At 44.6% G+C, this 57,992-nt stretch overlaps 1 protein-coding gene, 2 long non-coding RNA genes and 1 pseudogene across 6 annotated transcripts; 3 read left to right on the forward strand and 1 right to left on the reverse strand.

The window, feature by feature from the left end:
* Window positions 1–7,538: 7,538 nt before the first annotated feature.
* On the forward strand, window positions 7,539–30,273 carry LOC309861763. 2 transcript variants are annotated; one of them, XR_014310185.1, is made up of 6 exons: window positions 7,539–8,472; window positions 11,402–11,527; window positions 14,578–14,727; window positions 17,206–17,331; window positions 28,645–28,806; window positions 30,056–30,273. It is a non-coding gene; the product is annotated as an uncharacterized lncRNA (long non-coding RNA). The 2 variants fall into 2 exon arrangements; XR_014310186.1 differs by lacking the exon at window positions 14,578–14,727.
* Window positions 30,274–36,657: 6,384 nt separating this feature from the next.
* LOC309861762 lies at window positions 36,658–49,728 on the forward strand. 2 transcript variants are annotated; one of them, XR_014310183.1, is made up of 4 exons: window positions 36,658–39,752; window positions 44,471–44,613; window positions 45,186–45,243; window positions 48,429–49,728. It is a non-coding gene; the product is annotated as an uncharacterized lncRNA (long non-coding RNA). The 2 variants fall into 2 exon arrangements; XR_014310184.1 differs by having other exon boundaries at window positions 44,533–44,613.
* Window positions 41,861–43,582, forward strand: LOC309861524 (heterogeneous nuclear ribonucleoprotein A1 pseudogene; annotated as a pseudogene). The gene has a single exon. The product of its transcript is annotated as a heterogeneous nuclear ribonucleoprotein A1 pseudogene (transcript).
* A 1,651-nt stretch (window positions 49,729–51,379) lies between the features above and the next one.
* On the reverse strand, window positions 51,380–53,266 carry TMEM174 (transmembrane protein 174). Its single transcript, XM_082724985.1, has 2 exons — window positions 52,524–53,266; window positions 51,380–52,335 (listed from the first exon to the last, which is right to left on the reverse strand). Exons 1-2 carry the CDS (start codon window positions 53,147–53,149, stop codon window positions 52,230–52,232), a joined length of 732 nt encoding a protein of 243 aa, XP_082581111.1. The 5' UTR covers window positions 53,150–53,266; the 3' UTR covers window positions 51,380–52,229.
* Window positions 53,267–57,992: the final 4,726 nt, after the last annotated feature.

Consider the following 57,992-nt stretch of genomic DNA (forward strand, 5'->3'; position numbering starts at 1 on the left):
GGTGAGTCCAAGTCTAGGGTTTATTTCTGAAAGATCTAAGCCACATCCTTGCTAATAAATGCTGTAATTTTTATTTCCATGTGTTTAGTTTCCTTGCCTATCTCTTCATTCAGACTTTTAGTGGGAAAGGAGTGTGTTAGATCCAGCCCATTCAAACCCCAATAGTCCAACATATGTTTAGAAGAAATTCTAAAATGAGAATAAAATGAATGAAGGAAAAATAAGATTCAAAAGATAATGGATGGTGATGGTTGCACAATTCTGTGAATATGCTAAAACCTTTGAAGTGTACACTTTAAATTTGTGAATTTTATGGTATGCAAATTATATTTCAATAAAGGTGGTTTTTAAAAAAATATAACAGCTGAAAATTTTTCACAAGTAATGTAAGTCACTAATTTTTCAGAAGGTACAGTATAAATCAACATGAAGGCATCCCCAAACATGTCATAATGAAAGAGAAATCCTTAAGACTTAGAAAAGATATTGGGCTGCCTGGGTGGCTCAGTTGTTGAGTGTCTGCCTTCGGCTTGGGGCATGATTCCAGGGTCCTGGGATCGAGCCCCGCATCGGGCTTCCCGATCGATTCAGGGCCTGCTTATCCCTCTGTACTCCCCCTGCTTGTATTCTTTCTCTGGCTGTCTCTCTCTGTCAAATAAATAAATAAAATATTTTTTAAGAAAAGAAATTAAAAGCTACCAGAAAGAAAGAGATAATCTAAAAAACGAATGGCAATTAGGTTAGGGACTTCTCAACAGAAGCCAGAAGACAGTAGAATAATACCTGCTAGATGCTGACAAGTAGAATTCTGTACCCAGCTAAACTCTTGGGTCAAAAGTGAAGGGGAAATAAAGACCTTCTTATCCCCTCTTACCTTTCCATCTCATTCACTGTAGCACTCTGAATTCAGCAAACCCTCTGACCTAACAGGACTTCCATTCTATTCATCTGGGCACCTCTTTCCCAACCTCTCATACCCTGCTTTCTTCTCTCTCCATCTTACCCACCTAAATTCCTCTATGACTTGGCAAAACCATGATCCCAGATCAACTTTTCACCTTCTCTGATCCTACGGAAGGGAGACACAGCAAATCTGACTGGCCATTTTAAATTCAAGACCACAAACCTCAAGTGGATCCTTGATGTTCCCTGGCAGACATACTATATTTTTTATCTCTTATTTTCATATTCGACCATTTTATACCCTTTGTTCTCAAATTCTCAACACCTCTTCCCACCACTCAGTGATGATCTTGCTTTCCACTTCACTGAGAAAACTGAAGCAGTCAGGGAAGAATTTGCAGATTCCTAACACTACCTTTGCCTTCCTCACAGTCTGAGTCCATATTCTCTCTTCTTACCTTTTACTACTCATAACCCAGCCTGGTGTCTATCCAAAGTCAATCTCTCCACCTGAGAAATAGGTATTATTTCTTCTTGCTTACCTAAGGCTAGTAAGGGACATCTCACCAGCAACAACTCTCTCTCTCTCTCACTACCGGATCATTTCCATTAGCATATAAACATGTGGTTTGTACCTTCTATCTTGAAAGAAACTTTCTTTTGACCCTACTTCCCCCATCAGCTCTACCTAGTTTCTCTGCTCATCTTTTGGCAAAATTCCTCAATGGCACTGCCTATGTTCATGTCAGTTCCTTTCCTTCCATGCTCTTTGAATTGCAGACTTTCATCAGTTTTTCATCTGCACCACTCCACTGAAAAGGACCTCTTCGGATCCTCCAAATGACTAATTTCAACATATTTGCATTCCATCTCTCTGCAGCATTTAAACACAGTTGATCACTCCCTCCTGCTTGATACCATTTCTTTACTTCGCTTCTGGGATGCTCCCCTCTCTCATTTACCTCCTACGTCCCTGTTCCTTCCTCAGTCTCCTTAGCTGGTTCTTCCTGTTCTCCTTGACTTCTCAATATTGGAGCAACACTAGTGCTCAGCTCTTCCTCCCCTTCTCTTCTCTGTCTATACTTATTCCTTCTCTATTCTCACTTAGTCATGTGGCTTTACATGCCATCAATATTCAACTGTTGATAAATGTCTATTTCCAGACCATATGCCTCCCCTCTGCCCCAGACTCACAGATTCAACTGCCTAATAGACATCTCCACTTGGATATCCAGTGAAAACCTCAAACTTAACATGTCAAAAACTGAAATTCTGACCTTCCCCCACCAACTTATTCCACTCTGGTCTTCCTATCTCAATTGAAAGCAGTGTCATCATTTGGTAGCTCAACACTAAAACCCTGTAGTCTGAAATTCTTTTCTCCCTATGTTTCACATCAAAGTCCATCAAGAAATTCCATTGGCTGTACCTCAAAATAGATCTAACATCTGACCTCTTATCATTACTCAGACTGCTACCACCCAGCTCTGAGTTTCTGTGTGTCACTGGGACTCCTGTAATAGCCTCCTGCCTGGTCTTCCTTCATCATCCTTACCCTTCTGCAGTCCAGAAATTCTTTAAAAAGTAGGTCAGGCCATGTGTTTCCTCCATTCAAACCTCCACAGGCCCTCCCCCATACCTCACTTTCCAACATACTATCTCCTTCCTTTTTAATTGTCTCTCCACTACAATGTGACCACCATGAAGGCAGGGATTTTTGCCATTTTTCATCTGTTTTGTTTACTGTTAAGAGTGCCTGAAACATAGAAAGCGCTCAATAGAGATATATTTTTAAAGTTTTATTTTTTGTGAATAACCTCTACACTCAACATGGGGCTGAAACTCACAACCCTGAGATCAAGAATCACATGTTTTACCAATTGAGCCAGCCAGGCGCCCCTACTCAATAAATAATTGTGGATTCGAATGGAATGTGTTTAGTATAACCAGTACCAAAACTAGACAACAGAGTGAAAAGGGGAAGTATGAGTCTCAGCAGAATAAAAAATTTAAATAAAATTTTAACATTGAAGTAGATTAAGATGACAAAAACCATGTGTACCTTAGCTAGACAATATAAGCTAAGAGAAAGAAAGAAAGGAAAGAAAAGAAAAGAACAAAGCGAGCTACAGATTAGCCAGCTACTAGCCACACAGGGCCAAAGATTCTATGGCAGTGTAATCAAAAAATCATAACTGAATTTTGCATACTACAGGGCTCATAGCCCATTAACTATGAAAGAAGCAGAAAAACGAATCAAGGGACCAGTTTATTCTCCAGGAAGCCAGCAGACCAAATGGGTGCCAACTTGGCACCAAGTTTTGTTTTAACTTGGGCAGACTCAGGGGCAGGCTTCTACTTGGGGTCTTAGCAAAGCTAGAATGGGAAGGAAAAGTAAACAGGAAGGGGAGGCATGGGTGGGGAGCTATTAACCTAGAGGCCTGATGCAATGCAGAATTCTAGTGAACTTTAGGCAGCAGCTGGTATGCCACGGGGTCCAATCCAGTGTGGGGTGTGGACAGAGTCATGCAGTCAGCTCTTCCAGTGACCAGCTTATTCCCAGCAGGGCCCCAACCACGGCCCAAGGTATAAGAACAGGATCCTGTTCTCAGGGCTCGTGGCAGGAACCAGGCAGGGTGTCAAACCAACCAAATGGGTGGAAGGCAAGACTCCAGTCCAGTGGTTTGGGAGGCGCTGTAGGTGACCGGGATGAAGATGACAATGGCCAAGAAGTCTAGCTGTGGAAAGTGACCAATATAGTGTGGTATATGGAAGATATTGGAGGTGGGAAGGAGAGGACAGGGAACACAGCTTTACATATCCGGCACTTGTTTTTTAATATCTTATTTTTTTCAAGGGGAGATGTCTCTCTAGCTCCTATAAAACTTTTACAGTCCCTACCTAAGTTTTGCATTCCCCACTGCACCCTAGCTGGGCTCCTCAGAATACCCAATAAGCCTTTGTAATTTATAATTGGGCCCCGTTCTCTGAATAAAGAGACTTTCCACAGTGCAGAGTTTACATCCACACAGTTCTCCCAACACTTGCTTTCTTCCTTTGGGCAGCCCCAGATTGCCCCCAGGGCAGGACCGTGAGATTCACGGGACATCTGAACTCTGCCCAAACACTGTTTAACCCCACGGTTACCCCTCTGACTGCGCTGACCTTTGGGGTGGGGCGGAGGCAAGAAATCCAACCTTCCTTTACTCCTCGTTATCCCACCCTGTCACCTCCGTTTTCTACAAAACACATGTACTTTTGAAAGAAAAAAAAAAAAAGAAAGAAAGAAAGAAAGAAAAAAACGGTCTTTCATCTGGGATATGTTTTCTTTACCAGAGCAAGTGTGGGGGAGGGAGAGGGCGGGGAAAGGGGTACCAACGTGCCCAGCAGCAGGAGCACCTACAAAAACAATCCTCACTTGGTGAGGCACGGAGGGAAAATCTTACTAAGGAAAAGTGTCCTGCAACTCCGGGAAGGCTGGGCGGCTCACCATGGGCAGTCTCGGGCGGCGTAGGAGGGCGGAGGGATGAAGGGAAAAGAGATGGAGAGGGGGAAGGGCAGGGGGAGGGGGCGGGGGCGATCCGGAGCAATTCAATGGCGCTTTGATTTAACAACTCCAAGCCCTTTGAAAACATTTTGCCAAGAAAAGCTTGCCATCAACACGTATAATCTCTTATCAGAGGCCCCTGAAAGCCCGGGCCCTGGGGTTAATTCCCCCATCGCAATGAGTTTGAATCAGCTCTAAACCCGCAGTGACATGAAAGCGCCCGAGCTTCGGGCCGCACAGAACCCACTGCGATCCGCCGACCGGGGAGGATTACGGGGCCCGTTCCGTGGCGAGCTCGCCGGCGGGACGGGCAGGCTCAAAAGAAAAAGAATAATTAGGGATAATTGCTTGTGTCCAAACACAAGCATTAAGGCCCCCTGTTCCCCTTTGGGACTTTGTGAGCCAGAATGAAAGAGACACCCCCTGTTTTGACAGCTGGACCAGCGGCCTGGATCCGTGACCGAGCGGGGAAGCGCTCCCGGCTGCTGGGAACGCGGCCGAGCCGGGCCGCGGGTGGGCAGGCGACCGCCCGGGCGGAGCCCACGCACGGGGCCCCACTGTCGCGCTCAGCCCTCCCGGAGCTCGGGCAGGGAGGGGAGCGGGTTGTCTTCCCCGCAACTGCAACACCCGCGGCCTCGGAAGTGTGGTGCGCCCAGAAGGCCCGCGGCGGGCTTGCGGTGGCCCGAAGCACGCGCGCAGCGCCCTGCCGCGGGTTGGCGGGACCTGGGGCCCGAACGTGGCGCCCGGGCCGCCTGAGGTACCGAGGCAGCCGCACCGCCCGGTCGTTACTCTACTAAGTTTGCACACGGAGCCCCACGTGGTCTCTTGAGACCCACCACCGCTCACAAACGGGACTCTGCCATCCCACCTCGCTTGGCGTGGGGCGGCAGAAGCCGCATTTGGAGACACCCGAGTCCCCGGGGTGGTCCTTGCCACAACCGGCTGCGCCCTTAAAGCTGGGGCCCGTTTTAGGAGGCCTCTCTTTGTGGCTTGGAAGTAAAGAATGGAACGCAACGAGGGAAACGGGCTCAATGTATGCCCGTTGCATCAGGGCCCACAGTCCTGAGACTACCTTGATGTTGGGGTTTGGGGCCAGGGCTTTCCGGAGAGGAGACTGCATAGACCTCAGCCAACGACTTCCAGGGGCCGAACTTTCTAGAAGCTTGGCCAGTTTCTCCTGCGAAGTCCAGTAAACCACAGTACCGAGAAGGCCAGGCCAAGCCTGGAGAGATCCTTGAAGGAGTGCGGTGGGTAATGGGGGGGGGGGGGGGGCAAAAGGTGGTTCCTGCCAGCACGATGCCAGCTCCTAAGGCGAGGGGAGGGGAGAGAGGGAAGTGGAGAAAGGAGAGAACCTGACGCAAATATGGTCTGTCTAGACCACCCTGAACACCTGGACCACCCAGGCCGAAGCTTCGAACTGCGTGGCCAACTGGCTAGAAAGTCCGGGAGCCGGCTGTGGATCTTCCAGAAAGCCTGTCTTACAGAGAACCACGAACTGGGGTCTTTCAGGGCAGCTGGCAGCTCTGCAGCCGCCGGAGTCCACACCCACGTCGCCCCCAGTTACTCCGCCTGTGCTCCCGCTTCCAAATACGATCATATGTGGGACTGGGGGAAGAGTGGGGAAGCTGCGCTGCGGACACGCGGGCATGAGTGATTAATTAAAGGGAAACCACATCCGACAAGAAAAGAGTTTTCTGAAAGAAGCCGAGTCTGAGAGGAGCTCCCGACCCTGCAGCTGTGGCCCAGACAGATCCACCAGCTGCCAGGCCCTCCCCACGCAGCAGAGGACACGCGCTGGGGCCTGCTGCTCTAGATGAGAGGCTCTGGCTTGTGAAAACGGTGTGCCTTAAAACAAAACAAAACAAAGAACTCAAGGTTAGATGTTTTTCCGGTTAAGGCCTGTAACTGAGTGAAGTGGCTGGGGTGACCTCTGGGCTTCTCACTGGATCACTGTGGCCACCTGGGTTCTCCACAGGGGCGTTAGACTTAGTACCCACCCCACAGGGATCAGCTAAACTCACTCCTGGTTCTGAGTCCATACAGCAGAAACCCAGTTTAGCAAGCCAAGCACAGCCAGTTTTGACTCTAGACATTACTGCAATGGAGACAAAGATTTTATATCAGTAAGTTTACTAGGCCAGCAAAACGCGCGCTTGCTCACATTTTTCTTTCCTTCCATCCCTACGATTTTGGGAAAATCCTATGAGAGCAACGTTTCTAACAGATAGAGAAAGAATGCTATTTGCTGAATATCTATTTTCATTATTTATTAAAATATCCTCAGCCTGTTGAGGATTAAATACAAAATACAGCTTAAAACTGTAGGTACCTTTCTAAATTTTTCTAATTATAGGTTTCTGATAATTTCCTTGGCCAGAGGACAGTTGGGAAGATTCTAAACAAGGAAAAGTGTTGTGTTCCTTTGCCATATAAGGATGACTCCCCCCCCCCCTCCTCCCCAGAAAGTCAGGAAATTTAAAAGCCTTAATTGCAAAGTACTGGGCCCTCTTCCTTGCATTGCAATGGTGAAGTTCTCTGAATCTGCAGACTCCATCACATTTTTTTTTCCATGCGAGACCTCAGGTTTAGAGGCAATCAGTGCTTTATTTATTTGTTCTAGAAGTCGGTGCGTGTAATATTCTGATGACAGCAAGGGAGACCTTCCTGCTCCTTTCTGGTGATTCCGAAATCCTCCCTCTTCTCTCTCCGGCTGCTTAATCAGGCTGCCCTAAAGAGAAGCTTTTGGTTGAGGGTATTGTTTTGGTTTTGAGATTTAATACTGCTTACACTTTATTACACCACACTGGTTTCAACAACATATAAAAGCTATGATATTTAATATTCAGTTTCAGAACCTTGGCCAAAAGATGAGATTATTTGACGAAGAAACTACAACTGATGCTGAGGAAAATAAGAATTTCCGTCGAATCTACACTTCCTCGAAATTTTAACACTTTTGCTTAAGCGGCGGTGTGGGCGCGTTTCCCCGGTGGGCTCAAAATACGCGAGACAATCCGAGAAAGGAGGTGTGAAAATGACGTAATACGTCTGAGTTTCCGCGCCGGCGTTTCGGCGTTACTCAGTTGGCTACGCCTTCAGGGCGCGCCGGGAGCGCGGTGCGGGGGGCGGGCGATTGGGCCTGGCGGGCTGCGGCGAGGCGGGTGGTCGCCTCCTGGAGCGCGGGAGAACTTTAACCCGCCCAGTTCGGAGTTGAGAATTGCTAGCGCCCCTCCCCGGGCTTGAGAAGAGGGAGAGCAGGGAAGGACAGTGAAGGACTCGGTGCCTAATCTTGAGTTTTACGATACATTCATTTAGGGGTTCGAAACATACTAGTTTTGCTCCACAAGTCGCCGCCAGGGCGGCCACCGAACCCCTCCGACCCCCGTGGAGGCCAGCTAGTGCTACGTTGCGCGGGGTCCGCGTGGACGCGCCACTTGAACAGTGGGGACAATCCGCGTCATCACGAATGTCCTCCCGCTTAGGGCTTTTTTGGAAAGTCTCTCTCGAAGGTCTGAGTGGGGAGACCCGGGCGTAAAGGCCTCCAGCCAGGAGGCAGGGGTTCCCCCCACAACCACCCCTTGTGACCCCATGAGAGCGCTACGCTGACCAGTGCCCGGAGGTCTGTGAGCACCGCGTGGGAGGCCGCGTCCAGCAGTCTCGGTCTCCCAGCGCGGGTCAGGACCGGCTGCAGTTGCTCTTGTGCCCTACGAGTCGCGGCGAGAAGGGCGCAATGTCAAGATCGTTCTTCCAGCCGAGCCGGCGAGCCAGGGCCTGCTCCCGCCTCCCGCTGGGGAGGCGCCGGGCCCAGCTCGCTTCAGGGCCCTGCTGAGGGCGCGTTTCTCGGGATTCGCGCCGCACGGTCGGCCTGGGGGTTGGGAGAGAGGGCAGCAAACAAGATCTTTCTCTGGATGGGAAGCTCCAGTTCGCGCCAAAGCGGGTCGGGTAAACAGGTCGCGCGAACGTTCCATGGAACTGGAAGCCCCGGGGACATTGCTGGCAACCTCCTACGCCTACCAAACGGGGTGAGTTACAGTTTTAGAGCAAATCTCAAGTCTAGCGGTTTAGCTGATGAACTCAGCTTCTACTTTTAAGAAGCAAATAAAAATTCAGATGGAAAAGGCTAAAGGAGTCCCCCTCTTTCTCCAAAGAGCTGCGCACACCCGGTCCTTCACACTGCCTGGCACTACTACAGCGATGAAACGTTTCTTTTGTGGGTTAGGTTAGAATAAATATCAACCAAAGCTATAAAAAAAAATTAGAGGTATTTTTGCCACTGCCCTTCTGCACATTTTATGTTTGTGGGTGGTATCTATCAGTCTGTACATAGAGGCATATATATATTTGCTAGAGTGCATACTGTGGGCTCAAATTTGCATTCTAAAACTCAGCAAAAATAGTTGTGGATCCCATCACATGTGCTATGCTTGAGCATGCTGGCCTTCCCAAAGACCAATCAAAACGCTGTTTTCTTTTATTTAGAATCTCCAAAACAGGAACAAACTGTGCTTTTAGATGAAGCTACTCTACATGTGAAAAAATGATGTGCATACTAGTATTCACAATGAGATGTTTAAAATTCATTTATTTCTCTAAGCTGACTCCAGGGTACTGGGGGTAGGGTTAGGTTTGTCTTCTTGCAGGGGCCTTTAGGCCAAGTCAGTTCTTGGCTCCTAGAGTAGTGCCTGATACTGTAAAACACTACATTTAGACAGATTTACACAGAACAGAAGCTTTACTCTCACTCTTCAAATTCCAGCAGAACAGCATAAGGGGTTTTCCTATGTTCCAGACAGCCTGACTGTTTTTCCAGATTAAATGTTTGAGCCTTAGCCTATGGCAGCTCAACTAGAATCATGACATTATTGAGCACAGAAATGAGATGTGTTATCAGGTATATATGTGTGTGTGTGTGTGTGTGTGTGTGTCCACATTGTGGAACAAAGATATTTTTAAAGATACAGGTACAATAACCTTGATGAAACAGTATATATATATATATATATATATATATATATATATGTATATGTATATGTATATATGTATATACATATATATATGATAAAAACTTGGAAATGAGATATACGTGTAAGAAAGACATGTTTTGTGTGTAGTCCTTCACTTGAAACTGTCTTCACACATTTTTTCCCCCTAAACAATATTTTTATGAAGGCAAGCAATGGGGAAAGATAGTATCAAGATTATTTTTCCAGATGCCTTCTGAGTGAAACTGATTTCTTTGTACTGAGGCAGGATGATTTTCCTCTAACTTGAAAGTAAGTGACTACTATTGACATTGGTAGAAAAGCCACTCAGAAAACTACTTTCCCCCCTCTGCTAATGAAAAGTATATTGTATTTCAACCAAATGAACCCCAGAATTCTTTAACTGGACTGCCAGGTATATCACCATTAATTAATAGAATGTAAGTGCTATTTTGGGAGATGGGAAGCTCCTCTGGTAGGTCCTGGGTGTGCAGAGTTATGCTTATAACAACACAGATACACTTCAGGACACAAACTGTGAGGGAATATTCAAGTCAAATACATATGTACATTTTGCAAAAGCAAAAGATATTTGCATTATCAGAGTTAGAACAGAGACTAGACTAAAAATAATGCTCCCTACTGCTACATCAATTCATAGCTGGTAAGATCATTTAGAACTTTTCTTCCATATACATTTAGTTGCATGTGTATGAGGTTTGGTGCAACTATGACATGTACCTCCAAAGCACCCAAGAAACCTGAAATAGTTAAGTTAGCCCCTAGATCTCTCTTCCCTTACAGGTCTTGCTTATGGAGAATAGTGGAAAGTACAATGTTCTGAGTTAAACAAATATTTAATTTGCTCCATGTCCAAGGCAAATCAAATTTCAGGCCAACATATGGGCTCCAGCTTAGGGCTGGAGACATAGTCCCCAGTTGGGCCGGGGGTGAATGATCTATGTGGTCATTGTCGGAGGTTTTTGCTGGGCTAAAAAGATTCTGGGTTATCTACCTTCCCAAGGAATGGGGAGAGACTTGAGTTCTTCATTCTAGGACCCATCTTGGGTTAAAGTTCCCTGAAGCAGGCCCAGAATGGTTGATGCATATTTATTTATTTTTTTAAAAGATTTTATTTATTTATTTGACAGAGATGACAAGTAAGCAGAGAGGCAGACAGAGAAAGTGGGGGAAGCAGGCTCCCTGCTGAGCAGAGAGCCCGATGAGGGGGTTTGATCCCACAACCCTGGGATCATGACCTGAGCCGAAGGCAGAGGCTTTAACCCACTGAGCCACTCAGGTACCCCCGGTTGATGCATATTTAGAATTTAGCTTCTTATTTGTCTGACTGAGTTCCTTTAGGTCAGGCACAATGATTTTACTGAATTAGGGTTCCCCATACTTAGCACCGTGCCTGGACATGGTAAATACTTGATATGGATCAGGTAAGTCACTTCAATTTTTCAGTTCCTGGGAGAGAAGCTCTCCTTCATCAGGGTCTTTGGGTCTTTAGGGGCCTCCAGAACATCTAGATACATGCTCTGCTATCATAGCTATGAGCCACACGTGACCACGTGTGCTTGGAATGTGGCTCGTCCAATGGAGATATAGTGTAAGTGTAAAATACTTATTAGATTTTGAAGACTTAAGATGAAAAAAAAAAAGAATACAAGGTATCTCATTAACAATTGTTGTATTGATTCTATAATGCTATAAAACTTTAGGTATATTGTGGTAATTAAAACAGAGTTGTGGTAGACTACTTTTAAGATGATTCCCAATAACCTATACATGTAATTCCCTCCCCAAGAATGTAAACTGGACATAACAGGTCAATGCTAACAAATGAAAAATAGCAGGAATGATAGAATATAACTTCTAAGATGAGATTTCAAAATCTACAAAACACAGCTTCTATCTCGGATGCTCTTTCTCCCCTACATTAGCTTGTTCCCTCTCTTCTGTTTAGAGCCCTCTCACCAATAACGGACATGCTGAAGATGCCAAATGGAGATGAGAGGCCCTGGAGGATGAGAAGTCACATGGAGGAGAACTGAGGCATGTTGGCCAATAGCCAGCACCAAAGGCTGGCCATGTGAGTAACACTTTTTGGAAACAGACCCTCTGGCCCCAGTCAGTGTAGCCCAGCCAATAGTATGACTGCCAACCCAGGAGTAACCCTAAGCCAGAAATGATCCAGCTAAATCACCGATGCACAGCAACTCTAAGATAGTAAATGTCTGTTTCAAGCTAAGTTTGGGAGTAACTTGTTATACAGCAATAAATAACCAATACACAATTGTGAAAATTAATTTCAGTTTTTACTTTTTACAGTGTGGCTCTCTAGGTGGCTTATTCGGTTGAGTGTCTGACTCTTGATTTTGGTTCAGGTCACAATCTCAGGGTTGTGAGATCAAGCCTGTGTGGAGCCTTAACATTCTGTCTCTCGGGGTGCCTGGGTGGCTCAGTGGGTTAAAGCCACTGCCTTCAGCTCAGGTCATGATCCCAGGGTCCTGGGATTGAGCCCCACATTGGGCTTTCTGCTCTGCGGGGAGCGAGCCTGCTTCCTCCTCTCTCTCTGTCTGCCTCTCTGCCTACTTGTGATCTCTGTCAAATAAATAAATTAAAAAAAAAAAAAGATTCTGTCTCTCCTTCTCCCTCTGCCCCCCCCCCATTAGTGCTCTCGTTTTCTCTTTCTCTCCCTCCCACTCTTTAAAAAAGCAATGTGACTACCAGAAAATTTTAAATAGCATGTGTGGCTCACATTGTATTTCTTTTGGACAACACTGGTCTCTGTGGCTCAGATGGGAGACAAGTGCTTTATGTTTAATTTAGGACTCTAGGGAGCTGGACTCTAATTTATGATCTAGAAAACCATGAACTATTTAGGTGTAAATCTTACAAAATATGTTAAAATCTATAACCCCTTAGCTAAACCAATTTGTGATATTTCCTTATTAAACAACTGTGGATTGAGAGTCAAGAGTTACTCTATTTCCAGAGATTCTCTGTATCCAGAGAAGTGGATACACTTAGGAAACTGTATTTCTCTGTATCCAGAGAAACTACGTTAATGTCCCCTCCAGCTCTAATATTTTGATTCAGCAACTGCTCACTTCAGCATTTTCTTGCTACCAGGGAGCAATGGTGATGCTGGTGATTCCAAGTTCAGCATTTCTTGTGGTATCCAACCAACATCAGCCCTTCTACTCTTTGAAATAGCAGAGTGTGGCAAGTGGATCAATATAAGTAGACAATTTGAGACAAAGGAGCAGTCTCCAGCACACCCCCTAATTGCTCCCACAGTCCTCTGCGCCCCTCCACAGCCTTTCCTGGAATCCTTACGTCTCTGGTCATCATCACTCCTGACTTCAACAACACAGAAAACTGTGTTTTCATTTAGGAGTTTTGTAGCTAAGCTGGGAGTTGGGAAGAAATGAAGAACTTAGCTTTCTATTTATTTGTATTTGCAGAACCACAGAGAGCCAAGGTGATAATTAGAAAAACATTTTAGAAAACTGTATTTTCTATTGGATTGTATTTTTCTAATACAGTGACAAGTTCTTATAAGTTTTCAATGGCTAAACATATCAATTTCTATCTTTTGACCAGACGGCCACTCATCTGAGTCTCTTTTGCTCTGACTGTACAGATAATTATGGAATAAGAGCACGTTACAAAATGAACATCATCTTTTGTGCTTTTCTTCTACAGTTAAGTAAGAAATTCTCTCCTGTCTTAAAGACACTTTATTTTGACAGCATGATTGCAGATATAATTAATACATAGCACTTCGAAGGGGAATGATTTTTGTAGTTACATTTTGACCAAAAATAGATGGTCTTTTAAAAGGCTATCACTGATGGTTCCAGTCACTTAAAGGTGACCCCTGGTGAATGTTGTTGAAAATATTCCAACTTTGGATTTATTGGGTGATTAAGTGTAGGGCAAGTACTGGCTATACAGGCCATCATTCCATAAACAGTAGTGGATAGTGGCTGCTCTGAAAATTTGTATCAAAAAGCCGTACAGGTTACTAGTGTATAAATCAGCATTACTTTAGCAGCTGACAGGTATTCTTTTATTATATTCATTTCTATGGGATCTTTAATTTCCAAATTTTTATAACACTATTTTCATGGATTTTAGATTTTCCTTTGGAGATGAATTTTAATCCTATGAGGGAATGGTAAAGTGATGTCACTGATACTGAGACAATTAAAAATCAGGGCTTTATGTTAAGTGATGATTTCAATTCTAGATTTTGGTTTTCAATTTTCTAAATCTACATAATTTTTTCCTAAAAAATTGTTAATGTTCTTCTAAGTACACAAAAGAAAATCAGCCATTTCAGATGATACCAAAGCTTTTCCAAGTTTTCAAAATAACGGGATTAGAATCGTGTGTGTGCTATTCTGTTTTCCATAGGCACTGACCCAGACATTGCTTCACAGAACTAAGCAAGTTGGCTTTCCAAAACATACTTAACAGATGCTTCTGATAACTTTCTGAAACAAGTCATGAACAGCACAGTATGTTAGAGTGGGCTTATTTAAATGAAGGTCTAGGAAGTGATGGTTCTTGGTTTTTCACTTTTATTCTCATTTTAAAGCCAATTTTCTGTTCTTTAACATTTAATATTAAGCAATATCCATCCAACTCTTGGAGAGTTTATATTTTTTCACATTTTCAGGCACAACATAAATTTTTTTTTTTAAATAAAGAAACCTATTACTTTACCAGAGAAATTCTATTACTTTCTTTAGGAAATGATGATTTACATTATAAGGGTTTAGAACCTGGAATTTTTTATCTTCTACTCTTAGAAATCAATCAAACCATTTTCAGGCCTTTGTCTCCTCTTTAATCCTCCTCCTTCTCAACCCTTCGACCTCCTTATCCACCCACTAGACCATCTCCCATCCTTCCCAAGCCACACACAATCTCGTTATTCTTCATTCTCTCTAACTCTCTCTCTCTGAGCCAGACCCTCTACCTTTGGTGATTGTGCATCTTGAGCAGACCTGTTCCAGTTCCTGAGCCTTAGCCTAATTCAGCCTCTGGTGAATAATCCTGTTCCTTCCCCCACCACCCCCAACCACATTCAGCAGCGTGATAGGATGCTCTTCCTCTCTACCTTGCCAGATGCCAAAGAGGACTCACAAGGAGCTTGCCAGACAGACCCAGCTTTAGCGAAGGAAAGTGCTTGCAAAGCAAGGAAAGGAAAAAGCAGTTCTTCTGAGGACTTAAATTAATGTTAAAAAGAAGGAAAAGAGTTGACAAGCAGTTTTCAGGGTATGCATGATGCTTCCAGTTGTCTTTCTGAAAGCCTTGCCTGCTGGTGCCCCAGTGGCCCCAAGGCACTCCCACATAATTTGCTGTCACTGGCCATGCAAATATTTTTTGAAATTGCAATTCAAACCCAGACTCACAAACAGGTGCCTTTGAGTGCAATCAGGATAAAATACACATGTGGCTATTATTCTCTTGCTTTGAAAAGGTGATGAAGGGCATAAGGGACTATCAGGCGAGGCCATCCCATCCTTGGGTAAATTGCCATGAGCCCCTGTGTGGATCCAGACCCTCCCTTTGTTTGAGATCCAGTATGTGATCCTGCAGATGACTGACAAGGGCAGACTTGTAACAACATTATTTCAGGAGGATAATAACCAGCCATCATAAATTCCTTTTTTAATAGTTTATTGCAGGTTGTAGGCTCTTAACCATGACTTTATTTTACAACACCAAAGAAAGTAGTAGTTCCTTTTTGCTGCTGGTCTCTAAAACCACTGTAAGACATTATAGTACCCTCAGAGAAAACCTGGCCTTTCATGAAATGAATCATAAATAGCTGAGTTAAGAGAACGACTGTTAAAGAGGAAAAGCGAGGAAGGAAAGAGAAAAAGAAATATCTGTCTGAGATACAAAAGAAATGATCTGGGAGCTCCTTCCTATACAAATAAAATTGGAACCCAACTTTCATAGCCACACTTACTTAACCTTACTTCCCTGGGTGATAAAGGAAATTGAACAAAGAAATCTCTAAAGGCTTTAACCGTAACTATGTAGGAAAATGAAAATGAGTTAGGGAGTAGCTCATTCTGAGATTTGAACGAGGAGTGCCTGGTTCCGTTTCATTTTGTGTTCTGTTGGGGGTACACCATTTCATGGCTAATTCCTTGCAGTGAAAGAGAGACATTACAGTTTTCATTAAAAATCTAATGTTTTCTCAGGATTTTTACATCTTGACTTCAAAGCATGCTGCAAGAAGTCTTCACCACTGTGAGATCTTATAGTTTCAGACCACACAGTAGTACCTGTGCTGTCAGTGGCCATCACGAAATGGAAAATAACTTTAAAGATATTGAATTAGAGGAGATAGTTTATAAGAGCATGTATATCTCTTTTTTTTTTTTCCTTTAAAAATCTTTTGGCTTTCTTTGGAAAAATATAGAAGAGAAGCCCTGAAGTATCTTTTTGAAAAACAATTCTTGTGAAACACACATAGAGTTAAAGCCATGCAAGTCAGGTACATATGTGACTAATCGTATTTTTGATATATCTCTCTGCCTAATCATTAACTTGAAATGCCATATAAGAATTTGTAATCCACAGTAAATTATTTCACAGAAATAATTTAAGAGGGCTGCTAATGTGAAACATTCTAGTTTCCACCAGCAGTTTGCTGCCAAATGTTGTGGGAAAAAAAAGGAATCCCAGATATAAGTTGACATAAATTATAGTGAATATAAATCTCTAATGATCAAGTGGCAGTTAGAGATTATTGCATTTAGAAAATAGGGAAAAAACATATTATACACCATAAAGTCTTTCCAGGGTCCATTTTACATATTAGGAAACTGGATCTTTAAAAATCCTCTCAAAGCCTTTTAATTTCTTTGTTTAATGCCCTAGACTCAGTGTTGTACTTTTCAAAATATATTGTAATAGTTGAGTTTATTGAGCATAGGAAATAGAGGGGGAAATCATATTTTAATTACCAGAGAGACTGCCTAAGCTCTGTTTAAAATGTTAGAAAATTTTAGCTTTCAAACTAAAACCTTTCACTTTTTTTCAAATGTTCTTCTCATAGTATCCTTTTTGCAGAAAAAAATCAGAATAACTCCAAATGATAATTATCCAAGTAATAGTTAAGAGAGGTTCCCCCCCCCTTTCAGATTCCTAGGTTTTCTGCAAAGCTGGAAACATTTGAGTGGAAATAATGTTCAGATTATAAAAAGCAGCAGCACATGAGTGAAATCAGGCAGAATTGGCCTGACAGGGGGTCAGAAAAAAGAAACAGTGACATGCAGCCACTCAAATGGCAACATTATTCAGGTAGAAATCCATAATTAGCTGAATTTTATTGAGTTTAAAGGATTACATAAAGCACAGAAGGAAAATAGTAAGTCTGGTTGAGAAAATTAATGCCCTTTCCAAATCTTCATCCTTTCCTTCAAGATGTGACTCCAAAGAAAGACAATTACGTCAAAGAAGGTTAGAGGCCTAATTCTGAACATTGCCTTTTAAGCACATTCTAGAGACCTATTAGACATCATGTAAACTGTAGACAGCAGTGTTTCTACCACCCCAATACTAAACATCTGTACGCCAGCTTCTTGAGAGCAGAAATGGAGACATATGCATTTAACATATTCCAAGAGTATAGTCACAAGGGAAAATCTACCTTTCACCATATATGGCCATTGTGCAACTCTATCCAAGAACTCAATGTAGATATTTATGTAATATCTCCACTCCTTCTCCCTGCAGGTTGGCAAAGGTTTAAGGAAATTCTTTGGGGAGGCCCCTGCAAAGTCATTCTTCTAAAATGTGAATGGTGTTGATGGAAAAATCTGAAGTGCTCTTTTGAGCATGAATTGGACTATCACCACGTGGGTATGTCAGAGAATTTCTTATCAATCTTTCTAAAAATATCAATAAGTATAAAACTTACAGTTGTGATGCTACTAGACATTTCATTTGTGGCAGAGTTTTTTGCTTGCTTTGTTTGCTCTTGGTAAGGTGTGATCTTGGCCCATTTGTTTGGGGAATATCTTACTATGCACTCAGATTCTAGTAATGGAAAAGAAGAGCTATGGGATAAGGTGAACACTGGGTGGCATTTTCTAAGTCAATTTAAGTGACTTTGGGAAATTGTCCCACATGACTAGCTTAACACCTTGCTGATTATTAAGGAGAGGAAATACAAATAAAGGGCAGAGCTTCAATAATGGTATTCCAAAGGAGACAGAGTGTTAGAAAGGACACAAATTTTTTCACAAGTGTAATTTGCTTAATTAAATCAGTATAAAATGAGCATGCTTGAGTACAGGGTATTTAATGAACATAGAGCAGGTGTGATAATGCAGTTATATAACTATGATATTTTACCACAGAACTTTATTATTTATTTTTAAAAGGTTTTATTAATGTATTTATTAAAGATTTTATTTATTTATTTGACAGAGAGAGAGATCACAAGTAGGTAGAGAGGCAGGCAGAGAGAGAGGGGGAAGCAGGCTCCCTGCTGAGCAGAGACCCCCCCGCTCTCCCAAGTGGGGCTCAATCCCAGGACCCTGAGATCATGACCTGAGCCAAAGGCAGATGCTTAACCGACCAGGCCACCCATGCACCCTTAGTACAGAACTTTAATGGCACATCAGAAAGGCATGTCAGAAAGACTGAATTCTAATTCTACTTTGCTCTTTACTGGCTTTCTGACTGTGGCTAACTTCCTCATCAGAAAGAAATGGAGATGATCATACTGTACATCCTTACCTCACAGTTCCTATGAACATCAAATAAGAGAACAAATACAAAATTGCTTTGAAAACTGTTAAACACTCAGAAGCACAAGATACTATTATTACCATATTCTCTACCACCCTGCAATAATAGAATGCCATTTTCATGTCACTGCTAATGGAGGACTCCCACTGGGTTTTCTTTTGAAAAATCAAAAGAAGGCCATTGCTGCTCCCTGGAAGGGGCCCTCGGAGTATGGAGGAAGGGCCCTGCTGGCTCAGTGAGCATCACCCACTGCTCTGGATGGACACTCTGTGTCCAGGGTGCTTTCCAGGAGGAGGGGCAGCATTCTTGTGCCCACAGAGAGAACATAGCTCTGCAAATCGTCTTCTACCTGCCTCCCACATAGGTTAATATCAAAAATCCTCTCAAACTTCCGACATCAGAATATATGTTCTGATGATAGAAAAGTTTCAAAATGCCATCGCTGCCTGGCCTAATCTCTCTTTATCCAACAGTAGTACATTTACTGCTTCTCTACTCTGCTCACCCTTCCTGCAAAATATATTATATATTATATATATAAAATGTGTTCAGTAAATTGCTTCCTAGTAGTGGTTTTAACCACAGGGTTCTAGGGGCGGAGTGGGGGAAGGCCTTAAAAATGTTAATTATCTGGAGCATAGAGCTTAACATTCTGGACTCCAAGATGGTATTTAAGCCTATTTAGATTTTCTCCAAATTCTTTAAGGCTAATGCAACTTCTGAATGTATCTAGTAATCTCTAATTATTTGTGGAAATGGTAGATGTGAGAAGACCAGATTAAATCCACAGATAATCCCAAAATCTCATTTTAGCCAACAGTGTGGCTCTTTTCCCACCAAGCCCAGCACTCGAAGGACCATTAAGAAGAGCTGAGTGGAGTTTCAAGCTCCCTATTCTCCTGACCACCCTCTGATGGAGAAGTTAAGGAATCAGCCAAACTGCTGGAAAAGAAGCCAGGAGAAAGGAAACTGAAAAATCAGGAGCCTGGGCCATGGCCAAGGTAGAAAAGCAGATGCTGAGGAGCTGAAAGGCCCTGGAGCCTAGCATAAAGGAGCAACCCACAGAGCCACACCCTGGGAGCACTGGGTTTCCAGGAGTAAGGGCCGTGCTGTTTGGTGGTGCTGCCACACTCAGACCATGCTGTCTGCCCAGTGTGACCAGCTGTGTGTTCATCCAGGGTGAACAAGACAAAGCTATAATCAGAAGCCTGCTTTCCTGGCTCATAGTAAGAAGGACCAGGCAGTGGATTGATCCAAGTGCTCTCTCCTCACTTGAACAGAATTTGCTAACAGGATGAGGAAAGGAAGAGGAAACAAAGACTGTTTTTAGGACCATTTTGTAAATCCCACTGGCTTGCATTTTATTGGTTTCTCCTCTTGCTGCTTTCTGGTTTTTCTAATACAGTGGCTTATTAAGGTCATAACAGCAATGTCTCACTATCTTTTTGAACCCAGGTGTAGTTTGTTTTTTAAGATTTTATTTATTAGAGAGAGAAAAAGAGAGAGCAGTAGGAGGTGGAGGGGCAGAGGGAGATGGGTAGGGACACGCTGACTACTCCTGGTGAGTGCAGAGCCTGAGAAGGGGCTCCATCCCAGGACACTGTAATCTTGACCTCAGCAGCCACTTAACTGCTTAACCCGAATGAACCACCCAGCCACCCCCTAGGTGTAATTTTAATGAACATAAAAGTTGTACATGGTCTATATAAGGGTTATCTGAAATTTCAAAATAAATATCAGTGAAACAAATCAGTGCAAGTCATTTTAGAATAATGTTTTCTAGCAGATGAAACATTGTATGAAGTAGTTTAATGTCTACTAGGTAAAACACACACACACACACACACACACACACACACACACAGTTTGATTTTTGATAGCCTCATCTCCTTCCCCCTTTTCCTGGGCCATTTCCGTTTATGTTGGGTTCTCTCCACATAACTTTTGGAGAGTTTTGGTTCAGATGTGTCAGGAATTAAATTTGGAAGCAGGAAGAGGAGAAGTGGAGACAATTTGATGAAGGGAAGAGAGCCCGTTTACTGTAAAGTTTTGGGGTGGGATGATGGAAATCTGTGGAAGTCTGTACTATACTAAGAGATAAAAGACCAGCGTGGAGGAGCTACGGTTGGCAAAAACAGAACAAGGAGGGGTGACCAGTCAATTAGATGTGAAAAGCTGGCTCCTGAATTTCAACTCTGAACCACAGAGCTCAGGATTAGCATAACTGAGTCATGTTCAGAATTATGTCCCCTCGGCCCACGCCACCTCCGGGACTCCATATCGTCAACCCGAAAGTAATGCCCAGCGCCAGAGGCTGGGAGGGCGGATGTGGACCTTGGCAAAGAAGGCACGCAAGGACCTTCCCCACGGAGGCTACCGTGATTGCCCCTGGCTCTCGTTGGCTGCTGGGCCCCTCGGCCCGCACAGTTCTCCCGCTCCCGAGCGTCCCTCGCGCTGGCCGGGCAGCGGCCGGAAGGAGGGGTGCATCTAGAGCCGCTGCGGGGTATAGCCGGGTGTGTAGGCGCCTGACGGCGGGGGGTCTGGGGGGTCTCGCGCCGAGCTCTCCCCGAGGGGCGGTTTCCGAGCTCCCCGCTCACCAGCGGCCCGGCCGCCCGAGCCCCCGCCTCCCCTCATCCTCACCCGCGCGCCCCTGGCTCCTCCGCCACTGTTCTTAGTCCTTCTTTCCTGCCCCCCTGCGGCCATCGGGGGGAAAGCAGCACGACCTCTCGGTCGTGGCTGCCAGGGCCGCCAGCACTGCCACTTCGGCAGTGGGTACCTGGGTCCTGCGTGGATGCGCTGCGCTTGGGTGGGAAGGAAGGGCTGCTATTCGAGGGGGGACAGGGGTGATGCCGCAACATGGGGCATGGGGCGATGTCCCATGCCGCGCCTGTGGGGAGGATGGCAGGGACACACTTTTCACAAGGCCAGGGCTGGCTGCTTCCTTACAATGACTTGATGAGCCTCTGAAGGGTGGGGACAGTCTCCAGTGTGGACGGAGAAGGAGGAGTGTGAGGGTTTCGCAGCCTGGGGTTTAAGGCCACGCGAGTAACTTGTAGCCACCACCTTTGCAGATCAGGGCTTAGGTGTTTACTGCATTTGAAGTCCCCCTTTGGCTGTCTGCTGGCCCAGAGAGAGTCACAAATGAGGTCCACATTCTGGTAATCGGTGGGTGCCCCCACCTTTCACTTAGCTAATGCAGCCAGTGAGGTGATGGCTGCCAGAAAATGTTTCCTATTCAACATTTCTCTCACAAAGACAAATAATGATGATAATGATGATGAGTCTAAACATGGTGAACTTCCTGTCGGGGCTTCCCTTACCCACCCTGGTTCCTCACTTAGGAATAAGACTTGAGTAACAAAGATTAGTTGGAGACCTATTGTCCTTTGTACGTCCCAGGTTTCTGCTTGTTCAGTGTCCTGTGTCAGGTGAAATTATTCATGAGGCTCTGAACAGAGTTGATACGTCTTACTCCTTCCTCCTAGAAATTCCAAGTGGATTTAAATCACTCCCTGGTTGCTGCAGAGGGTCTGTGTTTTATGGGAGTTCTCTAGTGAGCTTTGAAGTATTTGCTTACCAAGTCTGTTTCTCAGCTTGCAGCTCCTGAATGAATTACCCAGCCCTTCTCTCTGCTGCCACTCCCCCTGCCCCCTCAAGTGTGAACTGTGGAGATGTTCTCTAGACAATAGCTTGGAATGTGAGCTCAGGGACTGATCAGTCAATTGCCAGTCCTGGGACACCCATTTGCTACATGCTTGACTGAGAGATTTCAAATGTCTTGTGGAACATGCAGGGAATGGGGGCCGTTGGACCTTATTCTGTGCACAGATTTATCCCTTTCTCACAGGATCACTTAACTAGTTTCACCATTTAGTATCTCGAGCCTGTCGCCTTGTCAGGAAAATGGCCGTTAGCATACGCATACTTTACTCATACTCCGACTTTAGAGAGCGCATTACAAGCCTCATGTTGAAAACATCTTGGAGCTTCTGTGAGGATTGCCACTTGCCAGAGGTTAGTGTTAATTGATGTCAGGCAGGTCTGTTGCAAAGACTGTAGACTTTTATTTATTTTTTGTTTGTATAAGGGCTAGAGAGGGTAAAGAGAAAATGGGCAGCTAAGGCCCTTAGGGGAGCCAGGCGGCATTTTGCATGACCTGCCAAGCTACTTTAAAAAGCACTGTCATCCAGCCTTCTGGAGGATTAGGATGGGACATGGCTAGGTTGTGTGTTTCAGGGTCTGTGCTTATTGTCCCTATGCTTAATGTGTCACTAAAATCACCATTTCTCTCATTCACACAATGTGTTCAAAAGGTAATTAAAGACTTCCAAGGAGGTTCATGAGCAGAGACGCCCCTGCTGGAGTGGAGATTGGTCACATTCTTATGTTTTACCTCACCAGGGGCCTCAGCTGCATAAGGATTCCTTGATTCTCCTGCTGGGCTTTCCCAGGAAAGGGCAAGGGCTTTGTGACACTCTTCTTATTTAGAGTTTTACCAGAACAACATCATCAACAACAACAGAAAGTAAAACAAACAAGAAATCAAATATACGAAAGCATAGACATCTGGCAAGTTTACAAAGCGCAGATTTCTTACCCTAAAATAATTAAAGCCTGTCAGACTTCGCTGATGCTGCCTCTGGCTGGGCTCATAGCTCCGGATTCCTTGTCACCCACATCACTGCTGATTCATCAGAGGAAGGAGTTCCTGCCACTCTGCTCCCTGGTCTTCTTCAGGGACCTCAGCTTGGCTGGACTCCCACTTTTGAGCATTTCTCAGTTCGGAGTTGAGGTTCCTCTCTGCACCTCTTGGCATTCCCAAGATTTTCCAGAGCGGCAGGCAGGGAAGTTTGGGCCCTCACCTGTCACTCTCTACTTTCAGGCCCAGGCAGCAGGCCCCAGACCCACCCATCCAGAAGCCCGCCTACTTTGTATTCACCCCTCCCCTCCCCACCTCTCCCCAGCCAGCCAGCAACGCTGAAAACCACCTGTTTTGTGTTTTGAAAGCCTGGAAACACCCCATCCTCCACCCTTACAGACCTCCCACTGCGTTCCAGTTTCCTGTCCAAACTCCAGATTTAAGTTCTCAACTCAACTGAAGAACATAAGAGCTTGCTGCATATTCAGGCCTTTCCTTCCTGGAGCAGAAATACAAAAAAAAACACACAGGAGGAGTTGCCAAAGTTTCCCCTCTCAGGGGAAGAGTGGCCTTGTAAAGTTCAAGTCCTGACAGCCAGTTACAGGTCCTCAGACTTGTCAAGGTCATCTCTGCAGGCTACCATGTCACTGATTAGTCCCCTCAAATGTGCTAGAAACCATTTTACAAGCAAAAACTCTGCCTGTGCTATGGCATGTACTATGAAATCACAACCATCAATAAGCAGATGCACATAGACACCCAGAGGAAATGATGGAAGCTCCTGACTGGCAGTTTTTGAATGTTCTGGTGATACTAATTTGTTCAGTGATGTTTTTAGCTTTCTGCCAGCATTTGCTACCAGCTAAGTGGGAGCAGGTGTCAAAGACTGGAGGAAAACTTTTGGAAGATAAAAAACTAAGAAGTGACAAAGCTGTCCCCATGTAGTAGGCGAATGGTGGCCATCCAAAAGTTATTTCTTCTTCCCCAGAACCTGTGAATGTGTTGCCTTGCATAGCAAAAAGGACTTTGCAGATGAGATTAAGTTAATGACCTTGAGATGGGGAGATGGCCCTCCATGGACCAGTGAGATCACAAGTTTCTTTGATCTCAGAGCAGCCCAAAGTTTGGGCCCTCACCTGTCACTCTCTACTTTCAGGGCCAGGCAGCAGGCCCCAGACCTGCAGAGGTGCAGAGAGGAACCTCAACTCCAAACTGGGAAATGCTCAAAAGTGGGAGTCCAGCCAAGCTGAGGTCCCTGAAGAAGACCAGGGAGCAGAGTGGCAGGAACTCCTTCCTCTGATGAATCAGCAGTGATGTGGGTGACAAGGAATCCGGAGCTATGAGCCCAGCCAGAGGCAGCATCAGCGAAGTCTGACAGGGAGGAGGTAGGAACATCAGAGTCAGAGAAATATTTAAGATACTGAACTGCTGGCTTTGAAGATGGAGAAAGAGGCCAAAAGAATGCTGAAAGCCCCTAGAAGATGGAAAAGGAAAGGAATGGGTCAGCCTCCAGAGCCTCCGGAAGAAATGCAACTCACCCACATGTTGATTTTAGTCCAGTGAACCCCGTTTCAGACTTCTGACTTCCAGAACCCTAAGACAATAAATTTGTATTATTTTAAGTCACTAAGCTCATGGTCATTTGTTATAATGACAACAGGAAATCAGTAGTCTCCATTAACTAATTGTTTATGTGACTTGTGAATAGAATCCTCTCTTCTGGATTTGATGGGAACACTCTGGTACAAGACAAAGACAGCATTTCCATTCATTTGTTTCAAGAGCTGTCATCCGTCATTAACTTATCACCAACCCTAAGCCAGGTCCTGTGCTTAGTCACTGATAAACTAGCAAGAACTTTTTGTGCACTTGGTATTGTTAGGCACTTGGTAAAACTGAGGCTTGGTGTAGTTCCCACACCAGTGCCTCCCGGTGGAGAGAAAGGATACACCTTCTACTTTAGCGAATTCCAGAGTCCTTGTTATCTCCTCCAACCCTTTTTCTGCCCCTCTAAGCCACTGTTCTTCATCCCCAGGCTGTTCTGTCTATAGGAACGCTCACTCTCACACTGTCAGAGAACCGCCTTTTTCTGCCATTGAAGGTGGCAAACTGCCATCAATACTGCTGCTTGGAAAGCTCCTTTCAGTTGCCAATATGGTTTGGGTTGAACCTCCAGCCAGGGGCATAATCAGACATTGTTCATGTGCAAACTGGACTTGGCTCTATCAGTTTACAGGATAACGTCCATTTTCAAAGTCCCAGAGTGGGGAGATTGAGTAAATTGGGTAGTCCTCTTTCCTGACATGACCTTGGCTGTGCCACCAGCTTTATAAGCCCCACACATACTTGCAAGGGGTGAGGAGGGCACCAGCGAGTGACCTGGCTGATGGGCACTTGGTCTGGGTTCAGTGACTCTCAGCCTGACTGCATTCAAATAACCTCAGAAGCTAGAGAAACCTGTCAATGCCAGGTACTGCCCCAGGCAATTAAACCGTACTGTGTATGGTGGGGCCTGGGCATCAAGGTACAGGTCCACTCTAACGTGCAGTCAGGATCACTGAAGGATCCCTACCCAGTTGGGTTTTATCCCTTGCCAGAGCCTGCTGTCACTGTGAGGATTTCTCTGGGTGCATCTGCTCTGTGAAGCCAGTAACCGTGGTTGGTGTCTGAGCCCGAGGGTGTCTGTCAGGAGAGCAGGTAGACCCACATTCGTAGCACACTGCTTGGCTGTGAAAGCATATTAGGTATCTGCCTGGGAAGATGCTTTTTAGGGTGACCAGATATCTCCATTTGCCCAGGACTTTAGGGGAGATGGGGTGTTCCAGACATGAGACTTTAAGTCCTAAAAACAGGCAAGTTTCAGGGATTTTGAAAGTGAACTGGAAGTTTGAAGTCCACAGGAGCAAACTCTCGTGGTTGGGCGGTATGTTCCGGCATCAGAGGAAGGGTGTGTCTATGTGTGTGTGCGTGCCAAAGTGTGTGTGCACACGTGTGCATGTGTGGAAGTCTGTGAATATCACATGGGTGTGTGTGAGGAATTTGCCCATTAGTGTATGAGTGCAAGTACATGAGATAGAAGTGTGACTGAGTGTGTATGGACATGTGTATGAGTGAGAGTGTAGGCATTCTGGGGACAGGGGGCCTCACCAACCCACAGTCGCCCACTATAGTGGCTTCTAAAACATCTGAGCATGGGCCAAGGCAGCTGGCCCTGAGTCCTGCCAGAGAGCAGCTTAGAAAAAAATTTGCCCTGAGTGGTTCAGTGAGCTCAGGGGTAGAAATTGTACATTTATTTTGCTCTATGACAGTATAATTAGCTTTTCCTCTTGTGAGGAATGAAAGGGCAGTGTGCTTTCTGACAGCTGTGGGAGCTGCCTTCCTGCCTGGATAAATCTAGTATCCCCCGATATTGCTACACCTGTTTAAACAAGGAACAAAATAGATATTTATTTGAAGTTCAAGAGGCCATGTGAGCCATGGCCTAAATATAGGCCTGGATATAATTATAAAGATACTTAATTCTTTGTTCTGAAAGACTTTTGCAGCCTGCTGTTCTTGCAGAGGCTCTGGCCGTTTCCTTGAACACGTCCTTCTCAGAACAAGTAAAGGCAGGGGTGAGGAAGTCCAGTGGAAGGTAGGGTGCCAGTCTGGGGGAGCAAGGGAGAAATGATTCCCAGACCCTGTTGACCATCAGAACTATCAGGGAAGAGGCTGGGTAGAGATGTTGATCTCTGTGTTCTCTCCTAGAGATTCTTTCCTTGGGCTTGGAATGGAGGGCAGGAATCTGTATGTTTAAAGCTCCCCATGTGATTCTGATGATTACCCAAGTTTGGAAACCTCTGACCTAAGGCACTGGGGTGGGGGACTCTTTCCTGTGAAGAATTTCTGGGACTAGATCAGGAGTACTAATAATTGCCATTTCCTGGACATCCTTCACATGCAGGCATGCATCTTCATTCCCATTTTGCAGATGAGGCAATTGAGTTCTTTCCTTCATTTCTGTGCTGTACACCAGAGCCCTTCAGGGCAGGAGTTCATTCTGTGCTTTAGGTCATAGGCAATTTGAGACTTTGATGAAAGCAGTTCTCTTTACAAAGCAAAACTGCACATGCACAGAAGATTTTGCCCAGTTTTGGAGGGTTCCAGGGAAACTCCTGTGCTCTTAACCTCTGGTTAAGAATGTCCATCCTATGCAAGCACTCTGGAAAACAGTGTGGAGGTTCCTCAAAAAACTGAAAATAGAGGGGCGCCTGGGTGGCTCAGTTGGTTAAGCCACCACCTTCAGCTCAGGTCATGGTCTCGGGGTCCTGGGATCGAGTCCCACGTCAGGCTCTCTGCTCAGCAGGGAGCCTGCTTCCTCCTCTCTCTCTCTGCCTGCCTCTCTGCCTGCTTGGTGATCTCCCTCTGTCAAATAAATAAAATCTTTTAAAAAAATGAAAATAGAGCTACCCTATGACCCAGCGATTGCACTACTGGGTGTATATCCTAAAGATACAAACGTGGTGCTCCGAAGGGGCACGTGCACCCGAATGTTTATAGCAGCAATGTCCACAATAGCCAAACTATGGAAAGAACCTAGATGTCCATCAACAGATGAATGGATAAAGAAGAAGTGGTGTATATATACAAAGGAATACTATGCAGCCATCAAAAGAAATGAAATCTTGCCATTTGCGATGACGTGGATGGAACTAGAGGGTATTATTAATGAAATAAGTCAATTGGAGAAAGACAACTATCATATAATCTCCCTGATATGAGGAAGTTGAGATGCAATGTGGGGAGTTTGGGGGGTAGGAAAAGAAAAAAATGAAAGAAGATGGGATCGGGAGGGAGACAAACCATTAAAGACTCAATCTCAAAAAACAGACTGAGGGTTGCTGGGGGAAGGGGGACGGGAGAGGTTGGTGGGGTTATGGACATTGGGGAGGGTATGTGCTATGATGAGTGCTGTGAAATGTGTAAACCTGAAGATTCACAGACCTGTACCCCTGGGGATGAAAATACATTATATGTTTATTAAAAAACAAACAAACAACAACAAAAAAAAAGAATGTCCATCCTAAAGGACATCCCCTAAGGGAAGTCCACAGACAGGCACGATGAGCTTCATCCTCAGCAGGCTGAGTGAAGGCTTATGGGGCACTGTGGGACTTACGGTATTTCAGGGCACCTGGAGGGAAGCCATGGATCCAAGAACTGAGCATGAAACACAGGCTCTGCTTCCAGTTTAGTTGAAAAGACATGACTGTGCAGAGGTTCAAGGTAATATATTCCAAGCCCACTCAAGGGGTGCCCCTGAGCGCAGGGAGGTGAGACTGTGCACTGTAGCAAGGCTAAAAGGTGAGGAGGTGAGACTTTGGGGGAACCTGGTGTGAGCTCGCCGGAAGAAGCAGGAAGAAGTCTTGGCAGGGGGAGCTTAGTGATGCTGTGGGGGAGGAGGGGAGAAAGCCATACCAAGGCAGAAACAAAGAAAAACAAGCCATTAAAACAAAACAAAACAAAACAAAAAAATGATTCTGTGTGTTAAAAAATGACTCTCCTTCCCTGCCATTCCCCACCCAAAAAAAAGGGAGGAAGAAAGGAGGATAAGAGAAAAAGAGAAAGAAATGTTCAACAGAGTGATAGCATTTGTGAACATTTAAAAATGTTACACTGAACAATTAAACTACTTTAACACAAAATATAATGCTAGATAATTATGTCTTACAATTACAGAAAAATATAATTACAGAATAATTACATCATTTACCTAAAACACATTATATGGTTCCCCACAGATAACGTGGCCCAGAAACAGGAGACCTATGGTAGTCACATGGGAACCTGTGTTAGTTTGTCTCTGAGACTCTACGCATAGCCTCATTTGAAGATTATGGTCGGAAGTCTAAATCTGAAGCTCTTTGTGAAAATGAAGTTTGAGCCAAAGGCACTCCTGCCAGGTAACAGTCAATGACACAGTGTGCCTAAGGGTCTGTGCAGGGTAGAGTTGGGGAAATGGGTATGTCTGGATCCATTGGAGAAGGCTCTGAGGCCCCACTGTGTTTCCTCCTTTTCCCTGTAGGGGGAGCTGCTGCAATTTTGAGGGAAGGTGGAGTCCCAGTAGGGCAGAGGGAGAGGACTCAGGGTGTGGGAGAAGCTGGAGCCAGGCAGCAAGTGCAAAGAGGCAGATGCAAGGAGGAGAGCCCGGACAAGGGCCAGGGAAGGGCAGATTCCAAGAAAGCAGGGTCATCTTCCCCTTGAGGCCTGGGGAAGAGAGAGGAGGTAGAGAGGAGCTCTGATTTTGCCACAGGGTGACTGGAAAATGATGGCTCCACAGACAGAACCGGAATTCACAGGGCCTGAAATGTGAACACAAGTTCTGGCGGGAGGCAGGGAGGCTCACCCCCCAGGTTATCTCATTGGTGCCTCCCCCAGTAAGAGTATCCTGATACTTCCTTAAAACACAAATGCTGCAGGCAAGGCCCCCTGCTGGCCTGGTACTATGTTTCCTGAAGGGTGCCCAGATTCTGAGGAGCACTGCTTTTCTAGCTAGGGAGGGCCCTCTGTCTGCTCATAAGGTGAGATTTGGGTTCTTTAAATAGACAAGGCCTTTTAGCAACTGCAGGGCAAGATGCCTTGCAGATATTTGCAGAAAATTGTAATGACAATTAAACATATAAAAATGAACAGTAAAAAACAAACCAAGAGTGAATCTGTAGTTATGTGGAGGCAAAAATAGATGTGCAGGCCCAGAAGGGCTTCTACTCTTTGGTAGTAGCAGGGATTAACAGTGAAATATGCTTAAGAGAAAGGAGAAGTGTGGGGTTAACTATCTATTTCCCACAGTGGTTCAGTTCCGTACAGGGAACTATGAGTTTCAGAAATGCTCATTGCCACTGTCTGGGATAGTGAAATGATTTCTTAGACAAAGTAGTTTCCTGCTTCTGAATGCAATTTCTTTGCATAACAATGAGCTTACTGAACCCACCCAGAAATCATTACAAGATTTTTTTTAGCCCATTTTTAAAAATGATTGGAAACATGTGGAGAATCTGATTTCCCATGTTTAGACAAAGCTACATATGACCCCTTTTAAAGAATAATTGCAACATAAAGATACATTTAGCTCTATTCTCATTTGAAAGAACTCCTTGCAGGGACGTGTGACTAGTTCTAGACACTAAAATGTGAAATGTCTCCCCTCGCCAGATACTGAATCTGCTGATCCCATGATCTTGGACTTCCTGGCTTTCAGGCTGTAAGAAACAAATATTTGTTGCTGGTAACCCACCAAGTTTAAGGTAATTTTGTTATAGCAGCCAAAACAGACTCAGACAATGGATGTTTGTGTCATTTCTAGTTTCCAGGGCTGTGGCTGACACCCTTTCAGTATCTTTTTGTGCTCATGCATGAGAGATTCTTCAGAGTACATAACAAGAAGTGGAATTACTGGGTCACAGAGGATATCGATTTTCAGAACTGCTTGGTATTGCCAAATGATTCTTAAAGAGGCTGTACAAGGTATACTGAAGGCAGCTATTTTTAGAGCTTACATTTTACTCTCATATCTTTGCCCTGGGTCCTCATGCAGACAATGTTATGCACTCACCTTTAGAAATCTTCTAAACTAACCACTCTTATCTACATAGTTGCGTGTTATGACACTTTAAAGATTTTTTAAAAAGACATATTCATTGCAAAAAATTAAAACGGTTCATAAAAGTGTTCATAAAAGGTAATAATCACCTGATATCCTAGCACTCAAAGAAAACCACTATTGCCATTTTGATGAATATCTTTCCAAACATTTCTGGTGCAAATGGATATGTGTGCAAAGTTGCATAAATGGAATCTGGCAGGCTAGTTTATTCCCTGCCTTTTCATTCAATAGTCAATTATGAACACCTTGAGATAGTTGTCCAAATCTGCAAAACTCCTTGATTTCTTCTGGCTTGGAGTGGCTTTGAAGTTAGAAGATGAGGGGAGGGGAAGTGAGGAGAGAGGGCTAATAGTGGCAAAGGGCTTGGTACATGTTCCCTCTGATTTCCTCATCCCAACCATCCCGGGAGGCAGGTGCTACCACCCAGCCTACAGATGGGGGAATTAAGGTCATAGCAACAGAAGCAACAGACTCAAAATTCAGTAAGTTCTCCCCCCTCATCACACTGCATCTACTCCCCCTGTTCACCCCTCCTCCTCTCCCATGGGGCTTCCTCAGTCCCTTACAGATGCAAAGGGTGAAAGACACTGGAAGACCCAGAAGATGGGAGGCCCACATCTCACCAAAACCTTGGTGAAGGCCACAGGGGAGAGAATACAAAAAGCTTCCCTCACTGAGGTAAACATCTGCTTTCCCTCTTCTTACCTCAGAAAAGACGGCAGCAGTGTATTCCTGAAGGCCCTCTGAGGGGCATTAATCTGGAAGCATCTCAGAGGAGAGGGCAAAGGGCCATTTCTTGGCTGGGTGGAAGCAGCCAGATCCTGAGAAAGGGTTTGAACCAATCCCAGACTTGCAAGGGGTAGGAGGGTCAAGGAACACAGGAAGGCAGAGATCAGGGTAGCTAGTGGTTGCCAAGTCTGCGTAAGTCCCTCTCTGAGCTGCCAGGCTTGCCTGGAAGACCTGTGGTGAGGAGCTGGGGTCAGCCGTGGCTTCATGTAGCTGAAGGAACAACAGTAAAGAGGGAAACCACCAGGGCCCAAGGACATGGCCTCCCTTCCCACCCCTGCCATTGGGTAGCATGACATAAGCCCACATTTCTAGTAGGTTCCCAGGATTGGGGGAGGGAACACCCTAATCTTTGGGATGCTAAATTTTGTTTTGGAGAAATAAAGGAAAGTGTCATTCCTTGAATTGGCTATTGTGGCCTCAAATGCCGGGCTGATGATACTGGTATGCAACCCATACGGTCACCCAGAGCCCTGCCCTTGGTTTAATGCTCTGCCATCACCATCTTAAAACTCTTGGTAAATTTTTGAAGAAGGAGCCCCACACTTCCATTTTGCAGTCATGCAAATTACATAGCGGGTCCTATGAAAATGCATGTCTGCTGTATGCCCATAGGGCAGACATTCCAAAAGTTTTCTATATTTAGGAGAAATCCTCACTGAGAACAGGAGCAGTTATGAGAATGCTAACTACTGACCAAAGCCACTGTGGGGTTGCCTAGATACATCTCTCCCATGAAAACAGGGTTAAATATAAAGGGAATATGTGTCATGAAGACACTAAATATGAAAACCATGGTGGTACACAGAAAGGGGTGGCCACGGTGAAAGCGAAGCTGCTGGGGGTGGAAGCAGGGAGGTGTTTTCTTGTGGGTTTCGGTGTTGAAGGCTCGAAAGTGCCGGTGAGCCCTGACATATGCGTCTCCAGAGCCCCGGTCTGCTCCCAGGAATGAGTGCTCACCCAGCGCTGACAGCTCCCAGGAATGCTGACGGTTTGGGGCATTTCTCCCTGCAGAGACCCCACTTGTTTTTAGGCCTGAAATTTGCACAGAACTTCAGAAGTTATACATCAATCTAGAGTCTTTGTATATATTTGGAACTGAATAATCTACTTTTGAAGCTGTCAGATCGTGATGGTTATGATGTTTTTCACTTAGTTTCCAGGTTTTTGGGGGCTTAAATGACTGCTTTATGGAAAGAGGATGCTTTTTTCCAAGGTTCCAAAATTCGCACTGCTCTAGTTGGAAGCTCCCAGAAGCCCCCTGCAGGTGGTTAGGTGTTTGTTGGTACTGGACAAAAATATCCCCTGGAGATGAGAGGTCTGGTGTGACAGGTGTGACCAGGGGCCAGGAGCCCGGGGTGCAGCACCCCTGGGATGCAGACTCCCACCTGCCTCCACGTGTTCACTCTCCCTCGCTGCAGGGCACGTTCTCTGTAATTAGCACAGGACAGCTGCCTCCAGTTCCCAAAGGTAGCCTTAACCACCCACCGCAGTGTATCAGGCACAGACTGAGTGCTAGGTTCAAGTGCTCGCCATGTTCTGGGTGCAGCTCTAAGCCTCTCTCATGGGTGATTCTGTTTAACTCTCAGAACTGCCCAGTGAAGCAGGTGCTCTTATTACCTCCTTTCAACAGATAAGAGAAACAAGACACTGAGAGGCCAGAGAAACTGACGCAAGCTAGCAAGTGTTGGAGCTAGAATTCAAAGACAGGCTGAGCTGGTCAGTGGGATCTCAAGGTCGCTTACCCAGCGGGTGGGGAGAAGGAGGAGGCTAATTACAATAAGGACCCCAGAGCAAAGGTGCAAGCTGACATCCAGGATCTCTCCTGGGTGTTTGGACAGGAGAGAGACCACAGGGTTGAGCCTCATGGGGGAGATGGTGATGCCTAGCAGGCAGGGAAGCAGGGCACCCTGCACCTCTCAGACATTGACCGTGGACAGGCTCCACCCTCGTGATGCCCAAGCCAGGCCAGGCTAATAGGTTTGCAGTGAGTGACTTGGGACCGTTGTGCAGCTCACCCAAAGGCCCTGAGGCAGCCTCTACAGCAGAAGGTACTGTCGCCTGAAAAAAAAGATCAGGTTCAGTGAAAGATCTGGTCCCCCAGAAACTTGGAAGCCAAGATGAGCCTTGCTCTGCTTTGTGCCCTAAGGGTGGAATATAAGGAAGGTGGGAAGAGTCTGCCCTAGGTACTTGAAACAGCTGTCAGAGCTCAACAGAGGTGGTCACATTCAGTGTAAGAATAGGAGTGTGTGGGTGAACCTCTGTAAATGCCAGGGAGGTAGGTCAAAAACAATATTGGCAATTTGGTTTGTTAATTCTAATCCAATCCAGCCAGGAGCTGACTGCCCACTGTGGCTGGAGAGGGTAGGTGAACTCAGTGAACCAGTTAATGCAGGGAGCAGGGGCAGCCAGCATGGGGAAGACAGACACACTGGATTACAAAAGAGGACAGTTGGGACACTTGTGTGAGACATTCAAGAGAGCCCTCGAGCCTGTAGGAAGAAACTTGTTGCGGCTGCAGCATTTCCATGAGCAGAAACTGGAGGTCAGTGTCCTGTGAATATTGTTCAGACTCTTGGGAATGAGGGTTACACTTACACACAGGCAGAAGTGACCAGGCTGGCAGCATCAGCTAAGCATCACTGCCGCCCATGGTTCTAGGTGGTCAGGGGAGGCTTCCTGGAGGGAGTGAGTCTTGTGCTAATCCTTCAAGAAGGAGCAACAGTAAGGGGTGGGAATTAAAAACATGTGCAGAGAAGGGGAGACTATGAGAGATGGAGAGACCTAAACTTCTAAAGGTATTTTATATTATTTATTTTTTAAAAGATTGTATTTATTTATTTCACAGAGACACAGTGAGTGATCGCACAAGCAGGGGTTGCTGCAGGCAGAGGGAGAAGCAGGCTCCCCACTGAGCAGGGAACCTGATGCAGGCTGATCCCATGATCTGGGATCATGACTTGAGCCAAAAGCAGATGTTTAACCAGCTGAGCCACCCAGGTGCCCGCTAAAGGTATTGTAAAATAGAGAAAGTCACAAATTAGTATGGATACCATGATTCCTTTTTTGTTAAAAACATGTATGAATAGGGGCGCCTGGGGGGTGCAGTCAGTTAAGCATCCAGTTCAATTTCAGCTTGGGTTATGATCTCAGGGTTCTAGGATCGAGCCCCACATTGAGCTCCTTGTTCAGTGGGGAGTTTGCTTGTCTCTGTCTCCCTCTGGCCCTTCCCCTGCTGTTCTCTCTTTCTCTCTCAAATAAATACATAAATCTTTTAAAAAGTATGAATATATACGGGCGCCTGGGTGGCTCAGAGGGTTAAGCCTCTGCCTTGGGCTCAGGTCATGATCTCAGGGTCCTGGGATCGAGTCCCGCATCGGGCTCTCTGCTCAGCAGGGAGCCTGCTTCCTCCTCTCTCTCTCTGCCTGCCTCTCTGCCTGCTTGTGATCTCTGTCTGTCAAATAAATAAATAAATAAAAAATCTTTAAAAAAAAAAAAAAGTATGAATATATACATCTGCATATAGGTAGTCATAAATAATAAAATAATGACATATGGAAGATTATTTATTAAAATCTTAACTATGCTGTCATTATTGGGTAGTTTTTACTTCTTTTTGCTTATCTGTATTTTCTAATTCTTCTACAATAAGCATTTGTTACTCATGTAAGGTATGGAATACAGGCTGCCCTAAGTCCTATCAATATAGTAATGCTTCACGTAGGAAGCTACTACCTGACTGTAAGCTGGAATTCATCTAAGGTATTACTGGAATAAGAAGATTTCTTTAATTCCTAGTGAATATAACATAATGGTTTATGAACATGCACTCTATAGGTTTGATTCTGTCTCCACATCTTGCTAGCTGAGGCTCTTTTTGAACTCAATAAATGTTATTATTAGCTTCTCTCTCACCTGCCTTCCACATACCCAGACCCTTACATGAACAGCCCTCTCAACCATCACCATGAAGGTGGTGTAGACCCACAGGGGCTTCTCAAAATTGAATATGTATGTGAATGATCAGAAGATCTTGTTTAAATGAGCGTTCTGGGGATGCCTGGGTTGCTCAGTTGGTTAAGCGGCTGCCTTCGGCTTAGGTCATGATCCCAGCGTCCTGGGATTGAGTCCCGCATCGGGCTCATTGCTCAGCAGGAAGCCTGCTTCTCCCTCTGCCTCTGCCTGCCACTCTGTCTGCCTGTGCTCACTCTCTCTGACCAAATAAATAAATAAATAAATGAGGGTTCTGACTCAGGAGGTCTGGGCCTAAGAGTCTCCATTTCTAACAACCTCAAGGTAATGACATGCTGCCAATCCATGGACCACACTATGAGACAAGAAGGTAAGGGTGAGTTAATGTCTTTATACAATATCCAGAAACAAAAGTGCCCTTAAATGTATTCAGATGTTACCTGTCAAAAGGGTTCTCTTTTCCCTTGGACAGCACTCTGTCCTGTCCATAAGTAAATTTAAACACCTTCTTCTGTGTGCTGGGTTCTGGGAAATCGAGGTATCTGTTACAAGACTGGGCCCTGCCCTTAAGGAGCTTGCATTCAACACCAAGCTGTGAAAAGAACTTATCCCCAGCTAAGCAAGGGCTCTAGACGGTGAGTGAATGAAAGCAGGACCCCAGGGTCTGCTTTAAATGCTTCAGAGAACTCAAGTCCAAATACCTCCTTTGAAACATTGAGGATTAACACATGCTCCGGATATGGGATCGCAAGAATAAGTCTTAGCAGTTAACGGATGAGTCATGTCTCTCTACATAAATATATGCTCCCAGAGGGTCTGTGAGGTTGTGGTGTATTGTTTTCATAGTTGCAAATCCTCCCATTCCTGGTTGAATGGAAGAACCAGGGGTTGAGATATGGAAGTCATCTGGAACATAAATACATAGGCTTGTGGCCCTACCACGTCATTGTATCCATTGTGGAAGGAACATGTTTGTCTCATTTGGCTGCATTTTGTGGGGCTTTCAGCTCCCACTGTATTCCATTTGAAGATTATTATTTACTATGGAAACAGTGATGTCAAGTTGATGTGGGTGGAACTCCGACCATGAAGAAACACAAAATAGTTCATCACACAGGGTGCAAGTTATTATTAGACTTAGCAGTTGCCAGTTTGGGCAGGCACTCCTGCCCCCGTGTTTGCAGGGAGCAGGCTGGCCGGCTGTGGGGTAGCACACTTGGGGGAAAGTGTCCATTTTCAAAGGCACGGGCATCTTGGAATAAAGCTATCAGCCCTGTTGAAACAGGACTTGGTCTGCCAACAGGAGCAATAGGCACAGAGAGGTGATTTAATGGGGGCCTGTGGACATAAGTGATCCACTGTGGGAAGATTTTCTTGAGTGATGATTGTCCTAGGAAGCCAGAACTCTCTTCTACGTGAGGAATTTCTATCAGGTGCGGACCCTTTGGAAGGAGAACTCCTGGATAATGGAGCTCTCTGGGAGTACTTGAAGCCAAGCAGGCCTGAGGTGGGCATGAACTGCTGTGGGAAGCCATGGGGCCAGAAGAGGGCCATAGGCCTAGCTCATAGGGGCAGGGGTTGCAAATAAGATTTCCCAGTAAATCAGTCATTTTTATCAGGTGCTAATTATGTTCCAGACATTATATCCTTTGGTTCTCTCAATAAACCGTGTATTTGACCTGAATTCTAGTGTTGCTTCCATCTCACAGATGTGGAAACCGAGACTAAGGGAAGGCAAGAATTCACCAAAGGTCTTAACAGAGTGATGAAATGAGACAATGAAGTCATTCTGACTCCAGAACCTACTTTTAAAAACACTACTCCATGTCCTTAAAGAAAAAGATGGAGCCAGGACCTCAGAGTTTACTGTATTCTACTCAAAGAGTTTGGTTATCACTAGATCCATGAAACACACCCCATGGTCTGGAGACATGGCCCCCAACCGGGGGTGGGTGTGACCAGGTTCCCTCCGCCGGTTTTCCCTGGTGAAGGCAATGAAATCTTGGACTGGAGCCTGTGAGAGAATACCATTGCCTTACTTTACAAAGCTCCTATGGTGGCTCCAGGCACATGCTAAGCAACACAAGAGGCCCAGACTGTTCCACTCAACCGATAAAGGGGACAGAAGTATGGCAATTTTCATAGAAATACTCAAAGTTACTCAGCCAGTAAGAAGCCAAATCCTGGGACTATGGGAGTCAGCCCTTGACTGTTCTGCTCTTTGCATGCGGTCCCAAGATCTGGTGACTGTGGGTGAGTTCGAGGGCCACCAAGGTCCCAGAGTGCCTGCTGATCCAGCAGGACAGTGTAGGAGGCCCCTTTCACAAGGCCGAGTGGAGATGGAGGCCCGGAGAGGGCTCAGCCAGATTTACAGCTATTTAACACTTCATCTGTTGGGGCATACTCTACTTCTCAGCGCCCAGAGCCACCTTCTCGCGTGGTTTGTCCCCGCATTATTCCCCTATACACATGTTCTCTGAAGCACTGCTGAGTGTTTCCCTTGTGCCAGACATGGGGCCTTTGGGTGGCAGAGAGGGGTCAGTGGGGCCGTCTGACCTAAGGCCCCAGCTCTAGAAAGAGGTTCCCAAGGAGGAGGCTACATCCCCAGGGCTGATTTCACCCACAGACTCTAGCCTCTAAGTCTTTGCGTAGGAATTGAAAAGTCAAAGAGGAAAATGAAAAGAAAAAGATTCTCAGACAACATAAACAAAAAAGCTCTGTGTAGAGGCTCATAGAAAACCAGTCCTCTGTTTCTAATGGTATCTGGGTCTGATAGGGAAGGGGCCTCAACCCACACACTCAAGGCTATGGCATAAGTCTGGGCAGGTTATCCCCAGTATAGCTGCAGGGGACTCCATTCACATCAAAGTATACGTGAGTCAGACCATTGGTTTTCTTAAACTTGGTTGCACATTGGAATCACTTGGGTGACTTTAAATATTGTTGACATCTTGTTCCCTCCTCTAGAGATTCTGATTTAATTGGTCTGAGATGCAGTGTTGGCTCTGGGATTTTTCAAGCTGTTCAGGTAGCTCTAATATGTGGCCATGTTTGAGAACCACTGAATTAGACTATGCTGTGAATGGTGTCCACTGGGGGATGTGTGGTATACAATGTCTTAGCCTGTCAAATTGGCCCTGCCCATACACATATGTCATCTTCAATGACCTGAACTTGCTAGTAGGGGAGATCACAGATTAAATACATACTTCTCTGCCTCTTGAGTCAGTTTCCCTGAGGTTGAAGAGAGTGTAGGTACTTACCTCTGAGCCTTTGAAGGCTCTCTTATACTTCCTGCATCCTTCTGAAGGATGAGGGAGAGGTAGGGGTCTAATCCTGCTGAAAATGGGGAGTTTGTCAAGCTGGGTTTTGGAAGCTGCCGGTCTGTCACTCTACCCAGGGGAAGCATGCTGTTTTGATCTCCTGGCTGAGTGATTTAGGCCCTCAGAAGAATCTGGCTTGTTTCCCCTGATGCCTAGGTTATAAATCAGCCATGGTTAGCAGCTGCATTTTACTCTGTCAGACCACAAGGGAACTGTAGTAGTTTTTACTGAATTAGAAACTTAATTGCACTAAATATAGCTCTGATGCCCCAAAGAAGTTATGGCAGCTCCCAAAGGTGTCTGGCTTCCTATACTCTCCCCCCTCTCTCCCCACCCTGAACTCAGAGAACCAGTTAAACACTGAGCAATTCAAATCATTAAATCCAAGCTTCTGGAATGAATGTACTTTGTTTTGAATATGTCAGTATCATTAAATCCTGCCATGTGAATTTAATGTCACTGTTTCCCTAACAACTAATGTCCTTCACATGTGAAGATGGAGGACATGGAAAATCCCACAAAAACCTAGAGAAATGAGACAAGTATGTGACACAGCAAGTTCTTGGTGTCATGGTACAGTCCAAACCTTGCCTGTTTTATGAGTTAGATGCTCTGTAACTCATTGATGCTTCCCGCTGATGAGTGCATCTGTTGTTCTAAAATTACAAGGCAAGCTTCTTGGGCTAAAACCTTACATCTGGCATGTGTATTTAGATTTGGCATTTCAAAGTTAGTATTTTTGGTTCAGCAGAGGGATTCAAAACAAATATTTTCTGCAAAGTTCCACATTCTTGAGTGGATAGTTGAATCTAGCCTGAGTGAGAGAGGAAGGACCAAGTATGGAAGAGGCCGCTAGCTGCTACCCAGCATCCATTCTACTCTCTTCCCTTTGCAATAGAACAGCAGGAACAAAAACAACCCTGTTTCCCAGAATGCCTTGAGCTTGGTGAAGCCACAGGACCAAACTGGTTGGTGAGGCAGAAGTGGAAGTAGAACATGGAGCTTCCAGGGAAGGCTTTCTTTAGGAGAATCTAATCAGATGTGAGGTTTGTCCTTTTTTCATTTCTTTTTCTTTTCTTTTCCTTCTGCTTTCTATAATGGGGACATAATGCCAAGCTTCCACAGTCACTTGGGACCATGAGATGACTTTGAAGAAGAAAGCAAGGTAACGAATAAAAACAGTGGGAAGATCGGCATCCGAACCACCAATGGTAGGGATAAGCCCTGTCCTATCTACATCTGGGCTTTTATATGGAAGAGAGAAATAAACTTCTCCTGTTTGAGTTGCTGTTCTTCGGGGTTTTTAGTGACATGAAAACAAATCTAATTCCAACTGATGGATCATGATAGTGTAAAATTAATGGAAAAATAATTTCTCTAATGATGTTAGCATATTTTGGCCTATACCCCCAATTCTAGAGTGAACAGCATTATTTGAGGAACCATATGTAACTATTTCTTGCACTCAGCAAGGTGAAGCAACTTGCCTGAAGTCACCTAGCTAATAAGTGGCATCCCACCCAGGATTGTATTTGACCCTGCTTTCCCTGTCAGGGCAGCATGTCTTACTAATCACAACTCTGCAGACGTTATAGTTCTTGATCAACAGTGTCACCATGTCTGGTCCCTAACAGGCTGTGCAGTGGTCAGGTCTAGCCTGAGTCCACCACGAACCCAAGGAGTCTGAGGGAAACCTGGTTACTCTGGAGATGCCCCCCCTTCTGGAATGTGCCAACCTTCATGAGCAAGTCCTTTGTACATTTCTCCTTCATCCCATCCTCACTTGTGATGCTCCCAGAAAATGGTTATAGACTGTAGAACAGGAGGGAGGAGACTGCTCTAGGGTTCCACAAGAAGTTACATTTGCTTAAAAGATTTTAGCAACAGGTGATCCCATGGACAAGGTTTGTTGACCTTCTGCAGCTGTACGTTCAGATCAGGCTGGTTACTGGAGTGATGGTGTAGCATGAGACGGCCCGCAGTAACTGACATGGCTGGTCATGGGAATGCGGTCTGTCAACCTATCAGCGTTAAGGAGAGGGGAGGGCAAGCCTCTTTGTTTATTTGGGCCATTCTGGTTCAGTGAGTGTGGGTGACAATGAAATTTGCTCAAGAGAATTTTAAGGCCTGCCCCAGAAATACCAATTAAGGGACAAGCTGTCCACTTCTCTCTCTACACTGAGAATAGTTGGTTATCTCACTGTGGGGCCCACAGCAGAGCCGTGAGGGCCGTGTTAGTTCCTGGGGTGAGGCGGCTCCCTCCATGGACCCCGAGGGCTCTGAGTGTACATAGACCCAGTGCTTGGCTCTCTATCTGCCAATAGCATGAGCCTCCTGAATGTTTGCTGATAAAGACTTGAATGAATTTCTGAGTGCCTGTAATGCTAACCCTGAGAAATGTTTTCTCAATATCATACCTTGATACAATGGTTGGCATGGGAGTGAAACCCAGTCTTAAAAACACATAAATAGTTATATAATCCATATAAAGATGGGCCCTTTGTGGCTAATATTAGCACACTCTCACACTTAAAGAAATAATTTGCTTTCCCTACATGTAACAGAAAAGTCAAAATAATGGTGGCTTAAACAAGATTCAAAACTTTTCTTCTCTTCTGTTTAAAAGAAGTCTTAGAGTATACAACCAGCATCACAGTCATTGAGGACTCAACATTTTCTGTCTTTCTGCTCCATCTTTATAAGTAGCTTCTATTCTTAGGGTCGCCTTGCTCTCTGAGTTGGCTTCTAGGTGTTCTGTGACTATATACAAGTTGTAGTCTTTCAGAATGAGGAAGAGCAAGAAGTTAAAAAAGGAATTCCCCTAGCTATCTATTTTCCAGGGAGTCTTTCTGGAAGTCTTGTCCCCAAATTTCTGCTTACATCCTGTTGGACAGAACTTCATTACATGCTCAAACTTAGCGGCAAAGGAGGCTAGAAAACGTGGTATTTTAGGTAGTATCATTGCCCCTGCTTCTTATCTGTCCCTAATCATATAGACCAGCTGTTCTCAACGGTTTGTCTCTTGGAAATCACTTATACCCTTGAAATATATTGAGGAACCAAAGAATTTTTGTTTATGGGACATCTATTAGTACTTACCATATTAGAAATTAAAACCCAAAAAAGATTAAATATTTATTTGTTTAAGCATTTAAAAAATTACATTATTTATATTAAATCATCACATTGTACAGTTTAAAATCTTACCATTTTACTTGTCTGTTATACCTCAATAATGCTGAAAAAATTTTAGAAAGCACTAAGATCTTCAAAAAAGTTAAAACAGCTTTCTGCCTGTGGACGCCGCCGAGTAAGCATCGTTAAAGTCTCCCCTCCCACCGCCGTCATGTCTAAGTCAGAGTCTCCCAAAGAGCCTGAACAGCTGCGGAAGCTCTTCATCGGAGGTCTGAGCTTTGAAACAACCGATGAGAGTCTGAGGAGCCATTTTGAGCAATGGGGAACACTTACGGACTGTGTGGTAATGAGAGATCTGAACACCAAGCGCTCCAGAGGCTTTGGGTTTGTCACCTATGCCACTGTGGAGGAGGTGGATGCAGCCATGAATGCAAGGCCACACAAGGTGGATGGAAGAGTTGTGGAACCAAAGAGGGCTGTCTCAAGAGAAGATTCTCAAAGACCTGGTGCCCATTTAACTGTGAAAAAGATTTTTGTTGGTGGCATTAAAGAAGACACTGAAGAACATCATCTAAGAGATTATTTCGAACAGTATGGGAAAATCGAAGTGATTGAGATCATGACTGACCGAGGCAGTGGCAAAAAGAGGGGTTTTGCTTTTGTAACATTTGATGACCATGATTCTGTAGACAAGATTGTCATTCAAAAATACCATACTGTGAATGGCCACAACTGTGAAGTAAGGAAAGCGCTCTCTAAGCAAGAGATGGCTAGTGCTTCATCCAGCCAAAGAGGTCGAAGTGGTTCTGGAAACTTTGGTGGTGGTCGTGGAGGTGGTTTTGGTGGGAATGACAACTTTGGTCGCAGAGGAAACTTCAGTGGTCGAGGTGGCTTTGGTGGCAGTAGAGGTGGTGGTGGATATGGTGGCAGTGGGGATGGCTATAACGGATTTGGTAATGATGGAAGCAACTTTGGAGGTGGTGGAAGCTATAATGATTTTGGCAATTACAACAATCAATCCTCAAATTTTGGACCCATGAAAGGAGGCAATTTTGGAGGCAGAAGCTCTGGCCCTTATGGTGGTGGAGGCCAATACTTCGCCAAACCACGAAACCAAGGTGGCTATGGTGGTTCCAGCAGCAGCAGCAGCTATGGCAGTGGCAGAAGGTTTTAATTACTGCCAGGAAACAAAGCTTAGCAGGAGAGGAGAGCCAGAGAAGTGACAGGGAAGCTACAGGTTACAACAGATTTGTGAACTCAGCCAAGCACAGTGGTGGCAGGGCCTAGCTGCTACAAAGAAGACATGTTTTAGACAATACTCATGTGTATGGGCAAAAAAACTCGAGGACTGTATTTGTGACTAATTGTATAACAGGTTATTTTAGTTTCTGTTCTGTGGAAAGTGTAAAGCATTCCAACAAAGGGTTTTAATGTAGATTTTTTTTTTTTTTTTGCACCCATGCTGTTGATTGCTAAATGTAATAGTCTGATCATGACGCTGAATAAATGTGTCTTTTTAAAAAAAAAAAAAAAGTTAAAACATAAAAATAAAAATTACAGGGGCGCCTTGGATGGCTCAGTTGGTTAAGTGTCTGCCTTTGACTCAGGTCATGATCCCAGCAGGGAGTCTGCTTCTTCCTCTCCCTGTGCCCCGCCCCCTGTTCCTTCTCTGTCTCTCTCAAATAAATAAGTAAAATCTTTTAAAAAATAAAATAAAATAAAAATTTCAGGGGCACCTGGCTGGCTCAGTTGGAAGAGCATGCAACTCTTGCTTCATCTTAGAATTGTGAGTTCAAGCCCTATGTTGTGTGTGGAGATGACTTAAATAAACAAAGTAACTTTAAAAAAATAGAGAAAGGATGGGCGCCTGGGTGGCTCAGTGGGTTAAGCCGCTGCCTTCGGCTCAGGTCATGATCTCAGGGTCCTGGGATCGAGTCCCGCATCGGGCTCTCTGCTCAGCAGGGAGCCTGCTTCCTCCTCTCTATCTCTGCCTGCCTCTCTGCCTACTTGTAATCTCTCTCTGTCAAATAAATAAATAAAATCTTTAAAAAAAAAAAAATAGAGAAAGGAAAAAACAAATAAAAATTACAATTATATACCCTTTACATATTAAATACCATATTATTTCCTATATGGAAAAAAAGGTTAGAAGAGTGGTATTTCTTTCTAATTTTTAATTTTTTGAAAAATATCCAAGAACACAGCCAGATTCTCATATCTGCTTCCCCATTGAATCTGTTGCAATGCGTTGTTTTGGTTGAATTATATGAAGAGAATCTGGTTTCACACAGATGTATAAGTTGGAAAATATAGAAGTTTTTTTAAAGATTTTCAGATAATCGTAGGTATTATTCTTCGATACTACATCAAAACTCACATGGAAGTTTCTTAAAGGCTAGTTGCAGTGTGGAATCTGAAATCATATCAATGAATATTTAGTACTCTAGTACATGAAAACCCATTGGTCCATCTAGCATGTTGAACGCATGTTGTACAGGGGCATGATTTTGAAACATCATCTAGTACTCATGTGGAAAATATTTGTTCACTGTGTTATACGGTCCTTTTGAATGTTGGCGCATCTTGTTATATAATATTTTTTTTAAATCACATTTTTAAGAAGTTGTCAAGCTCATGACGATAGAAGTTTTTGAGAAATTCTCATTTTCCCTTGAAAGGTTGAATGTTACTGTGGGCCACAAATGCTGTCAGTTGCTTCTCTTGAAGTGACAGACTCACTTTGTTCAGGTTTGAAAAGATGTCAGCTGAATACACAAGTCTAAGTAGCCATGGGGTGCCTCCTGCCATAGGCCTTTGAGAACCACAGAGGAAGCTGGGAGGTCCGTCTGGGCGTCAGAGGAGCATCTGGACCAGAAAGGTGACCCCCGAGGGTGAGTACCTGTGGCCTCCGAGGGGCCAAATGAGATGCAGACACACCCTAGTCTAAACCTGTTCTCTTTGGAGCTTTGCAGAGAGAGCTTTTGTTTTCCCTTCATAGTCTATTTGCCCTCTGAAAAATTCCAATCATGTTTTTCTGGCTCCTGTTCAGACTGTTGAGGGATCAGAGCATCCTTCCTGGCTGAAGTGGGATCAGGCCAGCCTCAGAGGCCCAGAAGGAAGCTGGGGAGCGGGGAGGCAGGGACTGGGAGGGAAAGGGCTGAGGGTGGCTGCTGCAGGCACTGATGTCCTTGCAGGCCCATCCAGAGAGGAAAGAGGAGAAAAATGGTGCACAGTTAGTCCTGTAGCTCCTTCCAATGAGGAATCAGGTAACTTAGGTTGCTCTCTATTTCACCTCCAAAGGTACAAAGGTAAATGAATGGCTGCTGGGGTGAGCAGGTTTTCAAGGTGTGACCGTGGAGGCTGAGTTGAGAAAATGATCAAAGAAAGAACCTGTGGAATCTGACTCATGACTCTGTGCTGAGGCTATGTTGACATTGGTCTGTGTTTACCTAACATTGAACAGGAGCCCACAGAGGACTTCAGTGACAACATGGATGTGTGAAAACTCTTTCACACACATGGTGAGTGATGGACAGTGAATACTCGGTTCTGTCCCCCGAGCCCTTATGTGTGTGTGTCCATGTAAAAGTGTGGTTCATATTACAAGGTACTTGTGTCCACACATCTGTATACACACTGAATTTGCATCTTTGTGTCTTGTGTGTTTATCTGTGGGATATATAAGCAGCAGTGACAATGAACATTATTACCTCGGGACTGAAGAAGATGATGTTAACAGTAAAAACACATGGAGAGAGATCATCTCCTTCTCTTCTTTTTCTATTCCTTCTTTTTTTTTTTTTAATTAAGATTTTATTTATTTATTTGACAGAGAAACAGCGAGAGAGGGAACACAAGCAAGGGGAGTGGGAGAGGGAGAAGCAGGCTTCCCACTGAGTAGAGAGCCCAATGCAGAGCTCAGTCCCAGGACTCCAGGATCATGACCCAAGCTGAAGGCAGCCGCTTAACGACTGAGCCACCCAGGCACCCCTCTTCTTCCTCTATTCTAAAAACAATTTTTTGAACAGGTTGTAAATGAACATGGTAAAAAAAAATCATTAATTAGCATGGACTAAAGTGAAAAATGAGTCTCCCACGCTAGCATCAGAAATGACCATTCTCAGTTCTTATATATTTATCGAGAAACATATATATTAAAAAAGTGTACACACACACATTCCTTTTTAAAATTTATTTCTTTAAGCTAATAAATGTGAGGATTCTAACAGGAAGATCACTGACTTCTTACATAAGCTTCATTTTCAGTCCCTTGTGTATCATCAGACCCCAGCACACATAGTTGTGTCTATGATTTACACAAGTGTAAGTTTTGTGCTAGAGGACAAATTCTTTCTTTCAGAGAAATCTTCTGGCACCTAGAAAACTGATTTCCTTCCCAGTTCATCTGGTTATTAATCTTCTTAAAAGCTCACGACAAATAAAATTCCTGTATCTGAGACCTTTGAGGTATCCCAGAGGCAGGTGAGAATCATTCCCATGGAGTTGTCTTCACTTTCTGATTTGTCATCAATTCTTAAGAGCAATCCAGGAAAGGTTTATTTAGTACAGCTCTCTGTTGATTTTATAACCAACTGCTGACTGCTTGGGACATAAAACTCTTGATGATTTACAGGTAGTAAATGGGCAAGAAATCCATAAATCACATTCTATAAGAGAGTATAAGTGAACACATACGCACACACACATTTATACTAACCACCTTCAAAGGAGAAGTTGTAGGCATGTCCAGAAAATACATTCATTTTTAGGGGTGCCTGGATGGCTCAGTGGGTTAAAGCCTCTGCCTTCAGCTCAGGTCGTGATCCCAGGGTCCTGGGATCAAGCCCCGCATCAGGCTTTCTGCTTGGCGGGGAGCCTGCTTCCTCCTCTCTGTCTGCCTGCCTTTCTGCCTACTTGTGATCTCTGTCTGTCAAATAAATAAACAAAATCTTAAAAAAAAAAAAAAGAAAATACATTCATTTTTAGTTTGAGGAGAATAGGGAACTCATTGGTGAGAGGTCTCCAATCAACCTCTGTGAATTCGATTGTACCAGGTAATATTTTAATGTTCATTTACCCATCATTTACTTACTTATTTATTGTAAAGCTGTAGTTACTTATTTTAGAGAGAGAGAGAGAGAGCAAGCAAGGGGAGGGGCAGAGAGAGAGAGAGAGAGAACCCCAAGGAGACTTCCTGCTGAGAGTGGAGCCCAACGTGGGGCTCCATCCCAGGACCATGAGCTCACGACCTGAACCAAAATCAGGAGTTGGAGGCTTAACCAACTGAGCCACCCAGAGCCCCTGCCTAATTCTTAAAAGAGACTCTGTTCTCACTTCTGAAATGTTCAAAGGAGTTTTTATGATTTCTAGAGGTAAGAACTTTTTTCTCCTACCAAGTCAGAAATGCTAAAGGTTGTCAGAGTTTTGAGATACACTTGACACTATTCTGCAACAGATATTTCTCAATTAAACATTCACTTGAAGATCTCTTTTTGTTTTCATGTATTTATTTCTTCTAGGCCCATGTTTAGGATCATTCCTAGTAATGTGCTAAAATCAGGAAAAACAAGTTTCTAATTCCAGAGAAGTCCTAGAGTTTCAGGGAACTGACAGAGGAGGAGAAACAAAGTGAAGAATCCTGAAAAACATTTTTGTCTGGAAAGTGAAATTTAATAAATACGAATAGGCTACCATGAATAATTTGCCAACTGTCTGCCTTCCAAAAGATGGTATAGCATAACTAGAAATTTAGGATGCATTTAACAAAAGCTAATCTCATTTGATCCTGATTCGAGCAAAATAAAGAGCTAAAAATAAAATAGAGTAAAGTGGGATAAGTTAAACACTAACTAGATATTTGATGACATTAAGTGTAAATTTTTTAGACATAATAATGGTGTGATTTTTTTTTGAGCCTTTACCTTTTTTCTTTCTTTCTTTTTTAATTATGTCTGGTTAGCCAGCGTATAGTACATAATTAGTTTCTGATGTAGTGCTCGATGGTTCATTAGTTGCGTATAACTCCCAGTGCTCATCACCACACATGCCCTCCTTACTACCCGTTACCCTGTTAGCTTTACCTTTTAAAGATATACAATGAAATATTTTAGGATGACATGATTACCTTTTTAAAAATCCAGTTGGGTGCTACAAATATCAATCATTATGTGGTACTACTGAAACTAACAAAATGTTGGACATCAATTATACCTCCATTCAAAAAAAGAAAAAGGAAACTGTTAAAAAAATAAAATAGGGTGCCTGGGTGGCTCAGTGGGTTAAAGCCTCTGTCTTCGGCTCAGGTCACGTTCCCAGGGTCCTGGGATTGAGCCCCACATTGGGCTCTCTGCTCAGCGGGGAGCCTGCTTCCTCCTCTCTCTCTGCCTGCCTCTCTGCCTACTTGTAATCTCTGTCTGTCAAATAAATAAATAAAATCTTAAAAAAATAAAATAAAAAGATGAAAAACCCTGGAAAAAAATAAAAATGCAGTTGGGGGATTGTGGATGGGGTCTAAATGAAATAGGATGGGCCATGAGTTGAGGTTGGTGGTGGCCACAAAGGGTTTGATGCACTGTTTTCTCTACTCTTGTATTCGTTTGAAAATTTTCATAATGAGGAAAACACCAGAACAGCTAGTTGCTCTAGAGTGCTTCTGAATTATCTATTTGATAGATAATTTCTTTATTTCACATTTGTTGTTCGACAGGAGCCAGGTGCTGGCTGTGTGGAGGAGCCTGCGTGGGGCCAAATGGTATGAGTTGCAGATAGCGCCCTGGTGACCTTGACAAGGACAGCCACTACTGAGAACCAGGCAGGAAACTCTCTTTGTCGGTAAGAAGTCTACACCTCGGTTCCTATGAGGATCTTCTGTTTTGGGGGAGCAACACCAGCCACCAGGGGGACATGAGGCTTCAGCCAGCTCTGCTCCAGGGATCCAACAGTCAACAAAACCAGTGAGGCACCCCAGAGGTCGGAAGCTGAAAACAGATACCATAGCCAGTTCTTCACAAACAAGAGGTTTTATTTTTATGCTGTACCCCCACCCTCTGCCAAATAAGTGGGGAGAGCTCTGAAAGGGCAGATTTTGTAGTCGAGAGCCACTGAGGGCAAGTGAAGCTGAGATTCATGCCTGGCATAGGGGAGCAAAGGAAGAAGGACTGAGGTGTCTGGGGAGTGCCCCACCTGTGCTAGACACCTCCCAGAGTTTTGAAGGAGGGAGTGAACCCAGACCCACACTGCACAGGGGATCTGTCCTTCTGTGGGCCCAAGGGCAGAAAGAAGACATCCTAAGAGCTTTGCGAAAGTATCTTCCCCTTGGTGGCTGGGCCTCACCTCACAGGCCTCAATAATTCCTGTCCTACCCTGTCAGGATGGTCAGCTATCATCCATCTCTCCAGCCAAAAGACCCAGCCCTAGTCGGCTCCTAGAAGATGTTTCCAGACAATATTACATTCTTAAGGAGCCTGTCTCTTTTGATTAACAAGACCTTTTAGTTTTCTTCTGAATTCTATATAAATAGCCAGAACATGTGCTCCACTAAAGGCAAGGGTGGGGAAGGGTGTTCCCTGGTGCCCTGGTCTCTTGGGTCTGAGCTTTGCCAGCAAGGTCACTATTACCCCCAGATGACTCTGGGTCTTGGCCAAACCAGCAAGTGTTCAGATCACAGCTCCCTTCCCATTTAGGCTGTTCAGTAGCTTTCCAGTTGCTCTCCAGACACAACCTAAAAGGTTCAACGAGGCTGACCCCTTGGGTTCCGGCCTGGGCACTGAACCTTTGAGCATATGCCCGAAACCGGGGCCACTTCCCCCACTGATAATCTCAGGGTGGATAACATAGCCAGGACCAGACAGACTTTAACCCACTGTCCCAGGGATGCAGTCCTCTATACTGCAAGGAAGAATGCTAAATGGCAGACTTCTGGCAGACAAACTGGAAACCTGTCAGGAATATGTCCTTGCTGGTCAGAGAGACCAAGGAAGGACCTGGGGTTGGGATCCAAAAGCCATGCAGTGGTGCCCGCCACCCCAAATAAAGACAGCGTGTTGTCCAGAAGCCAGAGAGCAAGGGGGTAGATTGTCGGGTAGCAGAAGGCATCTCTGTTTGAGTGCAGCTGCAGTGGGACTGTCAGTTTCCACAGCCTGCAAGATGCCCCCTGACACCAGAGGGGTTGCCAGCCATCTTCCTCCTTCTCTTTGACTGGGTATCAGCCGCTGTTCCTGCAGCTCCCAGCACAGTCCTCAGACGTCAAGATATACCAGTCGCATGGCTATCCAGTGTGAACAGCGCTCCCTGGAGTTATGCAAGTCGAGGGCCTTGACTACATTTCCTCAAGCAGGCCCCCATGACCCTCCTGAAGAGTCCAAATCCCACTTGAAGCTACAGGACCCTTTTTGGATGTTGGAGAATAACTGGTCAGATCTCTCCACCCCCTGCCCTCCAGACAAGAAGATCTATAAGGGCAGAGCAGAAGCTGTGCTCTCTGGTGGTTGAGTGTTTCACTTCCATATCTCCACTTGATTGCCCATGTTTGGCCACAGAGGAGATACTCAATAAATGTTGAATGAATGAACACATTCTCATCCCTCCACTCCTGCCCCCGACCATTGCAGGCCTGCCCCCCACCCTGAGCTCCTGAAGCTCTGAGTCCATTTGGGAGGCATCAGTTATCTCTATGTTGGCCCTTTTTCTCTCTTAGGAACAGTTGGTGCTGAATCATTCTGCCTGGAGATAAAGACTCCCCAAGGCCACTTCCCTGCATGTGGGACTTCCAGAATGCCTGGGAGAAATCGTCAGTCCTGCCTGCCCAGCTGCCACATGTGGACACATCTTTTTACTGTTTGAGCTTTCCTTGATGCTCATTATAACCCAAATCCAGGAATCTAAAGCTGTGGGCTGAGTGAGGATGAGCAGGGAAAGGGGGTCAGGGAGGCAGGCATGCAGGGTATCATGGCCAGTGGGTATGCTGCTGGTGATGCATGGCTGTGTCCCTGTCCCCACACTTCCTCCCCAGAACCAATGGCCCTCAGCTAGGAATCCAGCATTTTGTGAATATTGCTTCTGTAAACGGAATCCTCTTTTTCCATCCCCTTCTATCATCACACATCAAAATGAATTCTCATATAGAAAGGTTCTATTCCTAAGATAAAATATAAATTACAACAATAATGTATCAAGTATATTTTAATCATATCTTTGGAAAACTAGATGTTTTTGATAAAAATTTATTAAAATCACTCCTTATATACACACAGTACCAAAATTTTAAGGTATTGCTAAATCCTGTCTTCCTTTGGGATGAGTGTCCCTTATCTCAAGTGACAGGAAAATAAAGAAAATATTTTCTTTTAAAACCCGACAGTTGTAACTGTCTCTTCTTAAATCTTTGATCTCTTGTAGTTGTTTATTGTATAGTTCAGATTCAGGAAGATTAAGAGCACCAACTTCTTTTATAAAGAAGGCAAGCTTGTCTTGACCATAAGGGTTGTTTCCATGATTCATGATTTTCCAGGTACTGACATGAGGCTCTATTTTGTCTAATTCAGCAGAACTCATAGACAGGTGCTTAGAGAGGTCCCCATGTTCTGTTGGTCACTGGGCCCAATTAGCTCTTTTCCAACACAGATCCCAGCCTGGTGGGCAAACCAGGTTTTAGCTGTGACCCAGTGATAACTTAAGGATTTATTGACACCGTTGTCCCATCATATTTATTTTGTATGGTTTTTAGTTTATTTTGTAGCCAGCTATCTAATCCCTTTTTTTTTTTTAATTTTTATTTATTTATTTGACAGATCACAAGTAGGCAGAGAGCAGGCAGAGAAAGAGAGGAGGAAGCAGGCTCCCTGCTGAGCAGAGAGCCTGATGCAGGGCTTGATCTCAGGACCTTGGGATCATGACCTGAGCCGAAGGCAGAGGCTTAACCCACTAAGCCACCCAGGTGCCCCTATCTAATCCCTTTTTTAAATGGAGATATTATTTTATTTTATTCCACTAAAAAAATTTTGCAGCCTTTAAGATACCCAGAGTCCTCAAGGGACACCGGATGGCAACCATGTTGTTTGGGAATCTGCAAACCCTCTTGGGGGGCTAGAACAGGTGCTAGAAAATCTCCAGTGAAGCCTATTTTCTCTTCCCTGCTCCCTGCCCACCCCCCTTCTCACTGCCGTGGAAACTCCCAGTGTCACAATAGCAGTGATTTTTCCTTTGGCTGTTGGAATTAAAATTGAGACACTAGGGCCTTCCTGTAGAAAAGGGGTGGGTTGTGGACCAAGTGAAATTTCTGCCCATGTCCATATGCAGGGAATATCCAGCTGTACCAGGAGGAAATTTCCTCCACCCCCACCTAATTTTTACCCATCTCAGATGTTTTCCTTCCTGTTTCCCCTCCTGCCCCACTCCCACTCCACCCCCCCCTCGATTGGTATCTGTCAGGCTGGTTGCGCTGCCACAACACCTGACACCTCATTTGTCAGCAACAATGACTTGAATGCTGTTCCTTTGGCATCATAGTCTAGTGAGGGAGGGAGTATATTTCCTCATAAGGGGGAGGAGAGAAGCAGGCAGACACCTCATCTCCCAGCTGTGTCTCTTCTAGCTGGTCAGCATCAGGGCTGGATCTGAAATGGGAGCGGAAAACACAGACCCATTACAGTCCACACCGCCTCTCTTGGAACCAGCGCCACCATTTTGGCAACACACCACACAGAAGCTTGCCTTCTCCCAGCCCTTACCTTACACACCAACAAAGCCATGGGCCACAACTGTGACAGTTGGAAGAGGTGTATCCCCACTCCACACAACATACCTGTCATTTCCACCAGCCACAAAGGAAGGGTATTCTGGGTCACCAACAAAAGCAGCGTTCTCTGAAGGATAGATGGTGTAGTACTGAGGAGGGCTTGGCGTGGCGGTCACCACCCCTCCAGGTGGTATGAGACCACAGGGGTTCACCACTGGCTGCAGGTAGGTGGTGTTCATCCCCAGGGGTTCTTGAGAACCATAAGGAGGAGGGATATACTGCACCACAGTGGCCCCATGGAAGGTGATGGGTTGGTTGATACCAGTGAAAACAAATGATTGTCCTCCTGCCGTCTGCTCCGAGTCCAGGATCCTTTCCTCACTTTCCTTGCATGCCTGGCAGGAGAGCATTTTGAACTTGCACACGGCAATCAGGATGAATGTCACCCCGACTGACAACAGGATAGGTCCAAGGAGCTGGGTCCATTCAAAGTGGGAGACACCTTGGTATTTGATCCAGCCCATGACGGTGAACGTGATCCCCACCAGTCCCAAGAAGATGCCTGAGAAGAGCAAGGTGGCCCCCGCCTTGTCGTCATCGGACACCTGGATGTCAGCGGTGCTGGGTGTGTAGGGAGTGACGGAAAACACATTGAGAGGGAAGTCCTCCAAGCGACTGCTGCCTTGCTCCATCGTCTGCCCGTGATCACCCCGCTTCCTGGAGGGGAAAGGGAATGTGAGGGCTCCTAAGAGCTGAGAAGAGCAATCCCAGGCTCCGATCAGTTATGGAAGAACTTTGGGCCTCTGTGGTTAACAGAGTATAACACGCAGAAGCCTGAACTTTGTTTCAAAGAATAAAGGTCTGAGAAATGAAGCTTGAAGTTTTCTCATACACTGTCAACAATTGGAGGTTTCTCTTTTACGATTCAGTGACAAGCTCTCTCTCATTCACATTCATTCACTCATTCAAAAGCTACTTGAGCCTGTACTCATATGCTGGGAGGTGCTTTCCTAGATGCTAAAAAGCACTCTTCCAAGGCCTTTACCAAAACCAGGACTATAGAGATGGCCAAACTACCTCCAGGGCCTCTGGTGGGCCTGGGGCCCTTGATGTACCCATTACATGCTCAGACATCTCATCCACTTTTCCTGCTGAGTCAGCTCATGCAAAGATGACTCTGTGTGCATCCTTCCCACATCAGGATCTTGAGCTGGGATGACACTTAACTTCCCACGCCTCTCACTGAGCTCTGAGGCACAGCTGTCTTCTGACCAGCCCGTGTGCCTTTTGCTTTCAGATGTGGGGAAAAGCTCCAGCTTTGGGTGAGGAAGGACATTCTAGGAAACTAACCACATCACTGGCAAAGGTCAAAAAAGCATCAGGTATGAGCTGGCGTCTAGGGGACACTTGTTTCACACCCTCCCTCCATGGTGGCAGCACAGCCCTCGGTCTCCAAGGTGAAGTCAGCAGCTATGTTTTCAAGGCTGATGTGTTTTTGCAACCAAACCCAAGCTAACTGAGGGAAGAAAGCTTCACCTTCAATGACATTATCTGGCATTCATAACTACAGAATTGCAAAGCAGCCCCATGCGTTCCTTCTTCTGCAGAATAGTAACTGTAGCCCTTTTTTCCTTTCCTGCACAGGTCTTAACCAAACAGATGTCTTTCTTCGGTGGTTAAATATTATATTATCTTTCTTTGCCAATGTTGAGCAGAAGGTCCAGGAAAACAGTTTCCCTCTTGCCCTAGGCAGGGCTTCCCAAACTTTCCCGATGATAAAAATCACCAGGGCTACTTGTTTAAAGGGCAAAATCTGAGTTCCTTACTCAGACCAGCAGAACCAAAATTTCCAAGGACATCTAAGAGCCCCAAGTGGCTTTTCTCATCAGAATCTTTGTAAACCTTACTGCAAGTGCTCCTGGGAGACTTTGTTGGGGGAGAATTTTGGTGGGGACTTTGTTCCCCACCAAAAATGCCTCCACCCCGCTATAAGATAAGGCCTGTAGTCTCTAACTTCATTTCAAGATGGGAAAGCAAGCAGGTGACCCTCTTGGGTATTTTCCCAAATGTGTCCCCAAGCAGCCAGTGTGGAGTGGTGCTGTAGTAGGAGTGGTCTGCCCTTTTCCCCACTGAGCTGGACCAAAGATCTAGGGAAGCCAGCTTTTCTCTTTAATCATTAAAATTTTGCTCAGCTAGACAAACCATAAGTGACTCTTAATCTCGCAAAACAAACTGAGGGTTGCTGGGGGGAGGAGGGTTGGAAGAGGGGGGTGGGGTTATGGACATTGGGGAGGGTATGTGCTATGGTGAGTGCTGTGAAGTGTGTAAACCTGGCGATTCGCAGACCTGTACCCCTGGGGATAAAAATACAGTATATGTTTATAAAAAAATAAAAATAAATAAAGATTAAAAAGAAAAAAGAATAACACACACAAAATTTTGCTCAGCTAGCCTGACATTCTTTTCATGCTCTTAATCCCTGAGCTAACCGCTGAAATAGACCCTGGAATTTAGAAAAAGCTAGGCTCTCAAAATTCTTCTCAATCTACTCAGTTTATGTTTCTCATATATCTTTAGCTACATCCTCTTGCAGTTGAGAGAATGACTGGGAACACTCAGAGAGCTGAGCTGAGAGATCACATTTATGAAAATACCCCATAAACGCAAAACTGGAATGACTTTCAGAGCAGACAATTCAGGAAATTCTCTAGTAAATTTTCAAGGTCACCTTGATTTAGCCTCTCATTCCAAAAATTTCAAACTCTGTATGTATGATAAATAGCAATTTAAAAAAGCCTAACAAACCAAATTCAATAGCATATTAAAAGAATTATATGTTATTATATGCTATTACAAACAGGGATTTATTCTTGGAATACAAGGATGGTTCAACATTTAAAAATTAATACATCACATCATCAGAATGAAGGAGGGGGAAAAAACTCTATGTATTTATCTCAATTGATATAAAAAAGTGTTAAGGATTTTTTTTTTTAGAATTACTTATTTGAGAGAGAGAGAGAAAAAAAGAGAGTATACATGAGTTGGGTGAGGTGTAGAAGGAGAAAGTCCCAGGCCGACTCCCCGCTGAGCACGGAGCCTGACTTGAGGCTCGATCCCAGGCCCCATGAGATCTCCACCTGAGCTGAAATCACAAGTCAGAACCTCAACCAACTAAGTTACCCGAATCCCCCAAAAGTGTTAAGGATTATTGAACACTTATGATGGACCAGGCATGATTCTAGGTATTCAGTATACATGGCATCATTTCATCCTTTCAACAACCAGGTTATAGTCAATCACGAAAACTATGTTGAGCTTCAAGTCCTGGAGTCATGTTCAGGTTTGACCATGGCAACCTCACAGCAGCTGGGCCCTGGACACCCACAAGACCAAAAGAACATCTGACTCTGCTTTTCTCTCTAAAGTCATTTTGATTTCTCTCTTTATTGTTTAGATCTTATTTAACTAATGATGTGTTTAATAAAATTCTTACACATACATCATTTCCACACATAGATAACTTCTAGAATTATGTAGTATAAGTATTACATTTCAAATTTAGTAGATTGCATATTATTTCAACCATTAATGTATGTCAGCATGGAGAGAAATTTTTAAAACAATAAAATTATTTTAGTATGAAAAACAAAAAGAGGGCGCCTGGGTGGCTCAGTGGGTTAAGCCGCTGCCTTCGGCTCAGGTCATGATCTCAGGGTCCTGGGATCGAGTCCCGCATCGGGCTCTCTGCTCACCAGGGAGCCTGCTTCCTTCTCTCTCTCTGCCTGCCTCTCAGTGTACTTGTAATTTCTCTCTGTCAAATAAATAAATAAAATCTTTAAAAAAAAAAAAAAAAGAAAAACAAAAAAAATGATGCTGATAATTAAGCTGCAAACCATCCTTAGATATTCTGCTTTCGCTAAGACTCTACTACGTACATTTTTCCTTTGCTAGGTGTCTCGATGTTCAGCTCTGGTACCAGTGGCACTGGAGAGAGATTGCAAGGTATGAGCAAGGAGAAAGAAATTACTATGTCGTATTTTGCTTGTTCTTACTGTCATTGTCATTCCAGGAGAATTCATCATCTTGGCAGTAACAGTTCAAATTTCCAGGGGATTCCCCCCAACACACCCAGACCAGCCTCACTGGCCCCTTCAGAAATACCAGAAATATCATATTGTGTATTTGCAAGTTGCCAAGAGAGTAAATCTTAAAAGATCTCATGACAAAAAAAAAAAAAAAGAGAAAAATCCTGTAACTATGTATGATGATGGATAAATATTAGATCATTATGTTGTTCACATGAAACTAATATCACATATGTTAATTTTTAAAAAATTACCAGCACCAGCAAGATAGTGCTTCCTCCCTGTAGGTTTTGGGGTTTTGTCTACGAGATCACCAATTTATTAGAAAAGGATGTAACTCAGGGGCAGGCAGATGGAGTTTCCATGCTCTCTCAAACCACACCACTCTCACCACCACTTCATGTGCTCACAACCCTGGATGTCCTCCGAATCCATCCTTTTGGGTCTTATGGAGTCTTCCCAGAGTTTCTTGGCTCAAGATCCTCTAATGTCAGCACTCACCAAGTGGCATTTTCTAATCAGAAAGCTGGGCCCCACCTTAATGGAAATATACTTACCAGATATTTTGGATTTAATGTGTTAATTTGTACAACTGAAAGTAGTTTTAAAGGTATACATGATGGGTTGACTGAAACTTGGACTCTCTAGTGGTCTATATTCAATGAGACTGAAATACCAGAGTTTCTGTGGTAAAACAGAGGAACTCAAAGACATGAAGAGATAGAGAGGTGGGGGTGAATTTTTCATGACTGATTGGCCCACCTATTTCTCACCTCTTGATTCCTTCACTAACACATTGACAAATACCCCAGTGTGAAGAACACTAGCTACCTTGAAAAGCTTTCTGATGGCTATCTTCTATAGGCCAGGTATGAGGTCAAGAGATTTTACCAGTGAGGTAGGCTCCTTGATTTTAATGGGGATGACGTGCAAATTTCAGACTAGTAGAGGCCAAGTTGAAAGCACTTAATAAGCAGAGACAAGATGAGTGCATTTATTGTAATGGGCAATAGAAATAAAGGATTACCAGAATATTTTGACCTGTAAGAATCTGTGGTTATGGCAAATAACCACAATTCCTAGTGTCTCTAGGAATGAAATGTATGAGCATCCTACAAAAATGTTACAAGATTTATAGAACAGGAAAAAATCCAGATCTGGAGTCCAAAATCCTGACTCGTGTTATCATCACAGAGAGTCAAGGCTTCTTAGCAAGTTTTCATACTTAAGCTGCTCAGAGACCTGGAGCTCCGTAACAGAAGAGGAAACTAGGTTCCCTCCCCCTGAAAAAGAACTCTGCAACACTGCCTCAAGGATATTCTTTTTTTTTTTTTTTTTTTAAGATTTTATTTATTTATTTGACAGAGATCACAAGTAGGCAGAGAGGCAGGCAGAGAGAGAGGGGGAAGCAGGCTCCCCGCCAAGCAGAGAGCCTGATGCAGAGCTC

This window comes from Mustela nivalis, assembly GCF_964662115.1.
Source record: "Mustela nivalis genome assembly, chromosome: 3".
Classification (NCBI taxonomy): domain Eukaryota; kingdom Metazoa; phylum Chordata; class Mammalia; order Carnivora; family Mustelidae; genus Mustela; species Mustela nivalis.

Bases quoted from the DNA above. Each gene is read 5' to 3' on its own strand.
- TMEM174 (XM_082724985.1), bottom strand. From the start codon at position 53,149: ATGGAGCAAGGCAGCAGTCGCTTGGAGGACTTCCCTCTCAATGTGTTT. The intron at 52,336-52,523 runs GTATGTTGTGTG...CTCCCATTTCAG, and splicing joins GTGGCTGGTGGAAATGACAG to ATCCAGCCCTGATGCTGACC.